Source organism: Lolium perenne, chromosome 4, assembly GCF_019359855.2.
Source record: "Lolium perenne isolate Kyuss_39 chromosome 4, Kyuss_2.0, whole genome shotgun sequence".
Classification (NCBI taxonomy): domain Eukaryota; kingdom Viridiplantae; phylum Streptophyta; class Magnoliopsida; order Poales; family Poaceae; genus Lolium; species Lolium perenne.
Window position 1 is genome coordinate 119,041,006 of NC_067247.2, and position 72,089 is coordinate 119,113,094.

The 72,089-nt window shown below is 45.6% G+C and overlaps 3 protein-coding genes and 2 long non-coding RNA genes across 5 annotated transcripts; 3 read left to right on the forward strand and 2 right to left on the reverse strand.

Annotated features, from left to right (window-relative positions):
- Nucleotides 1-13,914: 13,914 nt before the first annotated feature.
- LOC127348585 (uncharacterized) lies at nucleotides 13,915-15,197 on the reverse strand. Its single transcript, XR_007879832.2, has 3 exons — nucleotides 14,982-15,197; nucleotides 14,195-14,737; nucleotides 13,915-14,084 (listed from the first exon to the last, which is right to left on the reverse strand). It is a non-coding gene; the product is annotated as an uncharacterized lncRNA (long non-coding RNA).
- An 8,337-nt stretch (nucleotides 15,198-23,534) lies between these two features.
- On the reverse strand, nucleotides 23,535-26,370 carry LOC127293738 (uncharacterized). Its single transcript, XM_051323383.2, has 2 exons — nucleotides 24,852-26,370; nucleotides 23,535-24,615 (listed from the first exon to the last, which is right to left on the reverse strand). The coding sequence occupies exons 1-2, from the start codon at nucleotides 26,077-26,079 to the stop codon at nucleotides 24,578-24,580; spliced, it is 1,266 nt and encodes a 421-aa protein (XP_051179343.1). The 5' UTR covers nucleotides 26,080-26,370; the 3' UTR covers nucleotides 23,535-24,577.
- Nucleotides 26,371-44,909: 18,539 nt separating this feature from the next.
- Nucleotides 44,910-45,350, forward strand: LOC139830902 (uncharacterized). The gene is made up of 3 exons (XR_011744420.1): nucleotides 44,910-45,011; nucleotides 45,113-45,182; nucleotides 45,289-45,350. It is a non-coding gene; the product is annotated as an uncharacterized lncRNA (long non-coding RNA).
- A 2,539-nt stretch (nucleotides 45,351-47,889) lies between these two features.
- LOC127293740 (fasciclin-like arabinogalactan protein 2) lies at nucleotides 47,890-49,129 on the forward strand. Its single transcript, XM_051323385.2, has one exon. It carries the CDS (start codon nucleotides 47,989-47,991, stop codon nucleotides 48,760-48,762), a length of 774 nt encoding a protein of 257 aa, XP_051179345.2. The 5' UTR covers nucleotides 47,890-47,988; the 3' UTR covers nucleotides 48,763-49,129.
- Nucleotides 49,130-58,228: 9,099 nt separating this feature from the next.
- On the forward strand, nucleotides 58,229-59,070 carry LOC127293741 (fasciclin-like arabinogalactan protein 1). Its single transcript, XM_051323387.2, has one exon. The coding sequence runs from the start codon at nucleotides 58,324-58,326 to the stop codon at nucleotides 59,068-59,070; it is 747 nt and encodes a 248-aa protein (XP_051179347.1). The 5' UTR covers nucleotides 58,229-58,323.
- Nucleotides 59,071-72,089: the final 13,019 nt, after the last annotated feature.

Below are 72,089 nucleotides of genomic sequence, written 5' to 3' on the forward strand. Positions count from 1 at the left end.
TTACTCAGACCCGAAGTGAACTCATCAAAACGTCGGTCAATGTACATCCATTGCCGATTCATCTGCATGATATAATTAAGCTTATCAAAAACCATTACAGAACATCATGATTAGTGAAACGATGTTATATATACACATACATTTTATCAATGACAGATGAAAGGATAAAGTTGTTAACCTCGATCGAGAAGAAAAAAGACAGCTAAGTGCGGCTTGTTTTGTGTGAACTCAAGTGGCAAAACCTCTTAGGCATTTCATCGAACACCTCTTGTGCATGTGAAAAGAGCAAAGCAACATACACCCCTCTTGTGATAAGAAGTGGAAAAATGGCTAAGTGTGGCTCACACTTGGGCAGAGGCATGGCTATATAGGCAGATGGGGACTTTGTCCTGATTGGTCAGCAAAACCGGGTCCATAGGGTGGGCCTCTGGTCCCGGTTTGTAATACAAACTGGGACTAAAGGGGTCCGAGACCTGACACGGCCTGACCTGCCCTGCTGCAGCCCCTTTAGTCCCAGTTTGTGCTACAAACCAGGACCAAAGGCCCCAAACGGACCAGGACCAATGGGTGGGGTCACCCCGCGCTGAACGAACCGGGACCAATACCCCCCATTGATCCCGGTTTGCTTCAAAACGGTGACGATTGCTCCCAGGGGTTTGGGACGAAAGACCTCTTCTCCACTAGTGTATTGAGGTTTTTCTTTTTGTTGTTCACTTCCTTTGTGTCAGCGGCTGTGATTTCTGTGGTGGCCAGTAGTTCTCTTGCTGTTGCACATTTCGTATAACCCCGCTCGGTGGTATTTGTCGCGAGGAGGGGCAGCGTCAACTCTGTATTAGCTCCGAAATTGTTTTACACGTAATAAGTTAGAAGTTGACTAAGTGTTAAATCAATTGTTTAATGGGTGCTGCATGAGAAGAAATGCTTACTTGCTGCTGGCGAGGTAGAATCCAGACCTAAATTGTTATCTGCGTATTCGTCGGTGGCGTGGTCCTCTTTCTCTCCCGTGTACTCATGTTTGGTACCGCGTTTGGTGTGGTCATCGGCGATCTCTTGTTATTGCTTATCGTCAAGATTTAGCTGGTCCATCTCGTCGCCTGGTTCGTCAGGATCCAGCTCTTCGTCGAAAGGGATCCAGTTCTTCATTGAAGGGTGTGTGGTTTGGTGTGGTGGCGGTGCCATCTCCGAAGGTCCCTTGTTACCATTGATGCAAAAGTTTGTTGTTGGCGATTTTTCTGTGGCTCATTTCTCCATGCATACGACTATTGTCCTCAAGTAAATAAGATATGGAACAAAAAAAAGCATATATCAAAAACTAGAAAAATAGCTTCACCACAACCATTGACATCAATTCAACAATTAATCCTGCAGCACGCATGAAAAGCATGAGTCAGTCATCTAACACCTAACCAAGAAACGATCCCATGAACGATCGAACCTAAAATATTGGGAGAAGCAAGCAATATCCATGTCATCTCTTAATTGTTAACCAAGATTCATCATAGTACGAAGACACTAATGGTCAACATAAAGCCGTAATAGAAATCACAATCAGAATATCATGCATTCTGATCACATCACATTGGTGAAGTATATAGAAGAATTGCACACAATCTACCCAATTTATGAAAATGTTTGTAACCAAGGTAGTAACAAAAATTATCCGAATAACAAAAAAATCAGCTCCATTGCAAGCTCCAATCTTGCTCCTCCAAAGACGCAATCAAAAAATTGGGACAATCCTCATAAGAAGCAATATGAAAAATGCCTGTCAACATAGGCAAAAAACAATCTAGAACCAGTGTTCTTTCTACCAGCCTGGATACTCTCTCAAATCTATATCAGAGCCTATCCATCGACCTTCCAGCTTGGGAGCCATTTTCTGAACTTTATTGTGGTAGTTTGCCCAAGGGCTTACAATGTATCTTCACGGTTGGAGGATAACAAAAACCTGGAAATGCCCTTCTTATAAAGTTACTATTGAAAACATGTAATGGGTGGCCAACTTTAATCTCTAGTATTGCAATGCTTTAGCTCTAATATGAAACAGAGAAGCAGCAAAAGGAGCTAATAATAAATAGCCTTGAAAAGAAACAGTAGGCCAAAGTCTGAAATGCTAATTTTGATGCATAGCTAACATGGCTATTCAATCTAGTAACTCAATAACGTTCCCAAAATCGTACTAAAAAACATGTAATAGTTGACCAAATTTAGTATCTAGCATTGCAATGCTTTAGCTCTAATATACAACACAGAAGCAGCAAAGGAACTAATAATAAATAGCCTTGAAAAAATAAGTAGGCCATAGTATGAATGTTAATTTTGATGCATACCTAACATGGTTATTCAATCTAGTACCTCAATAGCGTTGTCAAAATCCTGAGTACATTGATTAAATTGGAAGATGAAAAATTACATAAAGCAGTTCAAATATGATTGCGACTTGTGAGCAAGATATTAAATTAACTACTATAGACTATTTATTTTACATTGTTACTACCGATATGTAGAAATTACGTATTTGGAAAATATTCTTTACATGCAAGAATCTGTTTGTCTATTCAGTGAGATAATAACATCAGGTCATTTTGCCCTTAGGGAAGAAAATAATTAGCACTACAAAAAAAATAAGAAACTTGCAACCAGCAATGGGATTTTCTTTGTTAAAATTCATTTGTATGATAATTTTTTTTTTCTCATGTGAGACAAAACTACTGGGAGTCAGGTAGAAGGTAAGAGGAAGTCATCCATGTGAAATACTCTGCGTCAAATTTGCGAGGACACTATCCCATCAACTCTTTTTTCCATGTTCCTGGTAGTGAAGAGAAAAGGGGAAATTGTACAACAAAGACGAACTGGTAGTTCAACACTAACCGTATTTAGAGAATTCTGAAAATTATGGAGATGAAAAAAGAAGAGAATGCATTATTATACCTCAAGTGGGTTGTACCAATATGGTATCACCAAAAGATTCTGCAATAGAGGGAAAAGACAGAAAAGGGACTGCAACTGGACATGCTAATCCATATTCTAACTATCCAGCTACAGTATGTCTAGAGAGTTTACCACTGTAAGAATTGAAAATTTTAATAAACATAATCCACACCATGATCCATGTAGTCTATTTCCACTCTTTGCTTCAGAGTTCCTATATTCATACAGAACGTGTAGACAGAGCAATTTGTTCCATACATACTGAAGTGGGGACTCAAGCCAGACCTCCAATAACATTTTTTTACACTGAATTTCTGAATCTCAATTTCTAATAGTAGTTTCATAGCTGTAACACGAAATATTTTCACTACAGTCCAACCGAGTTATTTTATTTGACTTTCAGAGGTTGCCTCGAAGAGAAACAAAATAATCACTATGCTCCCTCATTTGATATGTACACCATCGCATGAATCAGCTTCTGATATTGGTACAAAAAGAATGAGTGGAATCATATGGAGATCAGACAATCATTTTTATTCTTGGGATGAACTGATTATGTCATTCATGTACAACTGAGCCTTGGTTTCATATTTCTATGAGCTGTGTTAGGGTGATTGGATAGTACTACCCGGTACTACCAAGTACTACCGCTGTGATTAATTTTGTCCATCCGATTTGCCCAGTTAATTATGCATTTTATACTTAACGTACTAATGGTATTATGGTAAATTCTTAGAGCATCTCCAACAGACGCGCTATATAGGCCGCGCGGCATAAAAACGTCCGATATAGCGCGCGCGGGACAGAATGTGGCGCTCCAGCAGGCGCGGTAAACGGCGCGGCGCTGTAAAATTTTTAGGGCGCGCGGCTTTTTGCACAATCCGGAGCGGCATATCTGGCGCGTCGGCTACAGCGCGCGGCATCGCTCGTCCAAGCGCGAAAAAGCCAACGGCTGGAAAATTCCTCCCCCGCACCCGCGCCTTCATTTCCCCACCTACCGCCGGCGCGAAATCCAGCCGCCGCCCCCGCTTCTGCGCGCCGCCGCGTCGTAGATCCGCGTCGCCCGCACCTCCTCCTGGCAGCGGCGGACGCTCCACCGCGCTGTGTCGCTCGCGCGGCCGTCAGCGACGAGTTGTAGCCGGCGGTCCTTCTCCGCGGCCCCCTTCGCGCCGCCGTCGCGTTCTCCTCCGCGCAGGCGTCGACATGTTGTCCTCGTCGTCGTCGAGCTTGCTTGCAACATGGCGCGCCCATGGTGCTCGCCCATTTGCTCGCAAGGTATGAACCTCCGCCGGCCGGCCTCTATTACTCGCCAAGTAGCTACAATAGTTCATAGTGAAGTAATTTCATACATATGTTTGTAGAGTTCCTCATATGATTCATCGGATGACGAGTTCGACCAAGAAGAAGAGGAGAACATATCGATACTATTAGCATACCGCGCCGTTAAGAGGCCAAAATTTGGTGGATCGGTGTTCGCTAGACAGAAGTTGTGGAGAGAAAGGATTGAAGGGCATGAGAAGTTGATGCGGTCGTATTTCAATGAGAATCCGATTTTCCCCGAAAGCTATTTTCGGCGGCGTTTCCGGATGAGTCTCAACTTGTTCAAGCACATTGCAGCGGAGGTCACCAAATATGATCGCTTCTTTGAGCAAAGGAGGTATGCCGCCGGAGAACTTGGCCATAGCACATATCAAAAGGTGACCGCCGCCTTGCGTATGTTGGCATATGGTATACCGGCGGATCTTATTGATGATCATATGGTCATGGGAGAGAGCACTTCTATCTTGTGTGTGAAGCGCTTTGTCGTTGCAATTGTCAATGTCTTTGGCTCCACATACTTGAGAGCCCCCAATGCTCAAGACACGGCAAGGCTTTTGGAGATCAACGCCAACCGGGGATTTCCCGGTATGCTTGGTTCCATTGATTGTATGCATTGGAGTTGGAAGAATTGTCCAGCGGCATGGCATGGACAATTCAAAGGCTACAAGAAGGATGCCACCATAGTACTTGAAGCGGTGGCCGACCAAGAGACTTGGATATGGTATGCTTTCTTTGGAATGCCCGGATCTTGCAATGACATCAATGTTCTTCAACGGTCACCACTAATGACAAGACTTGCAATGCGGGAAGGTCCATTGGTGGAGTTTGAAGCAAATGGCCACAAGTACAACTATGGCTACTTCCTCGCCGACGGCATATATCCAAGGTGGCAAACATTTGTGAAGCCAATTATTCAACCAAGAGGTAAAAAGCAAACTCAATTCCACAATGCACAAGCGGCGGCTAGGAAAGATGTAGAGAGAGCATTTGGGATTTTGCAAGCCCAATTTGCCATAGTTAGAGGACCGGCTAGATTTTGGGATCAAGAATGCCTTTGGTATATCATGACCGCGTGTGTAATCATGCACAACATGATTATAGAGGATGATCGCGGAAAAGATGTGGATCATACCCACTACGACTTGATGGGGGTTCCCGTGCAAGTGACGAGGTCCGCACATAGGATTGCCCGATTCATTGCCTCATACCATGCCATTCGGTGCAACGACACACATGATGATCTTCAAAAAGATCTCATGGAAGAATGGTGGAATTGGAATGGACAACAATAGTTCCATATTTGTTGTATTTGTTTGAAAACTATGTGTTGTATTGTCTCAAAACCATGTTGTATTGTTGTATGTGTTGTATTTGGTGTGAAGTATTGTTGTGAACAATGTATTGTATTTGGATGGTACAATATATTTGTGAATTTTTATATATTGTTTGATCTTCTTGGATGCATATTTGTGTGTGTTTGCTGTTTGCGCCGCGTCCGCGCGCTGCAAAATGGCGCGTCCGGCGGAGGTGCTATTTTACCGCGCCAACGCGCGCTGCAAAATGGCGCACCCGGCGGAGGAGAAATCGATCCGGCACGCGGCAACGGTATAGCGCGCGCAGATTTTTGCTTTTAGCGCGCCGCGATATAGCGCGCCTGCTGGAGATGCTCTTAGGCAACCACCCCACCTCGCACGACCGGATCACGAACTCAATCTGGCGCGCCCCCAATCCTCTCCTCTGCCTCGTGGTCTGGGCGAACCCGTGCTGCCGCCAAACCCATGCCGACTGCCGTGGAGCCCCTGCAGCGGATCGCATAGCGAGCTCGATCTGCCGCGCCCCCAGTCTTCTGCCTCCTGAGCTAAGTCGTACCGCCGCCGAACCCATGCAGCGGAGTCCCAACAGCCGAATCCCTACGGCGACGGCGCCAATGGCCGGACACCCCTCCATCGCGCGTGGTCATATGGACGGCGACGGCGGCTGGTTCGTCGGTTCTGGTGTAGGTGTTGTTGGGGCTGTGCGTAGACGGCGCCGGTGCCGTCGGGAAGCACGCATCGCTGTCGGTGTGGGAAGATCGGAGCGCAGCCCCCGCGGCCGCTTGCCAGCCGCATTTTTCGGCAGATGAATCCCCTCGCCGGCGTCGCCCGTGCGCCCACCGCCACCTCCGCGCCGGTGATCTCCACCTGACAGTGAAGAGCACTTCGAACACATCTAAGCTACACATTCCACCCAAATCCTCTGCGTTTTTTGAGATTGTGGTACAAGATCATGTCAGCTGAGAGGAAGGACGAGGGTTTCAGGCTGCTGGTTCTTAGTAGTAGTATTTAATTTATTCACTCAACTTGGCAAACAATGATACTGTATGGCATATTGCAAGTTTCGAAATGAATGAGGCTTCATTTTTCAAGGACAACTTTTGGAAGCTTCGGACAAATGTATTAACTGAAACTTTTGATTCTGCAAGCAACTCCTGTAGTTACTTGTGCTTTTGTCATCCTATCTTTTTTCTCGAGGGTTTTTGTTATCCAATCTGAAATCTAGCATTAAGAAATATTTTCTTCCCTGAGAAAAGAAGGAAACAAAAACTTCATTCTGTTAAACTGCAGTTCTGTTTATGGTTGGAGCAATGAGATAATTTATCTTACGTGACTTTCTTGCTCGTGCAGTTCCTGGTTATCGTATATTGTTCAGAAACAGCCTTGGATGTAGCTAGGTAGATTTTTTCTAATTTTTTTTTAGCTTTTATTGGAGGTGACATATTGACATGTCACCAAGTACTAGGAATGTTACTGCATTGACTAGATGATTAACATGACTTTTTTTTAGTTTATGTAGGAATGTTAAAGCAGGTAACTAACCATAGTTGAATACCAATTCATCTTGGCTTTGTGAATCTTTGTGTACATACTGATATTGATCAAACCTTGGAAGGTTTCTGACGTGACAACATGATTTACATGGCTTTTCATTTCAGGTCGTTGCAGAACCAAGTGTGTCTTCAGTGGTGAGCATTCAGAAGTCGAGAACAAAGAAGGCACCAGCAAAATCAAAAGCTTCAGGGTCTTTCATATTGTTCATTGGAGGTTCTCAAAGTTCCGGTAACAATTACTGTTACATGTGCATTATCACGTAAACAGTTTTCTCCACCTAAGCAACCTGAAATCAGTGTCTTGGATACATTATATCTCCCATGTCACGCTGGATCGACCAAGATGACGGAAGGCACTAGTTTGGTTATTCTGGAGGTACTTGCATCACAACAATTTTATGCATATGTCAATACTACACCATTTGTAACTTTATATTACAACTTTATTCATCTGCATATTCGTTCCAAAGATCCCAGTGATGTGCATTCTCATAAAACATGTCAGCCAATGTGAGCTGTTGTCTGCATTTGATAGATCTTGCAGGAAGTGAGAGAGTTGACAGGTCAGAAGCCACATGGGACATATAGAAGGAGGCTGGGCATATAAACAAGTCACTTTCTTGCCTAGGAGATGTCATCACAGCCTTGGTTTAGAAGGATTCTGCATTCCTTAAATAGCAAACTTAGCCAATTGGTGCATAGTTTATTAGGTATATGGCTGAATGTGTGAGCATGTTCACCACATGCACTTGTATAGATATGTATATTAACACCACGGATCAGCCAAGTGCTCAGTCACTCTTGATGTATATATCATATCTTGAACTATCTTGCACATAGTTAGCATTATAGTGTAAAGTTCATGCAAAAACTGTGGTAATGAGTCTAGTGTTTGCTGGAGTATAATATATGAATATAAACAGTACATGCTCCAGTTTTGTTTCATAAGAAAGGTACAATCAGCTATGCTATTACAAAACATATAAGGTAACAGATTAATCACGTGTTTGCGGACTATGAGTAAAGACTGCCTCGGTTCAGCTTTTCTATTAGTTTGTTGATCCCCTTGTTTTTATCCCCACTGTTGCTTTTGTCGCCACCAGCCTTTAAGGTCTTCTTTTTCACTAGGGCTAAAGAACAGCGACACTGCATTCAACAACGAAGGATAAGAAGGTTAAGAACTGCCGTTTCACAAATCACAATGTAAGGTACTACATGATCAAGATTCCATTTCATATTCTTCCAAGGTAACCTGATCTGATCTTGGTCCAAGAACAAGTTGGAGACCAAGTAGGCTAGTAGGTTTTACCGAACTGCCGTCCAACAAGAATATGTAGTCCAATCTTCCGGTGAAACTTGGTGTGTAATTTGTGCACTCTGGCTCCCCTCCAATCACAGCATAAGAGCTGCACAATTGTTACCTACATCTGGAGAACATTATTATCCTACGCTAGACGATCAGAACAATAAACAAGACCACAGATTATTGCGGAGGCCAACTGAACAAATATGAAACCTTGGAAAAGCTCTTCAACCAATGCATATATATGAGGAAACGATGGAAAATAATCTGACTGCTCGTGTGCTCATCTCTCCTCAACCTGACAGACATTTCAAGCATGTTCACAGCATTGGACTACTAGTGCCATCCATCCTCTTTCCTTCCCCGTTTTAGTATTTTACAGATTAATCCTTAATGGAATTAACATTGCAAGATGCATATCGAGATACATACATGGTACATCCTAACATCCTAAATGCAGAATGAACGCAAGAGTTCAGACTTCAGAGAGCAACTGAAAATGGCAAAGTTGAGCAGGCTATAATTAACAGTGCATGCTGGAGCTTGCCGCACAGAGTGCAGGGTGCCGCATCTTGGTCGAGCTCGCCGCGCTGCAGGAGGCCGCGCATGCGCCTGTTGGTCCCCCGCCACTCCGGGCTGGGGCGATGGGGCCGCGGCGTCCTACTCGCTCAATCGGAGCTCACGCCACTGCGATGTTGGGAGGGAAAGGCGACGGGGCCGCACAACTGCCTGTTGGTCCCGCCAAAACTCTGGGCTCGTGCGCTCTTCCGAGTCGTTTTCGTTCACGCCGGCGGCGAGGTGGTGGAAGGATTGGCGACGGGTGTCGATTGTGGATCTGTCGACGCAGGAAGAGAAATAAGACAGTGAGAGATAGAACGATCCAGACCGGTGGGTCCCATGACCGCAAAATGACAAATTTACCATTTTAGTAAATAAAATAAGTCAGTACTTTCCAGTACTTTTCGGTATTTATTTCGGTGTACTTTCCAGTGCTACTAATCAAATCTTCCCACCGTTGGATTAGCCTAGTTGAACGGTTCCTAAAATCACCAATTATGGTAAAACTTGTATATTTCTATACATGATTGTAGCAAATAGCTTAACAGTTTATGACCTTCAAAAAGAGAGCATCTACTAAGCTCATGGTTCAGGAAATACCTATAACAAAAGTACGCAAGCCATCGAGTGTACTGGAGAGAACTGACCTTTAAGAATAACTTTGGAAGAAAACACTTCGTTTCTAATTCGTTCTGCATCCTCAATATTGCTTGGTAAGAAAATATTAACCCACTTAGAAACTGTTCATCTTAGATAGAAGCCTCTCAGATGTAAACCTTGGGAGTACAGGCCATAGTGGGAGAGAACTGACCTTTAAGAGTAACATAACTATGGGTAGTCGGTTCATTTAGACTACCCAGAGTTATGTTACTCCCACTATGGGTAGTCTAAATGAACCGACTAATTAACCAGTGGGACCAGGACAGTGATCCCTCGAACGATCACAGGTGAGCACAACCGTGGGAGCTTAGTGCTCTTTAAGGATATTTAGCGTCTTGGCATTGTTCCGACGGGAATCAGATTGCCCAATTGTAATCTCCTGCACACTCCATTCACTTTGTAAGAGTAGCTCTAGCAGTTACCGTATTTCGTGTCATGTAAAAACGAGAGTACAGGCCACGGTAAACACTAATTATGTGCTCGCGCGGGCTGCGGCCGAGCAGATCCCAAAACCGTAAAATGGAATATTCCCGAATGTGCCAAAAAGCCCACATGTCAGCTTTCTTTTTCTTTTTCACCACTGCCTGGCCACGTCCTCTCATCCCTAACTAGTCGTGCCCTGGCCGCGTCTTCTCCGCTCCTGCCCGGCCGCGCCCTGGCGAGCTCTGCCCCGACCGCGTCCTTCCTACCCCGCCTCCACCCGTCCGCGCCTCGGTCGCGCCCGCCCCGCCCCGCCCAGCCCCGGCCCCAACCCTCCCCGGCTTGGCGAGCTCCGCCCCGGCGGGCTCTGTTCGGCCCTGCTCTGGCCCGCTCCACCCTACTCCGGCCCCGCCTCCGCAGTGGAGTTCGATTTCGGCTTGTATTATCCGATTCCGGCCATTTTTGGTGGATTCCCGCGAGTTCCAGGAAAAATCCGGCTAGTTCCGCGGCGGAAGTGCGTCGGCGCGTCTGCTCCGATGAGGTTTGACCAGTTTACCGGGGCCTGTGGATTTCACTCGGTTTGGCCTGCGAAACCTGGTATACACGGTTGGTGGGCGTGGGTTCACAGGGCCGTATAAAATATTTACAGTTCGAACTAGTTTACGGGACCTGCTCTACGCATGTTTCTCGACCGAAATTGTAAAAATCGATAATTTTACCGGTTTGACCACTTTTACGGTAGCTGCTAGTGCTGCTCTAAGGACCTCAAGGTCCGTCCATGTAACTTGCTTTTCTATCTATCCGACATGCAAAGCTTTTGTGTGCCCGCAATTTTTTTTTTGAATTTTCAAACCGTTTCAATACTTGAGTTCCTAGTGAAAGTAAATGAGCTACAAAACATGACATCTTCCCATATAAATGCACCACGTTCTAGCTAGCTAGGCTGCCTGCAGCACGGAAATGGTGAATGGAACATGGGTGCGCGCGCGCACCCATTTACAAAAAGTTCAAAAAAATGCTATTTAAAAGATTCAAAAAAATGTGAAGTAATTTTTTGCATGTATATATTATGTTGATACTTACTCGTGTGTGTTTTCACGGAAAAATACTATTGTGTGTGACCTACACAAAAATGACAAAATGCAAATTCCTATTCCTGTGAATAGTAAAATTCCTATTCACTATTCTTATTTGGACATTTTGTCATTTTTATGCAGGCCACACACAATGGTATTTTTTCGTGAAAATTCACACGAGTAAGTATCAACATAATATGTACATGCAAAATTTTATTTCATATTTTTTTGAAACTTTAAATAGCATTTTTTTGAACTTTTCGTAAATGGGTGCGCGGGCACCCAGGTTCCAAACGTCCGGGTCGGCCTGCAGCACCGTTTTGTTTGTTGAAGCTATCCTGCGGAATCCAATCTTTAATGGAAGTCGTGTAAATGCAAAACCTGCAGACACGCATCATTTTCTTACCGGAGGCGGTCCATTTGTTCTTCCCAACCGAAACAGAGCGGCCGGCATGAACCAATTATTCTGTAGACTTTCGGTGTACCATTGGATGCTCATTTGATATTTGGTTACAATGCAACCACCCAAAAACAACCCAGATTAACTTTGCCGGAACATATTTACCGAAGTAGTAGTAGGTCCAAACTGTGCCAGAAACAGTGAAGTGGTAGTAGACTAGTAGGTCCAAACGTCCAAGATCAATATGACTCCATCGAAAATTAAAGCATGCACGGCTTGCCGTATATAGCAGCGTAGCACTGGCGAGTGGAGAGCAGCTAGGTAAACATTCATGTGCAAGCAAATGAATGATGGCCACAGAACATATGTAGATGCTGGGGATGCAGACACGACGTCGACGTGGGGTTGCATCGATGTCAGTTTAGTGCTGACCGACCATAGCTAAAGGATGGAGTAAAATTAGAGCGCATTGTCCGTTCTAGACATCTTTGTTTTTGTTGGCATTTGTTGATCATTTCACGTTCCGCTAATTTCCGAAGATAGACACTGGTTGTGCTTCATGATTTACTAGACTATAAAGGCGCGCGTTGCTGCGCCCGTTGTGTTCAAGAAAATATTAAATTCGGAATATTGAGATGTTATATCTAGAAATATATGTACATTGTGATTCGTTGGCTAAACTATGTTGAAAAGATTCCGGAAGCAGAAAAGGAAAATGCACTAAATTTAGGTATAGCTAGCTCCATTCAAACATAAACAAATTACACACAGGATTTGAATCTAGATAATATAATAAGTTTAGCTGCTGGCAAACACATAATGTGAAATAAGCAGATCAACATAGCTTTGTTTTCAAGTTCTTCGCAAAATGACGCATCTTGTAATTGCCTACGTAGATACAAGCGAAGAGACAAACAAAATTGTAGTTTATATAAAAAAACATTCAAATAGCTGCCAAAAGGTTCATACAATGTATCAACCATTGATGTAAACCTTTGAACTAAATTAGTGGCACAACAGGTCATGATGCAGATGCTAAATTTTTGATAGTCAACAAAGGCAAAAATGCTTGAGCTACTTTCTGTGCAATTGCATATTTAAGTTAATAACTCTATGTCTCAAACCAAGTGAAGAATAAGTTATTGTTACAAACATCATTAACTATTCGTAATGTAAAAAAATATGCTCAGCCTATTCAATCACAATACAAATGGTGCTATCTTGCAGAATTGGAAAAAAAAAACGTTCTGAATTGGCAAATAGAAACATATCTCATGGATTAACTTCCAGACTTTCTACACCCAGCTTTTAGATAAACCTATCTAACTTTGGTTAACTGTGCATGACTGTATGCTAAACAACTGAAAAGAATAATTAATCTTTAACTTCGTGTTGTGATGCACTGATGCTTTTGAGAAGCATACGACAAATGGACATCAACAATTTTTAGATTCATACTACTTTAATTCATCTCAAGCGACGTAACTGATCATTTGAGGATGATCACATCTACAAAAATCTTGCAGTGGTATGATTTGAAACTTTCCAAAATAGCACAACAAACTTCAATCTTTAATCATTTCGAATAAATAAAACATGATGTTGCAAATGACATACAGAGAGAAACAACAACATTATATATTGCCGATCCAGCTTAGCATTACTATTTCTACCAAATGCCTTGCTTAGATATCTTGTGCCACCCGGAGTGATCAAATACATGGGCAAGAATTCGGCTTGTATCAAGAGCATATTGAGTCCCCCGTAGTCTATTTAGTCTACAGAGTAACTTCAGTAATACAGCCAACTGGCAGAGTATAAGTGGATCTGAATCATTCAGGCCTCCACATTCCAATGAAGCCAATAAATCAAACCATGCCCCTTCTTCCGTTGAATTTCAAATTCAGTTCTGCAATATGAATGGGAAATCCAGCTTGATGTATAGTCAAATATACTGAGTAGGTGGCAAGAGCTCCTCGGAATTAAATCTTGAGGGAAGTATTTGATTCGATGTGAAAGTATGCCTATCCAAAGCAAGAGGGAGTCTATTGATTTTGGTGGACTTGCTCCAAGCTCTAGTGTTCCCTAAAATCTAACAATATGATGTATTTAGGAGCAAAGCTACACAGGGGACGAACAGGTCCATGGTCCGCCCATGATTTTGCAAAAAATCATATACATTGGTAGCCTACATTTTCCTGTAGCTTCGCTAGTGTCTAGAAAAATATTCTAATGAAAATGGTTCAGAAAACTCGCAATGGGAGCTTCATAATGTTAATTCAGATAGACCGAGCAGATCACTATCATGCAAGCGAGCTAGATCAACCAAAGAAATTAATTGATAGCCAATTACTAACAATTGATGCGTATATAGTATATACAGATCCATGGATGCAATATCACTAAAGCAACTGTGAAGTGACATTTCTATGTATGTATTCATCAAGTGGAGCATCTAACCAGATCAGTTCCATATTCTGTCTTCTTTGCCATCACTGTGAGTAAGATGGGTGACAAGGTTCTTCTGATCTTGTCCCTCCTGTGTCCTATCTGATAGACATCAATGAAGTCAAAAGGAAGATCACAATATCAAAAGGCAACATTTACTTGTGACAAACAAGGATTAACATTGACAAAAAAAATCATGATGGTTAAATTACCTTAGGAGAGAATTTCCAAGGAATGGCGGATACTGGAATCATATTTGCACATCACCGTCGATGGATTTTCATCAAACAACTCTAATGTAAAGGCGAAAACCCATCACAATAATAAGGCGACAAAGGTTATAGCCGTAGTTATTCATGATAACGTCTTACATGAACAGAACTGAAATTACATTCCAAGCAAATCCACTGCGAAACCCTGTAAATATTTTAAAGCAATTGTAGCATCAAGCATTAACCCAAGGAACACCACTACCGCAGTCCAGATGCAAACCCTGTTAGTGGATAAAAAGTGAAACTGTACCATTTGATGTATCTGAAAGGAAAATATGAGAAGTATTTGTTTGATTTCTCATCAATTACCATCCAGCCCAAACCGTTCACCAAGCCTTGGATAATTGTTGTTAAATTTCAGAGATATATCCATGATAATAATTGGGTCTGATACTCCCAAAAATCAACAGTGGCTGCAACATTATGATGCCACATATAGAGTAGATGTTAATTCCTCAACTACCGTTAGTGTATCATCTGAATCTGAAACATGAAAGAAAAAAAAAACACATCAGGGCTGTGCGTAACAAGGATTCAGAATTGGTAATTTCTCTCTGTAATGGAAACTCATGAATAGAGAATTGTTTATTTCTGCTAAAAAGAGAGTGCAGATTGCAAAGCATTGATGGACTGTTACGCGGATGCACTGAACGATGACAGTGTTGAAGAGGGCATCGGCCTGCAACGAAACAGAATAAGGAATGATGGGGTCGAGCAGCAGGCCGACCTGTTAGTCGTGGACGACGGCGAGTGATGTCGTGACGAGCTGTGAGCCTCGCCCTGACCCATCTACCCGGGTGCCACCTCCTAATCCCCGTTCTTTGGTTCTCGAGCCGCTAACGGTGTCGCCTCCGCCTCATCCCCTGTCGTTGTTGTCGCCATGTAGTCGCCGCCACCAACATCGATCGCTGGGACAATCACCAAAGAATCATAAGGATTAGCACGCCTCTGGTCCTAATAGATAGAATCAGGGAAATTCATCAAGCAGTCTTTTGCAACAAGTAAGGAGAAGATGAAGCCGCACTCTACACCCTGAAGGAAAAGGGATTGGAAGGCAGCGTCGGCTCACCTTCTAGGTGATTCATTGCACGAAGAAACGGCAGCGCAATCATTTCATTCTCACGCGCCACCATGGTTAATGTAGGAACAGGAGGAGCCAGATTCACATAAGCCGCGCGTGGTGCCAGCCTTGCACATTGAACAGGCCCAATTAATAAACGGGCCGCATGAAAACCCATTTCAGCCCAAATCACGGGAAAGCTTCTAGCTCGGTCTGGAGAGTAGCGGCCCATAAATATTTTGCGAGAAGTGATGTGCGGGTCGCGAGTAAAAAGAGGCCGAGACGCGCAGCAGGACGGCCAAGAGATCTGGACCTTTTACTGGATAGATCGGACGGTTGACGAGTCCAAATTGCTGTGGAGGCTCCTAGGAGGATCCATTATACTGCTAACTAATTTTGCCTTGTGTTGGGGAAAAAAATCCAAAAACGAATATTAAACTTGTAGGCAAAAGATAAATGGAACCATCAGCTCGTAATTGCTGACATTGGCACTCTAAACTTGTTGATTCCGGTCTATTTTAAACTCTGGAACTGCCCGACTGGGATTACAATCTGCTCTCACTAACACTAACACTAACACGTGAACCCCACTTGTAAAAACTTTCTCTAATCTCCACGGGACAACGTGGAAGTGTTTCTTGACTATACAGGACAAGCTAAAGTTTTGTAAGAGGAACACACAAATCAATGGGGTCACACACGGAGATGCACCAACCCCCACTGTCTCCTTCAATTGGCATGTGTCTCCCTCCAAAATTAAAGGATGCTTGCCTTATATAGCAAGGTCCTTACCAGTGGCGCGAGTGGAGAGAAACTAGGGGCGCGTTTGGTATCTTGAAAGACCTCTGGCTCATATGGGTTGTAGTTTTTTTTTTGGCCTGTTTGGTTTTCTGCGCTTTCCCGCGTTGTTACATCGCACAGTTCTTAAATCATCGATGGGCCAGGCCCAGGAGAAAGGCCCGAATTGGCCATTTTCAGCGAGCCACCCTCGTCCCGCAAAGACACCGATGGGAGATGGCGCGAGCTCCCGCGGAACGGCGAAAAATCGGCGGGATTAATTCGGTCACCGCCCTCAAAATTTCTCCACCGTATATAGGGACGGCTCTCTCACCGCCAATTCCAAATCCCCCATTCCTCCCATTTCGGGCTCATCCACCCTTCAGGATCTAGCGATATGACCGACTGGTCCTCACCCGCAAGGTCGGCGAGGCTGGTGGCGGCGACGTTTGCTGTGGCGGCGGCAACTGGCCACGGCTTGTCGTGTTCTTCCTCTGCATCGATCACTCCGATTATTATAAGCTTTTGCAAACCCTAGCTTTAGATCTAGAACTTGCGGGTACACATGGAGATCTGAGAGCCTCCATTGTAGGCCATTCCTTCATCGCCGATCGTGGTTGGATCTTACTCTACCACGGGGACGGTTGTCGAGGTTGGATCTGAATCTATCATGGGGACGGTTGTGATGCCTGCTTCTGCGCTAGGGTCTCCTGCTTCCCCGACCTCGGTGCTGCATGTGGATTCTTTGACTGTAAGGACGCTCTTTCTTATCTGGTTTTCATTGATGTGCTAATCAATATGGTAGTTCATTGATGTGCTAATACTTAGCTATGTTCATCTGGTATTTTTCATGTAGACAATCATACCAGTGGGCTCCCCTGATCTTTCTACTCCATCTGTCAATGCTTATGCTTTCCTGTTTGCACAGAAACGTGCCATGGTTTGGAAACCAAAGATGTGCGAGTTTGTGCCCAACCGCTTGGTTGAGCTCATCAATACATGCGTCTGCTTTAACCTGTGATTCAAGGAGGCACGGATGAAGGCTAATGATGTTCTTGCATTCGCTGTCATACATTTTTTTTTTCAAAATGAGGATATGACCCCGGCTTCTGCATCATGATGATACACACGACCATTTATTATAAAGATTCAAATTCAATATTGTGTTACAACTCAAGCATCGTAAAGACTTGATACAAAAATTAATCAGCGAAAAAAGCATAAACTACTCTGAGTACACATCAAAGTAGTCTCCTAGCATGACGCCAGCCAGCGTGGCACCAATATCCTGAGCGACCATCTGGAGTCGTGTGCATCCAGAAACCATGGCATCCCGCTGTCCCTCCGGCGACAAGAGGGCCCAAAGCTGGACCCAATGAGACACCATATGGATAACCTGCAAGAAATGAAAAGATTGTTTTTTTGTTAAAGATAATATCATTTCTGACCCTCCATATAGACCAACATAAGGCAGAGACCCCAATCCAGATAAAAGCTTTAGATTGTCTATCTACTCCATTCAACCAATTACCGAACATATTAGTAGTATTGGTTGGAGGTGGAAGATCATATGTGAAATTAACTATGGGCCAAAGAAGCTTAGCTAAAGGACACTCAAAGAAAAGGTGTTGAATAGTTTCCGCTTCTCCACAAAAAACACATTCGCTAGCATACATGTGAGCACTCTTTAGGTCTACAACCACATCAGAAAGTGGAGGACAAAGTGGAGCGTCATAAGCAAGATCAAATCCGATCACACTCTCCAGTGGAGAGAACATGATTGTTGCTTCTATCTTGGTGATGACGAGAGGTTGGAAGAGTACCTGAAGGTAATAAGCTTCATGGAGTTCCTTCATTGATCTTATAGTATGTCATAGTCATCAGCCTTAACACTTGTTCTTCTGGATTGCAGCGCTACCTAAGACATCGTGAGTACGTCAAAAACCTGATCACGAACTATGCTCAAATAAAGACAAACTTCACGCCCTGGTTTGACTGCAAGAACCAGTTGTACCAACCAAACTTGCTAGTCAGGGCACTCAACTTCATTGCAGACAACAAAGAATAGTATGCTTTGTAGTGAGCCGCAGCCATTGAAGAGGAGGACCTGGCTACGCAAGCAGTTTGCTTCTTAGTGTTTCTGCTTCGTTGTTCATCATCCTCTCGACGATGGTCATGATCTGCTGAAGAGTTCATGCATATTATGGGAGTTGGTCTCGTATCCCTCCATTAGGTAGGACTTGCTTCAACCCTATTCTCGGTCTGTAATGATGACCTTGTTCGAGGTGGTATATAATAACCTTTCGTGTGATGAACTTATGATGCATCACAAAGTATAGCTGCTTTACTCGTGATGCATCGCCTAGTAGGTTACTTGATTTGTATCAACATCACATTTTGATCAACATAATGTTGCTTTATGTGTTGTTATTTAGTTTGCACTGCTGGGTAACCTCACCACTCAAATGGAAGTCAGCTCTCCTCGCCCCTCGCATCGCCTCCTCCGGGCGACTAGGGGGTGAACCCTAGCTCCCAGCCGCCGCCACCCCTCCTCCCTCTCCTCGTCGCCGTCCAAGGCAGTCGCCAGGCAAAGCCATGCGACGCCGGTGAAGGGGGGACCTAGTCCCTCTCGGTTCCCAGTTCGGCGGCTTGGAGGGAGGCCTCCCTGCTGGGGTCCGGAGGCTATGTGCAGCCGGCGATGCGAAGCAGACGAGGCGTGGCGGCGGTGGGGCGAGGCAGCTTGCTGCAACGGCGGCGCACGTGTGCACGCGGGCTCAGATGGGCTCGTGCGGGCCATTCCCTCTGGTCGCGCCGGTTCGGCTTTGCATCTGCGGAGGGCTGGCCTCAGGGCGGTCCTCCTCCGACGGTGGTGGTGGCCAGAGTTCCTCCGGTGGCGGCAGCGACCTAACGCCCTAGATCAGACCATCTCGGTCTCGTCCCTAGTTCGTGTTGGGTGGCTGCTGCGGTGGGTCTTTGGTGGGCTTCGCTCTCCTCCGTCGGCTAGTTTCTGCTTCCCGTGGTGGTGGTTCAGGCCGGCATCTTTTGGCTCGTCTCCGTCTCGCCGGGGGGCGGTCTTTGGCCCAGGTGAAAACCTTGCTCGGTGCATCCGATGCTGACCACGGTGACGTCTGCGGGCGCCATTTTCCTCCTTGGAGGCATGTTCTTGGGTCTGGCTGTTCTTCCCCTCGACGCTAGGGGAAACCCTAGGTCTGCATGTCAGACCGGGCAGCGGCGGCGCTACCACGTCGTTTCCCTTCTTGAAGGCGCTGCTTTGGCTGCGAGGAGTGTCCCAATCTGGCACTCAGAGGTGGTGGCCTTGCCGGTGTTGGCTACTGCTCAAGGTGTGAGTCCCCGGGGCGCAATGTACGCCATCGCCAACACTCTCCAGTCGGCTCATTTCCAAGTTCAGCCACACCCTGCCACTTGCTCGCTTCATCTTCTAGGCGCATGTAGTGGTACGTTGGTCTAGGCAACTTGGGTTGGTGGTCGTGTTGTGGTGGCTGTTGGGCGTTGGCTGTGACGCGGTCTGGGGCTTCTGTGCCCTGCCTCCTCGCCATTCTTGGGTTGAGGTTGGGCAAGGCGATTGTGTCGTTGTTGTAGGAGTGCGTTGTAAGCTGAAAGGTATGTGTGGTGTTGTAGCCATTCCATGACGTTTTCTTGTCAGCTTAATACAATGACGTGCACTTCGTTGTGGGTTCTTGAAAAAAAAGAGGTTACCACAACATGCTCATGTCTGCAACCAAACAAGGTGTGCGTTGTGCCTATGCGGACACCCAAACAATGGAGACTGTCTTTCCTATCTAGTGCAGAAAATGGCTTTGTGCGCTGCCCAGAGCTCGTATGGAACACGCATGACGTTCCACTTCACCGGTGCAGTGAGACGCAAATCGAGCTACCATACATGTCCTAGACGCAGATCTTTCTACTCCATCTGTCAATGCTTATGCTTTCCTGTTTGCACAAAAACGTGCCATGGTTTGGCAACCAAAGATGTCCTAGTTTGTGCGCAACCGCTTGGTTGATCTCGTCAATACATGTGTCTGCTTTAACCTGGGATTCAAGGAGGCACGGATGAAGAAGGTAGCTGATGATGTTCTTGCATTCGCTGACATACATGTGAGCACTCTTCAGGTCTATAACCACATGAAAAAGTGGAGGACGAAGTGGAGCGTCATAAGTAAGATCAAATCCGATCACACTCTCAAGTGGAGCGAACATGGTTGCTTCTTCTATCTTGGTGATGACGAGAGGTTGGAAGAGTACTTGAAGGTAATAAGCTTCATGGAGTTCATTTATTGATCTTATAGTTTGTCATAGTCATCCGCCTTAACACTTGTTACTTTTGGATTGCAGCGCTACCTGAGGCATCGTGAGTACGAACTATGCTCAAATGAAGACAAACTTCACGCCCCGGTTTTTCTGCAAGAACCAGCTGTACCAACCAAACATGCTAGTCAGGGCACTCAACTTCATTGCAGACAACAAAGAATAGTATGATGCGTAGTGAGCCACAAACATTGGAGAGGAGGTCCTGGCTACGCAAGCAGTTTTCTGCTCCGTTCTTCATCATCCTCTCGACGATGGTCATGATCTGCTGAAGAGTTCATGCATATTTTGGGAGTTGGTCTCGTATCCCTCCATTAGCTAGGACTTGCTTCAACCCTATTCTTGATCTGTAATGATGAACCTGTTCGAGGTTGTATATACTAACCTTTCGTGTGACGAACCTGTGATGCATCATAAAATATAGCTGCTTTACTCGTGATGCATCACCTAGTAGGGTACCTGATGTGTATCAACAACACCTTCTGATGAACATAATGTTGCTGAAAGTGTAGTTATTCAGTTAGCATTAATGGGTAACCTCACCACTCAAATGAAAGGGGTTAACACAAATGCTCATATCTGCAACCAAACAAGGTGTGTGCTGCGCCTGTGCGGGTACCCAAACAATTGGAACTTCCTTTCCTATCTGGTGCAGAAAATGGCTTCGTGCGCTACTAAATAGCAAGTTTTTTCTGGCGTAGAGCTCGTATGAAACGAGCATAACGTTTCACCTCACCGGCGCAGCGAGACGCAAATCGGGCGCAAGCCGTACGTGTCCTAGGTGCACATACATGTTCAAGCAAATCATTGATGAATTGATGACCAATAACATATATGTAGATGCAGACACGCGTGGGGTTGCATCAGTAGGTGCCAGTTTTGTGCTTATCACCCTCAATTAACGGATGGAGTAAAACTATAGAGCATTTTCAGTTCTAGTAGATTTTTCTCTGCTTGGCATTTGTTGATCATTTCATGTTCGGTAATTTCTTTCGAGCGGTGTGAGTGACATTGGCGTGTCGACACGTATAGGCCGGTTCCAGCCATTACACTCCTCTCTCTCTCCCTATTCTCTTTAGATCGTCGCAGTTGCTTGCCTTCTCCGTCCATAAATCCCCTCACGGCCACCTACCTTCACTGCGATCCTCTCGGAAATCGCTCCGGCTTTGCTTGCGATGGCAGTGTAATCTGAAAGAGATTGAACGATTGCCGGACACCAAAACGTGGTGCCGGGGTGCATGTATTTATACATAGATCATACAATGTACAAGGTAGGTTTGGGAATCCATAACCTAGTCAGCTACGTGTTGTACACGGACTCAACAAGTGCATCATCGTGCACGCCAAGTTTACTTGGCTTACATCCCCCCTCAGCCACAGCGTCACAGACACTGAGGCTGTTTCGGAACTCAGTAAACAAACTACTAGGGAGTCCTTTTGTGAAGATATCCGCATACTGATGAGCAGATGGAACGTGAAGAACTCGAACGCTTCCAAGCTGCACTTTTTCCCGGACAAAATGCAAATCAATTTCGATGTGCTTAGTCCGACGATGCTGAACAGGGTTAGCTGACATATAACATGCACTGACATTGTCACAATAAATAACAGTCGCCTTGGTCACAGGATGATGAAGCTCGAAGAGGAGTTGTCGCAACCAGCAAGATTCAGCAACAGCATTAGCGACTGCTCTGTACTCGGCTTCCGCTGACGAACGTGAAACCGTAGGTTGACGCTTCGAAGACCAAGAAACAAGACTGTCACCCAAAAATATACAATACCCGGATGTAGATCTCCGTGTATCAGGACATCCGGCCCAATCCGCATCAGAGTAAGCGGTCAATGTAATCGATGGAGAAGCATGAAGCTGCAAACCAAAACCCAGTGTTCCCTTGACATAGCGAAGAATGCGGCGAACAAGCTGCATGTGAGGCTCTCGGGGCTGATGCATATGAAGGCAAACCTGCTGAACCGCATGTGATAAATCCGGGCGTGTAAGCGTCAAGTACTGAAGAGCACCTGCCAAGCTCCTATAGTAAGAGGGGTCGGCCACAATAGGACCCGTAGTTGCATCCAGTTTTGCTCGAGTGTCGAGAGGAGTAATGCATGGATTACATGAGTCCATGCCCGCACGCTCCAAGAGATCTTCAGCATAGGCGCGCTGAGATAGAAACATGCCCTGAGAAGTATGGCTCACGGAAATACCAAGAAAATGGTGCAAGGGACCAAGATCCGAAAGAGCAAATTCATTTGCAAGAGAACGGATAATAGATTGGAGAAGGGATGGACTCGAAGCTGTGAGAATTATATCATCTACATAAAGTAAGAGGTAGGCAATAGAAGAACCAGACTTGTAGATGAACAGAGAAACATCAGATCGGGACGGGACAAACCCCAAGGAAGACGCGAAGGTAGAAACCCGGCTATACCATGCACGGGGCGCTTGTTTAAGACCATATAAAGATTTTGCGAGGCGACAAACGTGAGTGGGATTAGAGGCATCAACAAAACCTTGTGGTTGCTGGCAAAAGACAGTCTCGGCAAGAGAGCCATGAAGAAAAGCATTCTTCACGTCGAGCTGATGAATAGGCCAAGAAGAACGAGCAGCAAGCGTAAGAACAACACGAATTGTAGCCGGTTTAACGACCGGACTAAAAGTCTCTGAATAATCAATGCCTGCCTGCTGGGAAAAACCACGTACCACCCACCGAGCTTTATATCGAGACAACGAACCGTCGGGATGAAATTTGTGTCGAAAAACCCACTTCCCAGTAATCACATTTGCATCGGAAGGTCGGGGAACAAGACGCCACGTCCGGTTGCGAATAAGAGCCTGATATTCATCAAGCATGGCAGCTTTCCAATTAGGATCTTGAAGAGCATGTTTGTAGGATGTGGGAAGTGGTGAGATAGGGGACACCTCGGCAGAGAGATTGAGTCGTTCACGTGGAACGATCGGAGTCCCGGTGCGAGTGCGCGTATGCATCTGATGTGTACGTACAGGAGCAGCAGAAGGAGCAGACCGGGTTGGTTGCGCAGCTGGTGCATGCGTAGTGGTTTGCACTGCTGGGGATGTTGCCTGCTGAGAAGCTTCCGTGGCTGGTGCATGAACAGAGCTAGGCTGCACAGGACCATGCAAAGCTGGTTGGACTGCTGCGCAAGGCGACGAGGTGATCTCCAAATCCAGAAGAAAATCCAGATAGGAAGGTGCAGCTGGCTTGGTTTGAGAGTAGGGAAATACATGCTCGTCAAAAATAACATGTCGAGAAATATAGACACGGTCTGCAACTGGGTCAAAACACCGGTGACCCCTATGGTTTGGAGAGACGCCAAGATAGACACATGGAACAGAGCGGGGAGCGAGCTTATAAGGTGTCGTAGAAGCAATGTTAGGGTAGCAGAGGCAACCAAAAACACGAAGATCATGAAAAGGGGGGGCGGTTTTGAATAAGAGCTCAAAAGGTAGGCGATTTTCAATTGCTTTGGACGGTCGAATATTTATAAGATGTGTGGCGACATGGAGTGCTTCGGCCCAAAAGAAATTGGGCATGTGGGCATGGAAGAGTAAGGTACGGACAACATCATTGACCGTGCGAATAGCCCGTTCAGCTTTACCATTCTGTTGCGATGTATACGGACATGACAAACGGAGATGAATGCCACGAGAAAGAAGAAAGGTCCGTATTTGGGAGTTGTCAAACTCACGTCCATTGTCACATTGGATAGCTTTGATTTTGCAAGAAAATTGTGTATCAGCATAGGCATGAAAGGAGAGGAGTAGGCTGGCGACCTCGGACTTTCAACGAAGGGGAAAAGTCCAAAAATAGTGTGTAAAGTCATCGACAATAATAAGATAGTACTTAAAACCAGATTTGCTAAGTATAGGAGACGTCCAAACATCACAATGAATAAGTTCAAAAGCACTCTTGGTACGAGAAATAGATGGTACAAAAGGTTGTCGTATATGACGACCAAGCTGACAAGCACGACACACTGAAGATGACAAAGACTTAACACACGAAATAAGACGCCTAGATTGAAGACTTGATAAAGTTTGATGCCCTGGATGCCCAAGACGATGATGCCAAAGGTCGGCGGTGGCGATGAAGGCTTGTGCTGAAGGAGATGACTTCAGATGGATGGTGTAGAGGTCGCCGGAACTATTGCACCGAAGGATCTCCCTCCTGGTTCGAATGTCCTTTATGGAAAAACCAAATTTGTCAAATTCAATTGTAACACTGTTATCAGAAACAAGTCGACGGACAGAGAGTAGGCTTTTGATAAGAGAGGGAACAACGAGAACATTGGACAAACGAAGTGGTTTTGACGGTGTTGGGAGAGCATAGGAGCCAACAGATGATACGGGAAGAGAAGAACCATTGCCAAAAGTGACATAGGGAAGCGATAATGGAGAAGGCGAGGGAGTGAGTATACCGTTCTCAGGTGTCATGTGGGCGGATGCTCCTGTGTCCATGTACCAGTCCGTGCCGTGGGAGGACGGCTGATAGTTGTTGAGCGCCGAGATGAAGGAGGCCTGATCCCACTGTGGGGGAGCAGGTTGCTGCGGCTGGTACTGGTTGTAGGCGTGGAAGGCTTGAGGCTGCTGCGGCGGACGTGCGCCAAGAACGCCAGGACCATTGGAGGGACGCCACGGGCTCGACCACGGAGACCATGCTTGAAAGTAGCCGGCAAGGGGATTGGGCGCGTTCCATGGCTGCTGCTGGTAGCGACCCCCACCATTGCCTTGATAATTGTTGTTGTTGCCTCCTCCTTGGTAACCACGGCCACGGTTCCTCCCGCGGCCACGACCACCGCCACCGTTATAGTAGCCACGACCACCTCCGCCGCCCTGGTTGCCACCACCACCACCAGGGGCGCGGTTGTTGTTGTTGTTGTGAGGGCGATCAGGAGCACGGTCAGAGCTGCGATCACCGCGAGCAGTAGAGTCTGTGGAGACAGAGGACACCATGGCGGAGACGGAGCTCTTCTTTTTCTTGCTTTTCTCCTCGAGGATGAGAGACGAACGCACTTGCAAGAAGGACGGGAAGGGTGTCTGGAGCGGGATGAAGGAACGGAGCGCCGAGTAGTCGTCGTGGAGGCCGTTGAGCAGGGTGAGCACCAGTGTGTCGTCGGTGACCGGCTGGTCGACGTCGGCGAGCGCGTCGGCGAGGGACTTCAACTGCGCGCAGTACTCGGAGACAGACATGCTCCCTTGTGGCAGCCCGCGGAACTCTGCCTCGAGGTGGATGGCGCGTGCTTTCTTGTTGTCACGAAAAAGATTCTCGAGAGCAGTCCATATGGTTGCTGCCGAAGACGAGGAGGAGGCCACCATGGTGAGAAGCTCGGTGGAGATGGAGCCATACAGCCAAGACTTGACTGTGAAGTCGTCGCGGGTCCAATTGGTGTCAACGGTGCCGGAAGAGCCACCGGTGACATGAGCAGTCAACTCGTACTTGCCGAGCGTGGTGAGGAAGAGCTCGCGCCAGAGTCCGTAGTTGGAGTCGTTCAGGCTGAGCACGATAGGAACATGCGTGCGGATGGAGGCAACGTTGACAGCCTGGGATGGAAGGGAGGAAGGAGGAGCTGTGTCTTTCCCCTTGTCGAGTGCGGCCTGACGCTCGCGCTCCTCGCGTGCCAAGCGCTCGGCTTCAGTCTCGACCATGGCGGAAGAAGGGGCGGACGTAGTTGAACGGAAGGACGACGACGAGATCGGAAAGAACAGAGGAACTCGCCGAGAGGATCGGATCTAGCTTCTTTGAGCGTGGAAATCTGATACCATGTAATCTGAAAGAGATTGAACGATTGCCGGACACCAAAACGTGGTGCCGGGGTGCATGTATTTATACATAGATCATACAATGTACAAGGTAGGTTTGGGAATCCATAACCTAGTCAGCTACGTGTTGTACACGGACTCAACAAGTGCATCATCGTGCACGCCAAGTTTACTTGGCTTACAGGCAGCACCCTTCCTGCTCGGCCTTCTGCTCATCGCGTGCGTAGTCACCGCCGGCGGCGACGGCGGGGCAAGAGCTCTTCCTCATCTCGAGCTACCAGGCACCCCCGACTTGGCCCGTGCTCACGCGTCCGACGCGCCGGCGCCGCCGCAGGTGCTCATGGACATCATGTCCACGAGCGGCTGCGGGAGGTTCGCGGCCCTCGTCGCCGCGACGCCGAACGTCAGCGACGTCTTCCAGCAGCGCCTCGTAGCTGGCGGCGGAGGGCTCACTCTCTTCTGCCCCGACGACAAGGCCGTGGACGCCTTCGAGCCCACGTTCCGTGCACTCGCCGACGGCGTCCAGGCAAACGTGCTGCTGCAGCACGGAGCGGCGGCCCGCTACGTCCGGGCGCAGCTCGCGCCCTTCGAATGGGTGGCGGTGCCCACGCTGGCCGTCGCCGACAACACGACCGTCCTCGTCCGCGACATGGGCGACAGCATCAGGCTGTGGCTAGGGCCGACGTGGCCCCGGGTCGGCCAGGCGACGGTGACGAAGACGATCTCGTCGTCGGAGGCCCCCCTCGTACTGTACGTCGTCGACGGCGTGCTTGTGCGACGACAGGAGCCTGATGGAAGGGACGAGGCGTCGGCGTGCGGTGATCTCCTTGACTTTGTGCGCTGCTTCTGGCTGCACTGCTTTGTTGTCCCGGGCGGGGCGGTGGTGCTGTTCCGGTACATTACTGACGTCTTAGTCCCTAGGTATCGGCGTCGGCGTTGAGTGTGTGTGAGTGAGTTCTGCTGCTCGATGGGCTCCTGCAGTCCTGTGACCACTGAGAAATATCTAATGTCTCTAGTGCTTCTCGTTTGCATATTTCTTCAAGCTAGCCATCTAATTGTCTTGTGTGCGCGTCCATGAATCTCCCCGTCTATAAATCTGCAACATTTTTGCTTTCTGCTCTCTGCTTTCTTGTCGTCCTGAACAAGAAAGTGTAGCGTTTGAGAGATCTGAAGAACGTATTCTACTTTTTTTTTTCCCTTTCACAGTAGTGCGAGCGGTCTCATAATCCTTGTAGGAAGTATGAAGCAGTAGTAATAGAAAAATCATAAGCATTGAAATAGTACAAAACTTATACTGTCCTACAAAATAAGTATCTTATTCTTGTCTAGTATGTAGAAAAAGTTGAAACACTTATATTAAATGGACGGAGTACGATCCGTAGAGGCCATATAACACTACTGGATGAATCTTGGGCGTCTTTTGTAGGTGGGTGTAGGTAAAGAAAATATTTTAGATATGGGTACTCCTGAACTCCTTTAAACTTACTTCCATACTAAGTTATATAGTTATCGGACTACTAACTTACGTAAATTTCGGAAGGAGATTTCGACGGTTCATTTGAAACTTGTGATTTTTATCTAAATTACATATTTTCGAATTTGGGTATGAAAATTTTCACCTTTATACATACATGCGTTCTCAACTTGCTAATATTGTTTTTAATTTTTTGAAGTGCTAGAAATATGAATTTTAGGACAAACAATTTATAGGATTCATGAGTATCCATATCCCACTGGCCACTGCATATTTTCGGAGTGTAGGAGGCAATTAAAGTCACAACATACTCCTCTCAAATAAGTGGATATATAGCTCTAAAATTTATCCACAAAATAGTGTACTCTTATCTTTCTAATGCAGTTTAATTGATTCTCTCTCATCGCACGGAAATCAAATCCAATAAAATTGAGCACATGTTCTCATTATTTTCTACATGCACTTAGCTCATTGAAGCTGAAAGAATTGAAGAGGAAAGATGAATCTTTCCAAAGTGTTTTTCACTCCACTTCATAATTTAACTTGAAAAATCTACATGTACAATTATTTGTGGACGGAGGGAGTAAGAGAAAAGAGATGTGCTCACCGTGCGGATGAAACAACAACTCTATGGACTTTCGGTGTTGTGTACCATTGGATACTCACTTGGGGCGCGTTTGTTAGCCTGGATGGACCTTGGCTCGCATCGGGCCAGCAATTTTTGGACCGTTTGGATGCCTGGGCCGACTCGCGTTGTTGCATCGCACGGTTCTCAAAGCACCTCTGGGACAGGCCCTGGAGGAACATCCGGAATGGCAGTTTCTCCGGGCCAGGCCCGTTGCGGCCAGAAGGCTACACGCATGGGGAAGGGAGGCGGAAACGCCGCGCCCTTCGGGAACACGCACCATAATTAGCCTCACCGCTCCCCTTTCCTCCCTCTCACTCGCGACCGCACTCTCACCTCCCCAAACTGTCACATCAGCCGGCGGTTCCCCTCCCGCCGACCAATCCATCGGACCGCTGCACGGAGGAGCACCGGTACCAGAGGAGACGTCAGCGAGAAGCACCGCGACATCGGCCGGAACCTGCTCCGCAGTCTTCATAGGCATCTCGAGTTCGCCCGCGACCTGGAGCTCGTCCTCAGCCGGAACAATGGCGGTAACGACCTCTCCTTCTCACCTTCGTACTCGTTCTGCCAAAACATGCCATTCTCGGGCATTGGCGACGACATGCACATTATCTGCTAGGGTTTCCATTGGTTTGGATTGATGTTTGGAACATGTTCCTTGCCATTGCTTGCTGTTCTTGTTCAGTTCTTGCTGTTTACGGTCTCGATTTGCTTAGATCTGTTACTCTAATATCTTCAATCACGACAGATCCTTCATAGACCGGGCTTTGGATTGGTGAAACTGCCAGATTTAACTATGCATGCATAGAGGGGAAGGGTTTTTTGTTTTCGGGTTTAGCATGTTGTGATTGTTGTGTGAAAGATTAAGCTCAGTCGCACTAGTTTGTTCAGACGCAAGAGGAGTAGAAAGACTTGAAGAACGAAATTGCCATGCTGAAGAATCTGCAGAGAACACAAGCACAAGTGATGAGGGCTAAGAAACAGGAATGGGAGGCCAAAAAAAAGGCTTTGGAGGCCGAGAAGAGAAAGCTAGAGTATGACAAATACGATCTGCTTCAAGTGAACTTTGCAATCAAGGACAAGCTCAAGATGATCAAGGCTACTTGTGACGACTGATGAATGTGTTGTAGATGTACTGTACGAGAATTTGTAATTGGCCTAAGTAGAATTTGTTATGTACCCTAAATGCCACTCGTAATGTACTCAATTTGAACTGCTACGTGTGTTGTTTCTTGATTGAACTAGGCCAATGATTATAACCTGGGATCATAGTATGAGGATATGATTGATCAGAACCTATGACATGACTTAACATGACCATGCCATTGGTTCTAGTCAAACATCTCCTCCATATGTCCTCATTGTATGAGGCCTCTGATACCCTGCTTTGCATGTTTCTCCTTCTTCAGTTCTGTATTGGCCAATGATTTAACTATGGCACAACGGAAGGCAGGGTGCTGCCCTCAAACTTAGTCATGTGTGTCATATTACTGGCACAATAGACTTAGTTTGCGGACAATCCCTTTGCCTGCCATGTGATCCTACATATGAGGCCTCGTTTTGATTTGTCTAGTGTATTGGCCAATGATTCAACAAAGGCACAATGGAAGGCTAGGTGGTGGCATCAAACTTAGTCATGTGTGGCACAGTCGTTGCACACTACACTTAGTTTGTGGCCGCTCCCTATGCCTGCCGTGTGAGCAAATGTATGAGGCCTTACTAATGTTATCAATGTCTGTTTTCATCTAAACTACCTGTGAGAAGGCACACCTCTAATGGCTTGTGTTCTTCTAGCAGACGGAGAAGATCATGCTTGGGTCACCTGCTGAGGTTCCCGGCGAGGGACCGGCGAAAAAGCGTCGTGGAAGGCCGGCTAAGGTCGGCCACTTCCATGAGGAGGCAGGGCTGGACCACTTCCTCCGCATCATCTTCAAGCCCACCTTCGGCCGGCTCATGATCCCTAAAGCTTTCGTCAAGTGGTTCAGAGAAATTCCTTCCAACATCATCGTCACCACCAACACCGGATGCAACTGGAGGATGACTACGAGGAGAGAAGCCAATGACGCATTCATCGACCATGGATGGACAGCCTTCACCGTCGCACATCAGCTCAAGGCATGCCAGTTCCTCACCTTCAGGAAGGTGTCCTACTTCGAGTACAGTGTGGTCATCTTCGACCACACCTGCACTGACGTGGTGAGCAGGTGACCGTACCATGGCGATGACACCAGGTGTATCGTCTCCGAGCATCATGTCTGAAGCTAACCTGTTAACATGTCGTGTCTAGTTCCTGTTCGTGTCTAGTGTGTTGAACTATGATCCTGTCTGCCGTGTCCAGAACTATGATCGTGTCTGCAAAATGTTGTGTCGTGAACTTGTGTCGTCTATGATCACCTAAGTTCTCTGTCATCTATAATTGTGTTCTTGTGTTGCTGATCGCTGGTAACCTCACCACTGAAAGAAAGAGGTAAGCAGAACCGGATTATGAGTTGCAACCAAACAGTACTGGCGCTGTTCTGGGATTACTACAAGGCCTAAAAACTGACCTACCAAACGGGCAGGGCCCAAATCTTGACGGGGCCAAAAAAACTCTGTGCAGGCCACCAAACAACGTGACTTTTTTTTGGCCCATGGCCCGTCTTGGACGCGCAGGAGGCTCCTTTCCACTGCCCTAGTGGTGCAGAAATTAGTTGCAGGCTACCAAAACGCGCACTTGGTACGTGGATGCGCACAATGTAACCTCCAAGGGATAGCCGAGTTTAGCTCTGCCGGGAAAGTACTCCCTGAGCAGTAATCTGTCCAAACCGTCAATGATTTTTCGATAACGGATGTTTTATTACTTTGGGAAGCAATTACATCCTGCCTCTGCATAATCAGGATGCACACAACCGTTCATATGTCTCGAGTCAAAAGTCTGAAAACAGAAACTAGGCGAAATACATATCGGAGCGATGAATCATAAGACGCCTAAGATGTGGGTGGGGCTTCAATCCGTAGACTATGGTACCACCCATGTAGGGAAAAAGTATCCCTCACCGCAGCCTCCAACCGTGTACAGACCTCCGTAAACAGGTCTCGGTTCTCCACTCGCTGAAAAGGTAACCACGAACGGAGAATACCTGTACATCTGTAGACAACCTGCAAAATAGTACAATTTTTGTTGTTAAAAATCTTATCATTTCTATTTAGCCAAAGCGCTCAGATAACTGCAAGCGCCCCCACCCTCAGTAGCAACTTAAACCTTGAATCGATACCATGAAGCCAATTGCAAATGACATTGGCGACACTAGTCGAAGGCTACAAGCTAGACGCTACTTGGATGATTGACTATATATAGATCTCGCAAAACGATACCGAAAGAAAAGGTGTTTAGTAGTTTCTTCATGTTGATAGAAAACACACCTAGTACTTCCAAACCGTCAATGATGAATACGTATAAGCTAAAGTTTTGTAAAAGCAACACACAGATCAGAGGTGTATCACACTCAGACGCAGAAACACCCGACCCCCACTATATCTTCAAGCCTCATGTGTCTCCATCTAAAATTAAAGCATGATTGCCGTATATAACAGCAGTGCACATGCATGTGCAATCAAATGAATGTGACCACAGAAAATATGTAGATGCTAGAGGATGCAAACACGTACGATGTCAACTTTTTTTTTACCTCACACAACGTGCATAGGTGCCAGTTTAGTGCTGATAGACCATAGCTAATGGATGGAGTGATGCGCCTTATTCATCGAAACAAAGCTAGGAGGAGGTTTCCTCCCACGCTGCTCCCGGGCCGCTCGCGCCGATGGCGGCTATGGATGCCCCCCACAAACCCTAGCGAGCAAAACATTGCCTCCAACAAGGTCATTGCCAGACGCAAGCAGTTAAGGCCCTTGGGTTTTCACCCTTGTAAGAACATGTTCCCAAATCTCCACGGGTAATGTTGCTAGCAGCGATGAGGAACTCGAGCACCAGAGTAGAGCACCTAACCAGAAGCCGAGACTGCGCCGCATGCACGTAATCACCTCGCGGCGTGGGACGACACCAAGGAGGCGAGTCGAGCACCTGGCGTCCAAAGGCGTGCTTCGCTGCGCCCGGTTCAGATACCTAGAAGGCGACACTAGTAGAAAAGGGGATTCAGTCCCGGTTGGTAAGGGCCTTTAGTTCCGGTTTTGCAACTGGGACTACGGAATCGGGACTAAAGCCTCCCTCTTTAGTCCCGGTTGCGTTACGAATTGGGACTAAAGGCTCTCCACGTGGACTGCGGGTGTGCGCCAGGGTTGGGATTAAAGGTCCTCCACGGGGATTTTTTTTCATTCAATTTTTTGTCTAATTTTTTTCCACTCCCTCTTTTTTTCTATTATTTTCAAAATTACTACTAGTATTTCACTTCTTTAACCAGTTTAGTCTCTAACCACATTTAATTTCGTGCACCATACAATGTTGGCTGAACCCACTAGAGTTTCGGAGGAAGCATGGGACACATGACGACATCGACTTGGGGAGATTGGTGCGAGGAGATTGGGTGTCAGAAGAGGGTGAATATGAATACAACAGGTGGGCCATGTACGTAAGTGAGGGTAGCTAATTACCCATATAATTTTGTGCTATTTCCTTCTTGGTATGACTTGCCGCGTGAACAAGATCCAAACTCAAAGACGTCAAGGGTTTAAATAGACAGAGCAGTTTCAATTTCGAGATGAGAAGTTGATGATTCCATTTAGTTTTGTTTCTCAGTATAAATTCAAGATTTGTTTTGAACTTTCCCGTCGTGGGAGTGACAGTGGCACCGCTAGTCGATCGACACGTCTCTCCCTCCCCACTCCCTTCATCGCAGTTGCACTTAGCTCGTATCGATCTGTGCATAAAATTGCCCCATCCCCTCACGGCCACCTACCTACACTCGTTCCTAACTCCACTGATCCTCTCGCAGATCGCTCCGGCTTTGCCTGCGATGGCGACACCCTTTCTGCTCGGCCTTCTGCTCACCGCATCCGTAGCCACCGCCAGCGGCGACTATGGGGCTATCCTCCTCCTCCCCCATCTCGAGCTCCCAGGCACCCCCGACTCGGACCGTGGTCACGCGTCCGACGCTTCGCCGCAGGGGCAGCTCATGGACATCATGTCCACGAGCGGCTGCGGGAGGTTCGCGGCCCTGGTCGCCGCGACGCCGAACGTCAGCGACGTCTTCCAGCAGCGCCTCGTAGCGGGCGTCGGAGGGCTCACCCTCTTCTGCCCCGACGACAAGGCCGTCGACGCCTTCGAGCCCATGTTCCGCGCACTCGCCGACGGCGTCCGGGCCAACGTGCTGCTGGACCACGGAGTGGCGGCCCGCTACGACCGGGTGCAGCTCGCGCCCTTCGCCTGGGTGGCGTTGCGCACGCTGGCCGTCGCTGACAACGAGACGCAGCAGACCGTCCTCGTCCGCGACAGGGGCGACAGCATCAGGCTGTGGCTAGGGCCGACGTGGCCCCGGGACGGCCAGGCCACGGTCACGAAGACGATCTCGTCGTCGGAGGCCCCCCTCGTCCTGCACGTCGTCGACGCCGTGCTTCTGCGACGACAGAAGCACGACGGAGGGGACGACGCGGCGGTGTGCGGTGGGGAACTTGGCTGGTCGCGGTCGTGGAGGTGCTGACGTCCCGGCTTCAAGATCTGTTAATGCGCGTTGGTTAGGTCCAGTCTGCATACGCATGATGTTGGAGTGTATCGTTGCATGGCACTCTAGTGCTGGAGTGAGTCCATCTCTCGATCTGCTATATTTTTCATGTCACTGCCTTTGTCTGCCTCCTATCGCACTATATATAATTTCTAGTTGCTGCACAATTATCGGGTTAATTATCTTCTGGGTCCTTGAGATCCACAAGATTGGAACTAGTAGTATAGACTCCCAAACGATTGGCGCGTGATGCATCAAGCAACAACATTAGAGTATGCTGTCGTGTTACGAAACTTCACAGAGGTTCGACTTATCATGCTTCCTAAAATCTGAAATATCCTACCACCATTATATCCTTCAACTAACACAAGTTTTTTTCCATGGCAAATTATTTGTGTAGTATATGATAAGTGAACATATCCGGAGAAATGGGTTTGTTCCTGCATGCGCTCACCTTCTCGCTCCTCCTTATTCTAAAAATTGTGTGTCACTTAGATTCCTCCAATACCACGCTATTATATTAGATTTAAAATTTCAAATCTCCGTAACTTTTAAACCATAATTCTAATTTTTGAATCCTTTTAATATTTGAGTTCACTAGTAGAAAACAGGCATTTCGTCCCGGTTCGTAAGGGCTTTTAGTACCGGTTTTAGAACCGGGACTATGAAAACGGGACTAAAGACGCCTTTTAGTCCCGGTTGGTAACACCAACCAGGACTAAAGGAGGCCCTAGGGTTTAGGGTTTAGCCCCTTCAGTTTGTGTTTTCCATTTTCATTTTGTGTTCTCCAACCAATTATTTTTCATTTTAAATGCTACTACATAATGTACACCTTGATGCATATATAATACAATTTCTGTTACGATCGAGCATACAAATATATACAATATGGCATAGTTTCTATCTAGTTGTAATGGAGAGCTCAACACTATATGCAACAATGCAAAACAAGAACACAAAGAGAAGTGCTCAAATCCTTCTCTCTCAAATACAACCCAAAGCAACAAAAGTTATGAACGAACTAGAGAGGAAGAACAATGGTGGAGCTCAACCAAAGACTCCAAGATATAGATCGAAGGGTGCCAATGGAATTCTTCGGATGGAGATATGACCTCGTCAACCAGAAATCCCTCCAATTCCACTTGAATTGCTCGTAGGCGGTCCTTCAATAGGAGCTGGTCCTGCATGTGATCGTTCTTTAAAAGAAGGAGATCGATATGAATATATGAGTTGTGTGAATATGTATCAAATCATCATAAAAAGAAATTATGAATGAAGCTCAACAAAATTGTGAATATTGTTTACGTACTTAGAGGAAAGCAGCCGTGGACCGCTCAGTTGTCGTCATGCAGATATACTCGTAAACATAGTACGCACATAAATTAGTCTCCTCTGCCTACCTCAACCACCTTACCAGAATAGAATACAATCAAATAATAGTCAAGCATGATAATGGTATTGAAATTAGAATTAAAGAGATGCGCGGACGTAGTACTACTTACATGCTTCCGTGTAAAACGCAGCACCAGTTTCCATTCGTCGGGAATCTTCTTGATGAACTTTTTCCAAACCCTAGCTGGCAAATAAAATGAATAAATGAGTTATTAGTTACTTGATATGAGGAAATGAATGAAAGAGGCTTATATATTGCAATAATTCTTGAAATTACCATCGGAGCATATGAATGACGCTCTCGTATAACTCAGGCTCTTTGCTAATGTGTCCATGACAAAAACTCTTCCGTTGTCAACTTCAATGCTTAGCAGAATCCAGTAAAAGCTACACACGTTTATATACACAGGCATGCATAACTCATCAATTACACTAAACAACGAGTACGCACAAAAAGAATGTGTACAAGACAATAACACTCACGGTAAGTTGCAAGGAAATAGTATTTCTGATCTTTCATTGTGTTCAACTAAAAACCTTAGCAAGTTTTCCTCTATGTCATTTGTGTGGTTTTGTATCGTAGGCCAATGAATGGTATTTGGGTCAATGAACCCAATTTCATAGATTCTCCGTCTTTTGCATTCTTGAATCTTCATTCTGCATAGCGTACAGAAAAATATAGTAAGGATAATTACACGCAATGAACGAGCTGAGCTAGAGACTTAATAACAAAAATAAATCACTTACAGATAATAGCAACTGGCGAGAGATTTGTCGAGGGCGTCATGATTGTATAACTGAAAAAGTTCTTCAAGCATAATACATATCTCGTCCTTACGGAAGTAATGCTCTTCTTGAACTTGCACCATGAGCATGGTTCGGAGTTGGTCCTTTGATACTCTCAAGTACCAGTCATGCAATCTTCGTATTCGTGTTCCCAGATGCGGGGCATGCTCAGGTCTAACAAGAGGCTCCCCGAGGGCAAATTTATATGCATGCTACTTCAGCCTTGGGGAAATCTGACTCATTTAAAAATTTCTCAACAGTCATACCAAGTGTGGAAGTAAGCCTCTCATAATCTTCTATTTATTCCTTATATATGTCGTACGATTGTATGCCCTTGTATCTTTCTGCTTCGGAAATCACGTGGAGCGGGGTCAACGTTTGGGTTTTCCGTTCTCCGAGCTAGGGAACTTGTTTCCCGTTCGCGCTTTCATTACTTTTGTCCCACTTCTGCTTGCCTTACTTTGCTTCCGCTGACTTATGATAGGCTTCCTAAGAGAGTGGGTATAGTTTGATGGCGCATTAGCCACATGTGCCGCTGACTTACTGCAACAAAAATGATTGTTTGGCACGACTTAGACACCTCGTAAAATTTAGCCAATTTACGTGCATATAGAGGGTGAAAAGTTACAGCTACTGTGATTTTATCAAGATTTTAGAAGTTACCAAAAAAACACAAAAAATATGCACTAAAAAGTGCAGCGCGGAAATCAACAACTACATATTATGTTTGCACCTTTAAACATTTAAATGGGTAAAAACTTGATACTTTATTTAAAAATCATAGAGTAAACTAAAAGAAAACTAACATTCTACAGAAAGCATGCAAAATAAAAGCTATATATGAAAACATCTTGGGTTGCCTCTGATACGTCCATTTTGCATCACTATTTTATATCATAATTTACTGTTATTCATTGATATATTTCATATTTAGAGATGATACTTATGTTATTTCACCTATTTCGCATGTTTCATGATTATTGGAGAATCGCTCACCGGAGTCAGGATTCTGCTGGAAAAAGCACCGTCAGAATGCAATATTTCTGAAGATCAGCAATTAACGGAAATTACACCGAAGTTCTTATTTCTCCCGAAGAAGGAGCCAGCCAAAAGGAGGGACCGAGGAGGGCCGCCATGGGCCCCCCCATAGGCTGGCGCGGGCCCTACCTTGGCCGCGCCGCCTTGTGGGGAGGGGGCCCACAGCCCCCTTCGGCCGCCTCTCCTTCGCGTACTTCTTCTACCCGAAAACCTAAGGTGCTGGGGACAATCGCGAAGAGACACAGCCGCCTCTGCGGGGCGGAAAACACCAGAGAGAAAAGAGCTCTCCGGCAGGCTGAAATCTGCCGGGGAAATTCCCTCCCGGAGGGGGGAAATCAACGCCATCGTCACCGTCATCGAGCTGGACTTCATTGGGATCATCATCACCATCATCTCCACCACCGTCACCTTCATCTCCACCGCTGCACCTCGTCACCGCTGTAACATCTAGGGTTGAATCTTGATTATTTCATAGGGGAAACTCTCCCGGTATTGATTACTACTTGTTATTGATGCTATTGAGTGAAACCATTGAATCAAGGTTTATGTTCAGATTGTTATTCATCATCATATCACCTCTGATCATGCTCCATATGATGTCTCGTGAGTAGTTCGTTTAGTTCTTGAGGACATGGGTGAAGTCTAAATGTTAGTAGTGAATTTTGTTGAGTAATATTTAATAGTTTGATATTTAAGTTGTGGTGTTATTCTTCTAGTGGGGTTATGTGAACGTCGACAACATGATACTTCACCATTATGGGCCTAGGGGAATACATCTTGTATTCGTTTGCTAATTGTGGGGTTGCCGGAGTGACAGCAACCTGAACCCCCGTTGGTATATCGATGCAGGAGTGATAGCAGGATCTCAGAGTTTAAGGCTGTGGTTAGATTTATCTTAATTACTTTCTTGTATTTGCGGATGCTTGCAAGGGGTATAATCACAAGTGTGTATTAGTCCTAGGAAGGGCGGTGCATTAGCATAGGTTCACCCACACAACACTTATCAAAACAATGAAGATTAATCAACTATATGAAGCGAAAGCACTAGGCTAAACTCCCGTGTGTCCTCAAAAATGTTTGGTCATTATAAGTAAACAAACTGGCTTGTCCTTTGTGCTAAAAAGGATTGGGCCACTCGCTGCAATTATTAGTCTCACATTTTACTTACTCGTACTTTATTTATCTGCTATATCAAAACCCCCTGAATACTTGTCTGTGAGCATTTACAGTGAATCCTTCATCGAAAATGCTTGTCAACACCTTCTGCTCCTCGTTGGGTTCGACATTCTTATTTATCGAAAGTACTACGATACACCCCCTATACTTGTGGGTCATCAAGACTATCTTCTGGCACCGCTGCCGGGGATCCCATCTCGGGGGATTCAGGAGATCGCCTCCGGCACCCTTCCGGAGAGGGGAATCATCACCCGGAGGACTCTACATCACCATGATCGCCTCCGGACTGATGTGTGAGTAGTTCATCCTTGGACTATGGGTCCATAGCAGTAGCTAGATGGTTGTCTTCTCCTCATTGTGCTATCATGTTTAGATCTTTTGAGCTGCCTATCATGATCAAGATCATCTATTTGTAATGCTACATGTTGTGTTTGTTGGGATCCGATGAATATGGAATACTATGTCAAGTTGATTATCAATCTATCATATATGTGTTGTTTATGATCTTGCATGCTCTCCGTTGCTAGTAGAGGATCTGGCCAAGTTGATACTTGTAACTCCAAGAGAGAGTATTTATGCTCGATAGTGGGTTCATGCCTCCATTGAATCTGGGACAGTGACAGAAAGTTCTAAGGCTGTGGATGTGCTGTTGCCACTAGGGATAAAACATCAATGCTTTGTCTAAGGATATTTGTGTTGATTACATTACGCACCATACTTAATGCAATTGTCCGTTGTTTGCAACTTAATACTGGAAGGGGTGCGGATGCAAACCCGAAGGTGGACTTTTTAGGCATAGATGCATGCTGGATAGCGGTCTATGTACTTTGTCGTAATGCCCAATTAAATCTCATAGTAGTCATCATGATATGTATGTGCATTGTTATGCCCTCTCTATTTGTCAATTGCCCAACTGTAATTTGTTCACCCAACATGCTATTTCTTATTGGAGAGACACCACTAGTGAACTTTGGACCCCGGTCCATTCTTTTACATCTGAATACAATCTACTGCAATCATTGTTCTCTATTGTTCTTCGCAAACAAACATCATTTTCCACACCATACATTTAATCCTGTGTTTACAGCAGGCCGGTGAGATTGACAACCTCACTGTTAAGTTGGAGCAAAGTATTTTGATTGTGTTCTGCAGGTTCCACGTTGGCGCCGGAATTCCTGGTGTTCCGCCGCACTACACTCCGCCACCAACAACCTTCACGTGGCCCTTGACTCCTACTGGTTCGATAAACTTGGTTTCTTACTGAGGGAAAACTTGCTGCTGTATGCATCACACCTTCCTCTTGGGGTTCCCAACGGACGTGTGCTTGACGCGTCATCAAGACTGTTTTCTGGCACCGTTGCCGGGGAGTGAAGCGCTATTGGTAAGTGGAATTGGTAAGGGAAACTTTTACTGTACGTGCTGATTTTATTTCTGCCTGCTGCTATAATTTATTATGGAGAGATCTTCTCTTGAATTTCTATTTAGAAAATCTACTACTACTGCAACGGTAGTGGATGAGGCGCCAGGTGAGAAAGAGGTTCCATACAAAATACCTATGAAAATTATTGAACGTGTTGTGGATAACCGCTATGAAGGGGATGGAACTGTCCATCCTGGAGATCATTTACTGTTTTTACATGAATTATGCGGGTTATTCAAGTGTGCAGGTATTGCTATGGATGAAGTTAGGAAGAAACTATTCTCTATATCGCTGTCTGGTAAAGCGGCACATTGGTATAAATTGTTGAAGAATGGGGATTCTCTTGATTGGAAGGATATTGTGCCTCTATTTTATTCTAAATTCTATCCTCCAAGTGAAATTCACAAAGACCGGAACCGCATATATAATTTCTGGCCCCATGATGGAGAGAGTATTGCCCAAGCATGGGGGAGATTGAAGTCTTTAATGCTCAAATGCCCCATTCATGAGCTTCCTGGTAATATCATCATTGATAATTTCTATGCAAGACTTTCTTTTCAAGATAAAACCTTGCTGGATACTACTTGTTCTGGATCATTTACACGTAACAAAGAAGAGTTTAACTAAATTTGCTGGTGAATCTTATGAGTTTAACTAATACGAACCGGGACCAAAGGGTCGGGCAGTATATAACTGCACACTTCGTCTCCGCGGAGATCAATCCCGCGGAGACGAAGCGCTAGAGAGCCGCCAGGCTGCCCAACTCCCGTGCGCCATCGCCGCCGCCGCCCTCCCGCGCGGCACCGCTTCCGCCACCGCGCCCGCCATCGCCGTCGCCACCGTGCCCGCGCCCGCCGTCGCCGTCCACCGCCTCCGTCTCCGCCACCGCGCGCCCGCCGTCGCCGTCGCGCCCGAGTCGCGCCCGCGCCCGCTCCCGCCACCGCCCGCCTTCGCCACCTGCCGCTCCCGCGGCCGCCTCCTCGCCGTCCGCCGCGCCCCCGGCCGCCACCTCGATCCACCGGTAAGCGCCGGCGCCGCCCACCCCGCTCTCCTCTTTTTTTTATTTATTCAATTGTTAGATTAGTTAATTTGTTAGGTTAATTGTTAGATTAGTTAGTAAAATAGTTAGTTAGTGTTAGTGAAAATAGTTAGAAATTTCGTGAATAATTAGTTAGTTAGTGTTAGTGAAAAATTAGTTAGTTAGTGTTAGTGTTAGAAAGATAGTTAGTGTTTAGGGTTAGAAAAATAGTTAGTGTTAGTGTTAGAAAAATAGTTAGTGCTAGTGTTAGAAAAATAGTTAGTGTTTATGAGGGCCGCCGCGCCGGTAACCACTACGCTCGCGGTGGCGGCCCCAAAATACGGTAGTGCCGACGCCCCTGCCGGTGCCCCCAAAATAGAGTATGTAGTGCCGGCGCCCCCCAAATGGTAGTGCCGGCGCCGACTAAGTAGTGAAGTTATTTTTTTATTTATGTTAATGTTGGTACATATATATATGATTTGTTTTCGTAGCTACGATGCCGCGATAGCCGCCGCGCCGTGGTCTGACTCTTCTAGAGGAGATGCAGCAGCTGGGGGAGGTCCGGGACTGGGCTCCGCTGGGGTGGCACTGGGAAGTCTTAGCTTCCGGGTCGCGCACCTTCGTGCGGAATCCGGGTCCCGTCGTCGACCCGGATATTCTATGGTGGAGGTCTTATGGGCCAAGGTCGTTTCAGAGGGAGCCGGCCCCGCCGCAGGAGGTAGCTCAGCGCATTGCGGTGGAGGACGAGCACGTTCGCCGTTACATGTATGCGTTAGACAACATGTATAGGACTGGATGGAGCGTTATGCAGGGATCTCATGTTAGCTATGCTCCCGTGACTGTTCCGTGGCTTTGGGGGTTCACCCGGCGCGGCTCAGGACCCGGTCGGCGCGTTATAGGACCCGGTAGGCGCGGTTGAGAGGTTGTAGTAGTGATTGATGTATTAGGGTTAAATAAACATGAACCCGATCTATGTATGCATGTAACTGCACTATCTGCTTTCAGCACTATATTATCGATCCTTAGTTAAGAACTACATATGTAACTCCATTTTCAGTTTTCTGCATTATCCTTAATTTGATCATATGATGGTTCATATATATAGCTTGCAACTCGTTGTAGAAAGCATGGTGGGACAGAGAGATGAAACTCAAGAAAATTTCATGGCTGACCTCATAGCCAACGGTACTCTGGATGATCGCGACGACGACGTTATTCCAGATGATGGCGGTGACGATGTCACCGCAACTTTTTTGAATGAATCCGGTGAGGGAGCGGAGAATATTGAGGAAGAAGATCCTAATGGCGCCGGTGAGGAAGAAGATCATCATAATGGCTCCGGAACCGTAGTTATCACCCAGGTATATAAATTAATTAAGCCGTTGTTGATCGACTAGATGCATTAACTAATTAAATTGTACTGACTATGAATTATTTCTTTTTTAGCCCTCCGGATCGAGCACTTCTTCTGTAAAGTCGAAGAAGCGAGGCCCGGCCAAAAAGTTGGACGACAGTGTTAGGCACGACATCACCCATATCGCTAAGGATGGTAAACCGATTGCTCCAGAGAAAAGTGCAAAGTCATTTATAGCTCAATGCGGAGTGCTTGTTAGGGACCACGTCCCGATCACCGTTCGAGAATGGAACAAGCCGAAGGGACTAGTGTTGTCTGCAGAGGAAGAAGCTTAAGGTCTTTATATCGATGCCAAAGACAGCATTCTGACCAAGCTCATGTCACATTTCAACATAGTACCAGAGGGGGATGCCGCTGAAAAGGCCAAGATGGAGCAGGCCCTCCGCGACTTTGCCAAGAAGAAGATGGCCGAACTATTCAAGAACCACAAGAAAAGATTGCGCGGCTTTATCAAGAAAGACAAGACTCCGGACAGTGAGAAGGTAAAAAATCACTGGGACGAATTCGTGAAGTACAGCACGGAGTCAGAAGAATTTAAGAAAAGGTCGGAAACAAATAAGGCAAATGCTGCGTTGAAGCTATATCACCAAATTCTGGGTCCAGGTGGATATAGGGCTAAGCGTCCTAAGTGGCAGGCAGCTGAGGCGGAACTGACCAGGAAAGGGATCAGATTAGGGACACACGGTTGGATCGAACGGTGTAAGGAGTGGTTCTACGGGATTGGGGGAACATTGCATCCAGAAACAGGGAAGTGCATCTATAAGAAAGCTCATCTGAAGTTTCCCATTGAAGCCCTGGAACAAGCACATAAGGACGTGGAGGAGGGGAGGTTCCAGCCCGAAAGAGAGAATGATGAGCTGACACGCGCCCTTGGGAACAAAGAACACGGCGGACGAACACGAGACACAGAAGGCTCCGTTCCGTGGAAGTATGGCTTTCCTGCGGAAAGGAAGAGATTTCCTGATAAAAGCCATGAGAGGAGAAAGGCAAGGGAAACAGACCGCATAGCGTCCTTAGAGGAGGGTTTTAGCACCATGAAAGCCCAATTAACCATGGTAACCCAAGTACTTACATCCCATATGGCTCAGGGGCAGGCTGTAGATCCTGCATTGCTCAATGCTATCGTCCCGCTGCAATCTCAACAACACCGGAAAATCAGCGTGGCTTCCACTCAGCAGATGGATAATGATGATGATGACCAGGTGGTCGAGCCTCCTCGCTACCCCCCCCCCCCCCGTGGATGATCTCACTGAGAGCCGTCCTTGTGAGCTGCATGTTAAAGTTTTCAACCTATCCTTCAAGGCGGCGGTCGGCATCCTCTTACCTACAAGGTCTTACCATTGCCGTCCGGTCCAAGACGACTTTGCTGTTGTGATGGTGGATGAAGTGTTGAGAGATTATGAGGGGTTGGTGCTTGAGCACCCTGCAGGTGAAGATGGGGAAATCAAAGAACTGGGAGAAGCCCGTAGAACCACCGTGCAATGGCGGAAGGAGAACATTGTGTTTCCAGGTGAGAAGCCACCAAGCAGGCCACCTCGTCCGCCTCCTCCGCCACCTGCGCAGTCTCCTCCACGTGATGATTCTCCTCTGCGTGATGATGATTCCCCTGTGCATGAGCAGTCTCCTCCGCGTGAAAATACTCCGCCGCCTCCTCCTCCTCGTCAGGAGACTCCGCCGCCTCCACCTAAGCAAAAGAGGAAGCTAACCGCGGCACCTCCTACAGCTCCGAATAGATCATCAACTCCGATGAGGGCACAGACTCCAGAGTTGTTACCACATGAGCAGACTGAAGAGCAAAAGGCGTTTCTTGCACCGAAGAAGATGTTTATTCCACCGCATACAGTGAAGCACTTTGCCGAGACGAGAATGAAGAGACCTGAGCTGAGAGCTGATTATGACCGCTCTCTTGGACAGTCCTCTAGAGCGAGCAAAGAAGCAAAAAAAGTCGCTCAGCTTGGACAACAGGACATTCAGGCCATACCCCACTTCATCGTGCAGCCCTATGATGATCCAGAGACGGCATCGATGATCGAACGGGAGGCTAGAGCTCAGGGAGCATCAGTTGAGTACGAAGATTGCTATCCAACGGCTCAAGTGGTAAACAAGTATAGATACAGATCTGATCTCGTCAAACCTGGCGAGCTCGCGCGTCTAGGGACTCGGATGCGAAGGTTGCATGAATGGTACCTGAAAGCCTGTCGAAGAGGTGATCGCTACCTCACGGTGTATCTTAGAGATGAGCATTACTTCCGGGGGGGGGACGAGGAGATAAACCTTGAGTTAGAAGAACTGTTTCAGTTATTCAATCAAGACGCCCTCGACAAAGCTATCATCATTTGCTACTGCATGTAAGTGATTTATTTATGTAATTAAGTCTGTAGCTCATCTCATTCATTTGCACTAACAAGTATCCTCACTATATTCTTTGTGTACACTATACATTTAATTATGCAGAATTAAGAAGCTCGAATGCAAAAGAGGCAAGCTCCTCGAGCTGAGGTTCATTGACCCAGACACAGTTCATGAAGTTACGGTTCAAAAGTACGCCAATGACACAGAGGACAACATGGTAATGTTTTTAGTGAAGCAAGCAAACAAAGAGGATATATTCTTTCCCTACAACTTCAAGTGAGTGTTATATATAACATACATTATGCTTGTGCAGCTTTCACTTTATTCTCGTAATCATTGAGCTATGCTTGTGCAGATTCCACTTTATTCTCCTAATCATTGATCTTCACAAAGGAGTCGTAAATGTCATGGACTCGAAACGTAAAGAACATGCGGAATGGGCGGACATGGCTGCCATCCTCCAGAGGTAATTTCAATCAATTTCGTATTGGCATCTTCATCTGTTCTAATTCGACGATATCATCAACTAATCAATAACTCATTTACTCATTATTTTTTGCCGGGCAGGGCTTGGAAACGGTTCATCAATACTGTTCCGGGTAAATGGAAACCGGAGCTTACATTTCAAGATTACCCTGTAAGTAGTACTATATATATAACTATGTCCGTGAAACTCTATATATGATATTTACTTTCAATACGATGCTTGATTATTAGTTTGATCGAACTATTTTTTCGTAAAGTGTATGAGGCAGGAACCCGGGAATAACTTATGTGGATACTACGTCTGCACCTTCATTCGTGACATGTCATGTCCCAAGGGTGGGGATGCCCGTATACACCACACTCGTGTACGATAACAAATTTTCACAATTAATCTTAATTAGTACCATCAATTGTATTGAGTTCCATTCATATATATTATATATATATATATATATTGATCTCCTTTTTTAAATATAGATGATACGCCTGCGGGACACTCTCATAACGGAGGATCAAATACGAGCAATTCAAGAGGAAATCGCGGGATTCTTTCTTACCGAGGTCATTGCCCCAGGTGGAGAGCACTATGCGAAGGTCACGCATATATATTGAGCAACTTCGTAGAGGCTAATAGATTTAGTAAAGAGATCCGACTAGTTTTATATTGTAAATATGATGCATTACGTGTACTGTTGACGATGTCTATATATTCACGACGATTTTTTGTGGTTTCTTGAATGATATATATGCATTGCTGAAACTCTGCCGCGGCAGAGAAATGCTGCTACAGCCTAAACCTGTGCCGCGGCAGAGAAATAGCAATTCTCTGCCGCGGCAGAGAACCCCAGGCCCGGTTCGTACCACGAACCGGGACCAAAGGCCATCCACCGCGAGCTCCCTGACCGCACCACATGGCGCCGCCTTTAGGCCCGGTTCCGGTGCAACTTTGAACCGGGCCCTTTAGTCCCGCTTAATTGGTCCAGGTTTGAAAACCGGGACTGAAGGCCCAAATAGACTGGGCCTATAGCCCCGTTTTCCACCAGTGATGTGTCCGAGGTTGACACTTAAGAAAGAAAAGTTTTCGATCACTAGACACATGGAAAAGACGGGTTTCGCCAGGTGCAGCCATGTAGACTCTCTCTTTGCCGAGTGTCAAGGTGACATACATGGTCTAACGTTTGCCGAGTGCCGTCGTGGACATACATGGCAAAGGGCTGGACATCTAAGACGCTGCCACGTGGCCCTATATTTGTTTGTTTTTTTTGCGGGGGGTGCTCTCTTTGTTGAGTGCCGCCAATAACAAGACACGGCAAAGGCACGCTCTTTTCAGAGTGTCTAGCCTGGGACGCACAGCTAAGGTTTCCTTTGCTGAGTATCTTGACCTGAGACACTCGGTAAAGAGCCCCTGTTTATTTTTTTCGTTTTTCATTAAATCCTGCATCTAAACAGAAATATACTCATAGATAAATTTCCAAGCTCACGTGGCTTCAATTTAGCACAAGGAGCACATAAATATTGGTTCATAAGTAATTAAGAACATACACTCGATTCTATATATTGAATACGAGTACACAAGTTCCAAAAGTTACAAAGTTCACAAATTAATCGAGATCTAGTACAAAAGTTCTAGTTGCAATTAAAGCATGACATCGTGTTGGACATGATGTATAAAAACACGAGAAGGACCAAAGTACGATAACTGACCGAGTTTCTATCATAAACTCTATAGATTAGGATTGACTGGCATATGCGTAGCCGTAGTAGGCGGAGTGCCCCCACCCTCTCACCCCAATGTGATGTAGGGTAGGCGAAGTCCCCCAATCCGCAAAATAAATCGACCCCATGACCAAACCAAAATAAAAATAAATAAAACTCACAAATGTATATTATCTAGTAAATACCATTGAAAAGAGTTCATACCAATATATTTTTGGATTTCCTTTTTGAGACAACATACTACTACATACTGCAAAAGCAAACAAAAGTAGTCGATGCCTGACATCTTGTCAAGTTGTCTTGAAACAAAGCCGGGATGAACCAACTAGTGTGTGGACTTTTGGTGTACCATTGGATGCACAGACACATTAGTGTTGATGTTCGGTAGGTGGAGTTCCCCCAACTCCAAAACAAATCCACCACTACGTGACCAAACCGAAATAAAAGTAAGACCCACATATGCAAAGTATCTACTAAATACCATGGAAATACCTATAATTTTTTGGATTTTCTTCTTGAGACCACATACCACAACATGCTACAAAAGCAAACAAAAGTAGTCGATGCATGACATGTTTTCAAGCTGTCTTGAAACAAAACCGGTATGAAGTATGAACCAACTAATGTGTGGACTTTCGGTGCACCATTAATTGGATGCTCATTTGATATTTGGATGCAATGCAACCACCAAGAAGCAACCAAGCGTAGTTACGCTGGGAATCCTATTTCCTGAAGTAGTACGTAGTCAGTCCAAACCGTCCAAGATCAATATGACTACCAGACAGTAAACCAGAGTTTTGTGAAAGGAACGCAAATACGCACCGAGCCCCACTAGCTTTCTTCAGTTCTCATCTAATATTAACGCTTGTTTGCTGTATATAGCAGCATACCACTGGCGAGTGGAGAGCAGCTAGGTGCACATACAATGTGCAAGCTAATAGATGATGACCACAAAACATATATAGATGCGGTGGGATGCAGACACGACATCCCAGTTCAGTAGTAGTGATTAGGACGAATATATTGACATACATGCGCAAGTAACTTCAATGATGAAATCAAGAACACATGTACATATAGATGCACAGACACACTCGATCGACACGTATAGCCTCTCCGTCCGTCACCGTGCATAAATAGTCCACGTACTCGTCCTAAGCATAGCAACTCCACTCCACTGATCCTCTCCCTCTCTAGCTCGCTGCCGCTTAGCTAGCTCGGGACTTCGCGATCGACCCGCAATGGCGGGATTAGCGGCACCTGTTCTGATCGGCCTTCTGCTCTTCGCGTCAGGAGCCACCGCCGCCGGTGACGACGGAGCGATGGAGATTCCACATGTTCAGCTCCCAGGCATCGCCGACTCGGGCCTTGGCCACGGGTCCGACGCGCCGGCACCGCTGCCGCCACAGGGGCAGCTCATGGACATCATGTTCACGGCTGGCTGCGGCAGCTTCGCGGCCCTCGTCGCCGCGACGCCGAACGTCAGCGACGTCTTCCAGCAGCGCCTCGTACCGGGCGGCGCCGGCGCCGGAAGGCTCACCCTCTTCTGCCCCGACGACAAGGCCGTCGACTCCTTCGAGCCGACGTTCCGAGCCCTCGCCCAGAGCGACCGGCTGGACGTCCTCCTGCACCACGCCACGGTGGGGCGCTACGTCCGGGCGCAGCTGGCGGCCTTCGACTGGATGGCGGTGCGCACGCTGGCGGCCAACAGAAGCCAGAGCATCACCCTCCGCGACGACGGCAAAACGGTGTGGCTGTGGAGGTCGTGGCAAGGCGGCGCGGCCAAGGTGATCAAGACGGTTTCGGAGGAGGAGGCCCCCCTCGCCCTCGCCGTGTACCTCGTCGACGCCGTGCTGCTGCCGGGCTATCTGCGACAGAAGCTGGATGGAGGGTACTTTGCCTGGCTGCACATGCTCATCCCGGTCTGGGTGGGGCTGTGCTGGGCCCTATCGGCCATGGTGGGCGTCATCATCGGCTTTCTGCTCATGCTCGGAGCAATGTCAAGGTGGATATAGTGATGCTGTGAAGGCGAAAGAGGAGGAGGAGGTGGAGAAGAAGCCGGCCGGTTCTATGTTCTGTTAAGATCGAGTTTCATGCTACATTAGTCCATCTTTCTGTGCGCTCATCAGTGTGTGAACTCTAGTGCTCTGTTAAGAGTTTCATGCTACATTAGTAATGTGTTAGTGTCGAGTCTGCATATGCATGATGTTGGAGTGTATCGTTGTTGCATTGCACCGTCAGACCGTAGTGCATGCTGGAGTGAGTTCTGCTGCTCAGCTCCTGTGTAGTAGTCCTGTGCCTCAGCTGCATTGACCACCGAGAAATAATGTCTCTTTAGTGTTCATCGTTTGCATATTTCTTCAATCGATCTTGTCTTGTCTGCGCCTCCATGTCTCCATCTATAAATCGGCAATATTTTTCATGGCACTGCTGTTTTTTACAAGTAGTGTCTGAGCGATCTGAACATTATTTTTTCCCTTTGACACCAATGCGAGCAACCTGAGCTTGTAGTATGAAGCAGTAGCAGACTAGTAGCAAGTTACATTTAGAGCTAATCCGTAGAGCCTCCTAACTAACATTGCTTGTACTAATAATTCCCAAGAATATATGCATTACTTCAAAATTGACTACTCCCTCTGTCCCATAAAATAAAATTTGTCAAAATTTAAATATCATTGCTTGGAGAACCCTCCTTTTTTTAACAACTAGCATAGACTCGCAAACGTAGGTGTGTGATTCATCAAACAACAACATTTGATCATACTGGTCGTGCTACGAAACTTCACACATGTTCAATTTATTGTATCATGCTTCCTAAAATCTGAGATTTTTTACCACCATTTCATCCTTAAACTACTTAAAGTTATTTTTCCATTGTATAAATTCTTTGTGTACATGATAAGAGGTAGATATCCGGACAAATGGGTTTGTCCCGTGCACCGGACATCCCAAGCACAGGCCCACCTTCTATATTCCTTATTCTAAATATTGTGAGTATATTAGATTCCTCCAATGCCACACACTTTTAGATCTAGAGTTAAATTTTAAAATCTCCGTAACTTTTAAACCACAATTTTGAAGCTTCTAGGCTGGGTGTTGCGGTTGTGTTGGGCCTAGATACGGTCCAGCATGGTGGTTCCTCGGCTGAGCTTCCGGACACCCCTGAGGGCATCTCCACTCCAGCAGGCGCGACGCCGTCGTGATCGAAAATGTGTCTGGGCCATCCTCCAGCGGGGCGACGCAAAGTGATCGGTCCGTCCGCGGCGACGCAATCCTGGCCCAAATATGTGCAAGGTTTGCGTCTCCGCGGATGCTGCGTGGTCTCGGAAATTGTCCGTGATCGTTGCATTCGGGCCCGGTCGGCACTGACTAGGTAATCATAATATTTGTTCATTATTATTGATTGGCCAAAAGGACCATCTTTACAGAGATGGTTAGTCGAGTTAACCTAAAACAACAACGGTCGTACTGATACGTCTCCGACGTATCGATAATTTCTTATGTTCCATGCTTGTTTTATGACAATACCTACATGTTTTATACATACTTTATGATGATTTTATGCGTTTTCCGGAACTAACCTATTGACGAGATGCCGAAGTGCCAGTTCCTGTTTTCTGCTGTTTTTGGTTTCATAAATCCTAGTAAGGAAATATTCTCGGAATTGGACGAAATCAACGCCCAGAATCTTAAAATCCCACGAAGCTTCCAGAACACCCGAGAGCCGCCAGAGGGGGGCCACATGCCCACCAGACAGTAGGCCGGCGCGGCCAGAGGGGGGGCCGCGCTCCCCTATGGTGTCGCCGCCTCGTCAGCCTTCCGACTCCGCCTCTTCGCCTATATAAAGGTCCCTGACCTAAATCTTCGATACGAAAAAAGCCACGGTACGAGAAACCTTCCAGAGCCGCCGCCATCGCGAAGCCAAGATCTGGGGGACAGAACTCTCTATTCCGGCACGACGCCGGGACGGGGAAGTGCCCCGGAAGGCTTCTCCATCGACACCGCTGCCATCTCCACCGCCATCTTCATCAACGCTGCTGTCTCCCATGAGGAGGGAGTAGTTCTCCATCGAGGCTAAGGGCTGTACCGGTAGCTATGTGGTTAATCTCTCTCCTATGTACTTCAATACAGTGATCTCATGAGCTGCCTTACATGATTGAGATTCATATGAGTTTTGTATCACTATTCATCTATGTGTTACTCTAGTGATGTTATTAAAGTACTCTATTCCCCCTGCACGGTGTAATGGTGACAGTGTGTGCATCGTGTAGTACTTGGCGTAGGTTATAATTGTAATCTCTTGTAGATTATGAAGTTAATTATTGCTATGATAGTATTGATGTGATCTATGCCTCCTTCATAGTGTGATGGTGACAGTGTGCATGCTATGTTAGTACTTGGTGTAATTGCAATGATCTATCATGCACTCTAAGGTTATTTAAACATGAATATCGAATATTGTGGAGCTTGTTAACTAGTCTTAAATTATATTTGTAAGGAATATTTTCCTTAACCAAAATTAATAAATTAAATTCAAGATGCTTTAGGAAATTCTTATACCTTAAAAATAATTCCTTAAACCTAAACTCAAATGAAATAGTTTGACTTACTTTGCATGACCATGTTTGATACTTACAACTAGGACCTTGATGATTGGATCTTAAGTAGAAGGTCATAGCTAGAGTGATGTGTTACTTGTATACACCAATCATAAGTCCAAAAGTTAACTTTTATCCTAGGAATTAATCATACCTTGTTAGTGGAGTCATTCCATAGTACACCGTTACGAGAATGATAACAAACTAAATAACCATTAGCCATCCTCCCTAATTCAACTCAACTAAGTTATTACCCCTGCTAATATTGTGATGTTAAAAGATAAGACCCATCTACTACCTAATTAGTGAATCTAATGAAAATACATAGTAAACCCTAGAAACTCAAACGCCCTGATTTGAAAGTGCTTCTTGTTCATTAAGAATCATGTTCTTCTAAAGTTATTCCATTATAGTAAACAACAAGTAATTATTAACCATGTCCTATAGTGCTAAAGCTAACAATTGTTCCTTACATGCTAAGAACATAAGATATACTACTCCTTGTGTGCCATCATTATTATTATGATTACCATTATGTATTACACCACTTGTTTATGGTACCAAGCTAATCAAAACCCTAATAAGAACCTTGTTTGTGGAATCACTTTAAAAGTGCAACACACTCTAAACCAATCATACCAACTCACTAATCCTAAATCATCAGGGTTAGGTCACGCTTAGAGCGATTGCATCTCATACTTATGCACTATTGCATCCTTGCCAATCTTTTAAACATCATCCTTACCGGACGATGATGCTATTTCAGAATTTGGAGTTATTGCATACCGAAGACCTTGTCTGCATAATCTTGCAGTCAAGAAAGGCAAGTTCATCACTTGCTCATGTCATTTGAGTATTTTTACCAAATTACTTGCAAAGTACTATGATTACCACTATTGCCTAAAAAGCAAAACCACTATTTTCATAACTATGAATATGACTATGTGGTGGGCAATGGAACAATGGTATGTGTTGATATGGTGGAGGTTCCATTGCAAGGGTTTATATCCATCTAGGATTAACAACAAATATCGTCCAGTGATTCTTGTGCCGTAATACCCGTGTTAACCATAAGATCTGGAGTGGGACGGAATAGTCAATTGTATTTCCACCTCTTGTACATCAACGGATGCGCTTTACCGTAGACCCTTGATCCAAGAGAGGACAAGTGGTACCCTTGATCCAAGAGAGGACAAGTGGTAGGGTGGGGGTCCCGTTGAAGTCCCCACGGTTATTGCGGTCTATGGTGGGTTGCATCTCCCGGCGAAGGAGTTCATGGTAGAGACCTGAACTGTTGTCGTGGTCGGGGGCCGTCCTTAATTGGTATAAGAGCACCGACGAGGACCCAGGGTCGGAGTTTGCAGCAAAGGGTGGGTGTATGAGGTAGCGGAGGAATATGATTGGCTATGACCTTATACCGGGCCTCACACCAAAGGAAGTGTGGACGGGAAAGTACGCCCGGTTGGCACCAAGGTTAAGATCTCTTATGGGTAAAGCAACACACCTCTGTAGAGTGTAATGAATCGTGACCTGTCACTCCCTGTTCCGGGATATGGAACTACGAACGCGGCCGGAAAGGGGCTCCATGAAGTTCTAGTAAACCGGTGAAGGCTGACGGACATAGTTCTTCTGAATAAAAGCAACCTGTTAAAGAAATGGTTATGAAAACTTACATTGGTATTAGACTTTCTGGTCTAATGTTGTAGCTAGTGCATTAAACACCTCTTTCCTATAATGAACTTGTTGAGTACGCTCGTACTCATCCCACTCTTAAATCCCCTGCTTAGATATGGAGGCATCGAAGGAGTATCTACAGTGCAACTCGAAGGCCGAGGAGTCAACAACTACTTCAAGAGACAAGACCCTATCAGAGGAGTCAGATACCACATACATCAAGGAGAAAACCTAGTTTAGTCATAGAAGGGAACTAGTTTCCTAAACCTAGCTCCTACTTAGTTAGAATCTATTCTTAGCCTCTTTAGCTAGTTAAATACTCTACAAATAGAGTTCGTGATAAGACTAGTCTACGAGTCGTTCTTCTGGAGTTTATTTGCAGATTTACCTCATTGTATAGTAGGAGGCTGTGCTGATCTTATGTAACAGAGTCTGTATGTAATTCTATAGACATGCCTTGGACCCGCATATGTTTTTGTTGTACCACTCTGAGCGATATAATACTAGTGGAACGGTGTTTCATTGGTATTATATCAGACTTGCATACTACACCATGCAGTGGTATGCCGGGTCACCACAAGTACCCTGGGGAACAACCAAAGGAACACTTGGAACAAAGTTAGTGGTATGAGAATTTTCAGCATGTAAATCATCCAAATGTTCATTCCCATGGGCAAAAGAGTGTAATGAAGGATCAAGTAACAGGATTTCTTGGCGGAGTAAAGCACCAACATTTGGATGGATATGTTGAAAGGGAAAGACAGCCTCATCAAAAACAACATCTCTGGAGATATAGACCCTACCAGTGGCAACATCGAGACACTTGACTCCTTTGTGGCGAGGACTGTAGCCAAGGAAGACACATTGTTTGGAGCGAAAAGCAAGTTTGCGCTTATTGTAAGGGCGTAAGTTGGGCCAACACGCACACCCGAACACACGAAGGGACTTATAATCTGGTTGGGTACCTAAGAGACGATGAACTGGTGTATCATTATTGATGACGGTGGTAGGGAGCATATTAATGAGATAGGTTGCAGTGAGGAATGCTTCATCCCAGAATTTCAGAGGCATATGGGCATGAGCTAGGAGTGCTAGGCCTACTTCAACAATGTGGCAATGCTTTCTCTCAGCAGAGCCATTCTGCTGGTGAGCATGTGGGCAAGAGACATGATGGGATATTCCTTGAGACTGAAAATAAGAGTGTAATTTTCCGTACTCTCCACCCCAATCGGACTGAACTGTGAGGATTTTAGTATCAAGTTGCCGTTCAACAAGCTTTTGAAAATTGATAAAGGCAGAGTAAGCATCAGACTTTTTCTTAAGCAAATAAATCCAAGTAAACTTGTTATAATCATCGATAAAGCTTACATAATATTCATGACGTCCCACAGAAGTAGGTGCAGGTCCCCATACATCAGAAAAGATCAACTAAAGAGGGGCCGTAGAAACACTAGTAGAGATAGGATATGGGAGTTGATGACTCTTAGCTTGCTGACACGAATCACAGACAGACTCTAAACTCAAATATCTAACAAAAGAAAGTTTATTCTTGCTAACAATTTGTCTAACAATGGCTAAATTTGGATGACCTAGACGACTATGCCACCTTGCTTGTGAGGGCTTGGCAGCAACGAAGGCATGCTTGGGAGACTGGGACGTAGACATCAACGAAGATATGAGTGGATAAAGCCCCCCAACACAGCGCCCTCTATGAATTACTCTCTTCGTGACCTGATCCTTAATCAAAAAGAAGAAAGGATGGAATTCAATAAACACATGATTGTCAAGAGTAAATCGATGAACGGAGAGCAAGTTTTTAGATGCATGTGGGACATGTAAGACATTGTTAAGATGGAATTTTTGCGCAGGGGTACGAACAATTGAATGACCAACATGTGAAATAACCATACCATTACCTCCTGCAGTGTTGACTCTGTCGTTGCCGCGGTACTTGTCACGAACAGATAAATTGTTGAGTTCTCCAGTGATGTGATGTGTGGCGCCACTGTCCTGGTACCAATTTGTATCAACACCATAAGAAGCAACATTGGCCTCCTTATCATCTGCGTCATCATCATCCTGGAACCTCCACCAACAATCACGGGTAGGGTGACCTTCTTTGTTGCATATTTGACACATCACGTCCACCCAGGGGGTAGTGCGACGCCGGCCACGTCCTCGGCCACGGCCCCCCAGCAGGAGCACGTCCGCCACCACGTCCTTCGCGACGATCATCTCGGCGAGGCGGGCGGTCATCACGGCGATCGTCTCACCGGTCACGGCGATCATAGCCATCACCACGATCACTGCGAGGCCGGTTGGAGTAGTAGTTGTTCCTCCCACGGCCTTGGTGCTGAGCAGCATTGGCAGATGTCTCGAAGACCATCTCAGAGCCAGCGCCGAGCATGTCCTGACGCTCATCATACGCACGGAGCTGGGCGTACAGGGAGGAGAGCGATGGTGGCGTGGGAACGACGCCGAGTGCAGCAACCAGGGCATTGTAAGGCGCACCAAGAACAGCGAGGATGAAGGAAACATGCTCCTTAGAGCTAATAATCTCGCCGGCGGCCGCCAGTTCATCAACTATGCTTTGCCTCTTGGTGAGAAACGCATCTGTGGTCATCTGAAGTTTCTTTGTATTCGCCAACTGGATCCGAAGGTTCGTGACCTTGGTCTGACATTGAGAGGCGAACATCTCCTCAACCGCACGCCAGACACCGGCGGCGGTCTCAATCCTTTGCACATGAGGCAAAACCTCCGGGCCGATTGACTGAAGGAGATACCCAAGCACTAGCTGGTCCCGAGAGATCCAGGAATCATAGGCCGGGTTGGGAGATGTCTTGGAGGGCTGATCCTACTCTTGATTTTCGAGAGTCAGCAACTCCGGCGGAGCAGCGTCGGATCCGTTGAGCAGTCCGTAGAGGCGAGCTCCGCGTATGGGTGGTAAGATCTGGGCGCGCCATCCCGAGTAATTTGCGCGGGTGAGCTTGTCAGAGAGAGGCTGACCGAGGTGGGCGAGCGGAACGGTGGACAGCGAGGCCATGGGATCGCGGCGTGGTCAGCTCGGGTGGCGGCGGCGGGGATGGTGTTTTAGGGTTTTGAGGCGATCAGTTTCGTCAGCGGAAGAGCCGGCCTGATACCATGTAAACGATCAGGTAGGAGGGTTCTACTCGGATACCCGAGCCCCTTGCATATGCTTTACTTATATAGGAGATAGATACATCAGGGGAGAAGGGGAGGTAACGCACACGACACGGACACAAACGTCCGTGATCTACTCTATCTCTAACAAGAGGAACACATAAAAATGTTGGTTCATACGTACTTACACTCGATACTAGGATATTCAACATGAGTACGCAAGTTTCACAAGTTACAAAGTTCACAAAATCATTGAGTTCTAGTTCACAAGGTCATCAACAAATGCATGTGGTAGACGACTCCAGCATCAACACATACAAGTCCAGCATCGATCATTGGATGCTCATTTGGTATCTGGATGGATGCTATATGCAGCCACCAAGGAACATCCGAGTTTTCCTAGCTGTGCCATGCCCGGAATGTATTTCCTGAAGTAGTAGTCGGTCCAAACCGCCCAAGATCAATATGACTACCAGACAGTAAGCCAAAGTTTTCTTTAGTCCTCACGTGTCTTCATTGAAAATTAAAGCATGCATGGCTTGCCGTATATAGCACCGTACTACTGGTGAGTGGAGAGCAGCTAGGTGAACATTCATGTACAAGCTAATCCACGATGACCACAAAACATATATAGATGCAGTGGGATGCATGCTAATCGGCTAATTTCATGCGACGGAAAAAACTTGATCGACTGAGCCTTTACACTCCTCTCTCCCCCACCACCGTCCGTCACCGTGCATAAATAGTCCACTCGACTTTGCCTACTACCAAAAAATACTCGGCAAAATGCAAACAACTAATCGGAAAAAAAATTAGGTTAAGGCTAAGTTGGTAAAGTGTATTTGCTGAGTGTAGTTCCACGGACACTCGGCAAAGGGCTTTCTCATGTGTCCAAGGTTGACAATTGAGAAAGAAAAGTTTTGGATCATTTGGTAGAAGTTAACAACGCTATCTTTGCCGAGTGTCTCTGTTAGACACATGGAAAAGACTGGTTTTGCCAGGTGCAGCCATGTAGCCTCTCTCTTTTCCGAGTGTCAAGGTGACATAAATGGTCTAAGTTTGCCTAGTGCCGTTGTGGACATACATGGCAAAGGGTTGGACATCTAAGACGCTGCCACGTGGCCCTCTCTTTGTTGAGTGCCGCCAATAACAATACACGGAAAATGCACCCTCTTTTCAGATTGTCCCTTTTAAATCTTGTCAAGCTGTCTTGTAACAAAGCCGGGATCTACCAACTAGTGTGTGGACTTTTGGTGTACCATTGGATGCACATACAAATTAGTGTTGATGTAGGGTAGGCGGAGTTCCCCCAACTCCAAAACAAGTCCACCCCGCGACCAAACCGAAATAAAAGTAAGACTCACAAATGCAATGTATCTAGTAAATACCATGGAAATACGTATAATTTTTTGGATTTTCATCTTGAGACAACATACGTACCACACTACATGCTACAAAAGCAAACAAAAGTAGTCGATGTGTGACATGTTGTCAAGCTGTCTTGAAACAAAGCGGGCATGGACCAACTAATGTGTGGACTTTCGGTGTACCATTGGATGCTCATTTGATATTTGGATGCAATGCAACCACCAAGAAGCAACCAAGTGTAGTTATGCCGGGAATCCTATTTCCTGATGAAGTAGTAGTTTTGTAACCGTCCAAGATCAATATGAGTACCAGACAGTAAGCTAGAGTTTTGTAAAAGGAACGCAAATACACCGAGGCCCACTAGCTTCTTCAGTTCTCATCTAATATTAACGCTTGCGTGCTGTATATATATAGCAGCATACCACTGGCGAGCTGAGAGCATCTAGGTGCACATACAATGTGCAAACTAATCGATGATGACCACAAAACATATATAGATGCAGTGGGATGCAGACACGACGTCCCAGTTCAGTAGTGATTAGGACGAATATATTGAGATAACATGTGCGAGCTAATTCAGTGATGAAACCAAGAACACATATAGATGCACAAACACACTCGACCGACACGTATAGGCTCCCCACTCCCTTCGTCGCAGTTGCCCTCTCCGTCCGTCACCTTGCATAAATAGTCCACTTGTCCTAACCAGTAGCATAGCAACTCCACTCCACTGATCCTCCCCCTCTCTAGCTCGCTGCCGCTTAGCTAGCTCTGGGACTTCGCGATCGACGCGCAATGGCGGGATTAGCGGCACCTGTTCTGATCGGCCTTCTGCTCTTCGCGTCAGGAGCCACCGCCGCCGGTGACGACGAGCTTCCACATCTTCAGGTCCCAGGCACCGCCGACTCGGGCCTTGGCCACGGGTCCGACGCGCCGCTACCGCCGCTGCCTCCGCAGGGGCAGCTCATGGACATCATGTCCACGGGTGGCTGCGTAAGGTTCGCGGCCCTAGTCGCCGCGACACCGAACGTCAGCGACGTCTTCCAGCAGCGCCTCGTACCGGGCGGCGGAGGGCTCACCCTCTTCTGCCCCGACGACAAGGCCGTCGACTCCTTCGAGCCGACGTTCCGAGCCCTCGCCCAGAGCGACCGGCTGGACGTCCTCCTGCACCACGCCACGGTGGGGCGCTACGTCCGGGCGCAGCTGGCGGGCTTCGACTGGGTGGCGGTGCGCACGCTGGCGGCCAACAGGAGCCAGAGCATCACCCTCCGCGACGACGGCAAAACGGTGTGGCTGTGGAGGTCGTGGCAAGGCGGCGCGGCCAGGGTGATCAAGACGGTTTCGGAGGAGGAGGCCCCCCTCGCCCTCGCCGTGTACGTCGTCGACGCCGTGCTGCTGCCGGGCCATCTGCGACAGAAGCTGGATGGAGGGTACTTTGCCTGGTTGCACATGCTCATCCCGGTCTCACTACACCACGGTATAGATATAGGGGCACTTGTCCTAGTGGCACTTGTCAAAGTGCCCCTAATAGTAGCCAATTAGTGGCACTTTTCCAAAGTGCCCCTAATTGTATACCTATTGGGGCACTTTTCAAATGCCCCAATATGTGTATACCTACTAGGGCACTTTTTGAAGTGCCCCAATAGATGCATACCTTTTGGGGCACTTTTAAATGCCACAATTGATCATTTGGGGCACTTTTTCAAATGCCCCAATATGTGTACACCTACTAGGGCAATTTTTGAAGTGCCCCAATAGATGTATACCTTTTGGGGCACTTTTAAATGCCACAATTGATCATTTGGGGCACTTTTTCAAATGCCCCAATATGTGTACACCTACTAGGGCACTTTTTGAAGTGCCCCAATAGATGTATACCTTTTGGGGCACTTTTAAATGCCACAATTGTTCATTACTGGGATAAAACAATGCTATAGCTAGCATATAGTTAACAGGGATATAAACATAACATTAGCATATACAAACATCCTATATCAGCCACCAGTAGCATTGGTAATCCTATAGTTAACAGGGATTGTCAACTATATACTAACATTGCAGTTCATTAAGACTTCAAAGCTGATAGAAAGAGGAAAAGCTGCACATGGAAGCAACATTCCATACACATATATACTAACATTGCATAGTAGCAGTACTTAACAGTAGCATAGACACATAGCAGTTCATTTCTAATAGTCCATACTTAGCAGTACTTAACAGACACTTAACAGTCGGTACTTAGCAGTCCATTACTTAACAGTCCATTACTTAACAGTCCATTACTTAACTAGATTACTTAACAGTCCAACATTTCAAACTAGCACAACAGTGCTATGAGAAATGCTACCACCAAACCAAAATGTTACCACTGGCACCGTTGGCACCGTCTTCATGCTTCCAGGGGGTCGATGAGAAGCCAAGGGTAATGGCCCTTCTTATCGACAGAGAAGCAGAAGATGTAGACGCAACCTTCTTCTAAGCCGAACCTCCTTACAGCCTTCGCCCAGCCACTTGTCAGCATTGCCCTCTTTAGATCTATTCCTAGCCTCATCTTGACATTGTAGTACTTTTTATATCCCGCACATTGGACTGGTAGCTCAATTGCATCACTGAGGAACTTCTTGAGGTACCTCTCTGTGAACTTTGCAGAAAATTCCTTGCAAAATAGAAACATTTGAGAATCATTAGGAAAGATTATTTGTATTCTTCCTAAAGTACTAGTATATTTGTCTGCTTCTTTACATCAGGAGAAGAGGCACAACTAAAATTACACAATTTGAAGAAAAAACAAGATTATATAAATAGAGATTGTCTGTCATATATAAACTACTAGAACAATGTCACCTAAGAAAACAACAGATCAACAAGTAGCACATGATCACCTAAGGAAACAAAACAGATCAACAAGTAGCACATGATCACCTAAGGAAACAACAACACTAACAAACCCTACAAAAGCTGAGTGTAAAGCGGCAGTTATAACTACTGGTAGTAAATTAGTAATTAGTAAGTGATGATTGAACATGCACAAGGCAAATATAGATTTAATCGATATTGGATTTGTAAAATCTATATTTAAGCAAGATGACATACTAACACAGGAATAACAGTACCAATGTCTGCTTCCAACAAGAAAAGTAAATCTCCAACTGCATGCCCAATATAAACATTTTTGAAGCAAAAAGCTTTATACAGAGTGGGGGCATGAATCAGATCAAAGCACCACAAAGTAGCAAACTAGCAGTACCTAGTATTTTTTCAGAAATTATGCAAGGAGTTAAAATTAGTACACACCATTTTGCAGTTCTTTTGAATGACAGAAGATTTGCTCATCCTGTACACATAGTACTTGATTGGTTTTCCTGGGAACTGACGAACCATCTTTGTGAGGGCCTTGCATTGGTCTTCATTGAGTACTAGATTGTTTCCCCAAACACAGTGCTTATCAAACTCCTCGTTGCCAGTTATACGCGGTCCTGCAGATAATAGTTGTACATATTTGTGTGAGAGACATATCCGTTTATCTCGTAATCGACATATTTGTAGGCATGTGAAGACACATACCCCTATGAACCACCACATGCTGCTGCACCGGGACGTCCATGACCGAATCACTCATGTCCATCTGCATCTCCTCTTCACCATCAGAGAGCACGATAGGATTTAACATCGTGCTCCCCACCTCCATCTCTGAAATGTAGCAAGGTATTAAATAAAACAATGTTGAATTGATTTTTAATAATATATTAACATACATGGTTTTGTACATATTGTGCAAGCTGAAAAAATGAGCTCTACAATTTTAAAGATGCTAGCCAAGCATTACGTGCAAGGCGACATCAATGAAATAAATAGCTATATGAGATAAAATGTGGCTGAGATTATTAGTGATGCTCTGCCAAAAAAATGGGTTGGTTTGGCATAAATATCTACACTCAGGAGATCCCTGCTGTGCCAGGAAGCACATCATGGTCATAGATTCTATCTGTACAAGCTATGAGCATAAGGCTTTAAGACAATCTCTTTCTCTGCCAATGTTTAGTTGATTTAAATTTTACAGTTAACCATGAAGCAGCTTAAGATCACACACACATACACACTAGTAGTTCATCCACGCAGATGCGTAAATATGGCATTCAAACAGGTACACACATATATGCAGCAACTTGGCCAAGCACCTATAGCAGCAGCAGTGGTATAAGTAATTTGGACATGAACCATTGTTATAAGTAATATGGTATTTCATAAGATGCAGTCATCAGGACATGAACCATTGCCAAGAACATATCAAGTAATTTTGAAATCACTTGGTCCGGACTAACTATTTGCTTATTGACATTTACTTTGGATGGTTATGTGTTTTTTAATGTGCTTGCCAAGAAATAGCATAAATTAAAAAAAAACACATAATCATCCGACGAAGTCCTATCTTTGTTCACGGCAGTTCTATATGGTCGCAACCTTTTTAAGATTATGTACCCCATGATTTCGCTACTAATACCATGCACCCATCTCCTTTTTGTTACTGCTAGGTAGTCCTATTTCTCTGTCTATTATTAGTTTAGTGATAGTAGATATTGTAGATAAGCCTCGGCAAAACTTGTATTGCACAGGTTCCTTTAGTTCGATTCAAATCTAGATTCAAATCTCTAATCTGTTACAACTGAAAGATTCAGAGTTCACCAGCCTAAGATCACTCAAAGTGCCAAAGAATGTACTGATTGGAACCAAATCTGCCAGAGAATGGGGATGAGCAGCCAACCAAATCTAGAATGCATGAGCCTAGGATGGGGATGAGAAGCCAACCTGAGCTGCGTGGTCGTACCCGCTCCTCACCCGCCCCGGTGGAGATCGCCGCGCTCGATGTCGCCGCGCCTTCTCCTCTTCGCCGGACAGAACGAAGAACCCTAGTAATGAAGAGACGAAAGGGGATAAGAGAGTGCGAGGAGGCATATATATTTTCGTTCTTGCAAAACAAACCCTCAGGTATTTCTGTATCAAAATTGCACCCTTCCACCTTCTCACCTTCCACTAGACAAACCCTCAGGTATTTTCCTTATTGTTTCTGGGTTTCATTGCAAACTTCGCCACCTTCCCAATTTCCGACCAGAAATCCCCAAATTTCTCCGCGACCTCCGCGTCACCTTCCGACCAGGAATCCATGGCGCCACCTCCGCGTCGGTTCCACCCGTACCTACGTGCTCCATGGAATCCTCCGCGCCTTAAGTCGCCGCCGGCGCAGGGCCTCCCCCAGCCGCAGCTTCAGCCACCTGCGCGGCCACCTGCGCAGCATCCGCCTCCGGCGCGGCCTCAGCAACCTACGCCTCCTCCACCGGTGAGGAATCTGCCACCGACGCGTCGTCAGCCACCCGCGCAGCCTCCTCCACCACCGCATGGGTCTTCCACTCCGGCTCCGGGATCTTCCACGCTGTAATTCTTTGATTATTTACATTTTACAGCTGTTCACCTTGCTGGGTAGTAAAATTGATCATGTTTGGTACCATGTTGTTTTGTTAGATTAATGATTGGACACATTGTTTGGTTTCCTCAAGGATGCGTGAATACCAATACCATCAAACCATTCCCTATATGTGTTGCAACAGTTAAATCATTTAACCATATAGAACTGCCTCTACAACCATCATCTAATTAAGTTTAGCCATTGGATTTTATTTACATATTTTTTATCCATGGAGGTACTTTTTAGTTGTGTATCTATTTTAGGTGAATTATTTGCATGTGTTGAATTGTAAGAACTGTCATCCGCAAGGAAATGCAGAAGGACCATATCCCTGTAGACTATTTCTGTAGCATCTGTTGTGAACTCCCTTCCACCTTGCCCTTGTGCCGCTGTTGTTTGTGATGAATTATGGTTTTTCTTGTAGCACTAAATATTATGTAGTTTATGTTTTAGAGTTGTATATGTATAGCACTGTTCAACTTATAAGAGGAACATTGTCCTTAGGCATATAAGTAGATTCTTGTGTACCAGTGTTTTGACAACTTCTAGAACTTGATTTGATATATGTTTACACTCTCCATAACCCCTTCATGGTTAATTCTTAATTAATTGATTTCTGGGGCACAAACTAATTAAGAAACAGATTAAAAGTGGTGCAATGCAGCAAGTTGTACAAAAATTAAGGATCACCTTTTGCATTACTGTAAAGCTACCTCTGGATCATTGTTCTTTTGTCGCTCACCCATGCACTTTTAGGAAATATATTGTAGTATGATTATCATACAATATCAGTTGCACACACGGCACAGTATCTCACTATGTACACTCTGTCAACATGATCACTATGTTTCCTATTCAGACACCTTCACAATGTGATCACTTAAAAGAAGCTGACATGACAATGAAAAATGCAGGGTTTCACCGGCGCAGCCTCCTCCGCCGGCGCGGCATCCTTCACCGACGCGTCCTCAGCCACCCGTGCATCCTCCTCCACCGGCGCGGCCTCCTCCACCGGCGCTCCCCCAGCCACCTGCGCAGCATCCTACACCGGCGCGTCCTACTCCAACAGCGCAGGAGATCATGTATGCCTCCCTTCTCTCCTCCTGCTAAAGTGCAACATTCGTTTAGATTTCAAACTTTGTTGTTATTTCTTATGTGACTACTCCCACCACTTCATTATTACTGAATAAAAATGTAAGAGGAAAAAAGATAACAAATGATTGTTCGACTAGACAAACTTATAGTTGATCAGTTAAACAGTACTAGTGGTACTGACTGAACCATATTTCTTTACTGTATAGCAATTCAGATTTTGGTGTGTCCACCTCTGAATTTAAACATCCGCCACCGACGCGTCGTCAGCCACCCGCGCAGCCTCCTCCACCGGCGCGGCATCTGCCACCGACGCGTCCTCAGCCACCGACACGTCCTCAGCCACCGGCGCGGCATCAACCACCGGCGCTCCCTCAGCTATCCGCGCGTCCTCCTCCACCGGCGCTCCCCCAGCCACCTGCGCAGCCTACTCCACCGGCGCGTCCTCTGCCACCGGCGCTCCCTCAGCCACCTGCGCAGCCTACTCCAACAGCGCGTCGTCCGCCAACGATGTATGCCTCCCTTCCATCCTCCTATAATGATCATGTTAGTTGTCATTTCTCTGTCAGATTTTGGTACAGCACAATTTTGGTACAGCACACATTCAGTTAGTTGTCATTTCTCTGTCAGATTTTGGAGAATCATATTATATTATCAATGGCATAAGCAACGTCTTACTACAAAATCAATCTGCTATGTTGTACTGTCAGGTTTTATAGAATCACATATTATGATTGACCAGGCTGTGAGTTACTGCAGTAGCTTGGCCAATATTGTGTGCATATGGTAAAAGTATGAGTGTTAACCTGAACTTGTAGCTATAGCTGTAGTAGCACTTGTCCAGCTGTAGTACTAGATGCTGTTTTCAGTTGATTTGAGAGAAGGGGACTGAGTTAATTGGTCACTTCTTAGGTTTCCTAATGATCATGTGTTAATTTTGGTACAGCACAAACTTACTCTTTATGATATCCTGAAACTAAACAATTTTTACGCACAAAGCTGCATCCATGCATTCACATGTCCACTCTGCCTCCCCTTGTCAAGTCACACACACAATGACATTGAAGTGTTAATTTCAGAGTGTGGTGTGTCCACCTCTGAAGTTTTTAGTACTGCATTTTTAAAGCTTATTTTCACATTTTTCAATGATAAGGCTTGGACACATTTCAATGATAAGCCTATTCGTCATTTGATTGAACATTTTTCAGTGATTTAGATGAGGATATCAGTGATGATGGAGACGACTATGTGAGCGAGGACGACGACTATGTGAGCGAGGAGGATGACTATGTGAGCGACAAAGATGACTATTTTATTTTCAGAGACCCATACATGAGTGATGATGAAGCATTGCTCATCGAAGAAGATGAGTATGATGAGAAGAAAGAAATCATAGTAAGAGGTTTGTTCTCGTACACATGGATCGACGGATTATAAAGAATATTCCAAACATTATCTTACACATAAATTGCATGCAGGTCCAGGATTTCCAGGGTTTGATTAGCCATTTGACAATTACTGCATCTTTGGAAATTTTGTTGAATTGAACTTTCATCAGAGAATGACTCTTAGAAATGTCACTGAAGTGTTACCAAGGCCAACCACTAAGGAGTACGTTTGCACACTTGACGAAACTAATGTGACACCATCTGGAGAGTGCTTCTTGGTTAGTTACTGTTATTTGTCAGCTATTCGTCATTACAGTGAGATATAGCATGCTACCTTCACTATTAACAAATAGCTGATAATTTTCTATTAACCTGGCCTAGAAATAGCTGATATGTATGCATAACTGTTAGTTTCAAGATCATAAATAGCCTGACCTTTAGCTTGTCCTTTCTTGTATATGATCTTTGATTTATAAATGTTTCTGACTTAATTCAACATATTCCTTTCTAGGAGTTTACCGCGCAGTACACACGTTCCTTCCTGTTTAAGTTCATGATGGACAGTCACTGCGTAAGACTTGGAATCACAGCAAGAGCACAAGAAGTCAGTGTGGCTGTTTGCACACCTACAAGTAATTTAAAGAAGTACTGTCGGATGAAGTTGCAAGATTCTGGGAAGGCTATGATCTACAACAAGTCGTGGACATATGCAGTGAAGGCATTCAATTTAAAGGAGGGAGATGTTTGCATGTTTACGTTCATAGATGACAGGGAAGTTCCATGGCGCCGGAGATATCCATTCTCATGGTTGAGGATGGAGATCCTGAAGCTTGAGGAAGAGTAATGAGGGACTAGCTGAAGTGTTCTTCTTGTCTGAATGTTGCTGGTTGTACTGAATCTGTTTTTCTTCTCTGGATGCTGCTGGTAGTACTGAATCTATTTTGGGCTGAAGTGTTTTTCTTCTTTGGTAGATATATGATGCTAGTAGTAGCTTATATGACATGACATGTTCAATTGTGGTGATATACACTCCTTTGGTACATATGATATAGTGAGGTATTTGATTTGTATCTTCTTTGGAAAGTTCAAATTATAATTAGTGAGGGCACCATATATTGTCCCTGCTTTTTAAATGTATTAGTTCAAATTATTCATCATTATTCAAGGTTTATGAGTAGTTCCCACATATCTACCTTATTCCAAATTGTACTACCCAAAATTGACATAATTTGTACCAACCACGTACCGCTAGTATTTTGTACAACGCCGACTTGACGCAAATGTGTCGACGGAGGTCGGTCGGGTAAAACGCCACAAAGAAGATGAGTATTAGTGATCTTTTAGGACTAGTAGATTTTGTTCAATAAACTTGCATAAAGTTTTTAAATTAAAAACAAAAGAAACAAATGAAAAATCAGGCCATTATTATTTATTTAGCCAATGTTAATAATTATAAAATTGTAAAATGGCACCCATAATTATAAAATTGTAAAACAAAACAAACAAATTGTAAAATGGCACACAAATTGTAAAATGGCACACAAAACAAACAAACAAAACAAACAAATTGTAATTATTTAGCCAATGTTAATAATTATTATTAATGGAAAAATCAGGGATCATTGAAAAAATAGGCATATTAATCAAACATGTGTTTAAAAACCAGGTTAGTTGAAAAATCAGACATATTAAAATCATTGAAAAATTAGGCGCCATCAGACACATTAAAAATCGCGTATCCAATCGCGTATCCAATCCCCACTCCACGCGCTCCAATCCCCATCGCCGCACCGTCGCCGCGCCTCGCGCTCCATCCCCGTCGCCGCGCCTCACCGTCGACGGCCCAGCCGCGCCTCGCCGTCGCAGTCGAGGTGGTCCTCGCCCTCGCCGTCGCCGCGCCACGCGCTCCATCGCCGTCGCCGCGCGCTCCATCGCCGTCGCCGCGCCTCACCGTCGACGGCCCAGCCGCGCCTCGCCGTCGCAGTCGAGGTGGTCCTCGCCCTCGCCGTCGAGGGCCCAGCCGCGCCTCGCCTGCCTAGGTCATCGAGGTTCCTGGTGCGTGCCTCCCTTTCTCCTTCCCTCTCAATTCAGAAGCTGTCGTAGTCAGTTCATGATCCCCTCTCCCCGCGGATCTCGTCGCCGTCCTTAGCTTTGCCTCACCGTTGTTTGCCGTGTGTTGCAGACGTTCAAGCGGAGGAACGGCGGGCGCAACAAGCACGGCCGCGGCCACGTCAAGTACATCCGGTGCTCCGACTGCGCCAAGTGCTGCCCCAAGGTGAGATATCTCCATTCCTTTCCTTGCCCGGATGCGAGGCTTGCTTGTGGTGGATAGATGTAGTAGGCTTGCTCTAGCATGGTTTTTGTTAATATTTTGTTTGATGTGGAATGTTGCCGTCTGGATGTTCACCTAGGCTGAACAGGGATGTTCACATCCATGTGTAGGTTCTAGTTTATGTTTGTTGCGTAATCTCTATTCTGCTCAAATTAATTCAGCATCATCAGAAACCGCAGCCGATTGCTTCCCACTTCCGTGCTAAGACACATCGTGATTGCGGGATGGTTGACAAGGCCACAGGGGCCTCTGGGCACTTTTAGAGCTGTTCAGTTTGGCTTACTGCAAAGACACTGAAGGATGATGCTTGTCATGGCAATATGACTATATTTAGAGTTGTTCTGACCCGTAGAATGGAGGCAGTACTTTTTGCTTCCTTGCTGATATAGTGTGATGTATAATAGCTTCACAGTTTGTTTGTGGTTACTTAACTGATCCACTGCAAAAAAAAGGTAGCCAAACAATGAAATGGCAAAGCAACTTTTTAAATAGCAATGTAAAAAAATGCTGGGTAGGCAAACACGATTATTCATTTTATTGTTTAGTTGGATTTGTTTTCCTTTTTTAGAGCAACATGCATACGTTAACAAACTCAATGTTCCCTAGGTCGTCGCCTGGAACCCGCTCCTCCTCGTGAATGGATCCGCGCCGCTCGTTACTCACCCGCCCTGCAACATATGTAACAGGCGAGAGTAGCAACGGTGGTGAGAATTTCCTTCCTAGATCCTGCTATTTCATGAGTTCCCTGCTATTGTTGATTGATGTTGCTGTTGCTATTTCATGAGTTCTCAACGATTTGGCATTACAATTGTACTACTAAATTGATTGAAGTGTTGGATTCCAGTAGATGAAAGTTTTAGCTAACATAGACTTGTATTGCGTGTATATCTGAAGATTAGTAGTTTCTTGTCTGCTTAATTAGGTAAATTAACGACGGTAGTATGGGATTATGCAGGTTCTGTTTGATTGTCTGCTTAATTAGTTAACTGATTGGCCATTATGGATAAGCAGTGGATGAGAGCACCCAGATCCACAGCTGAATATGCTGCTGGGGTTACAAAGTTTTTGCAATTTGCTGCTGAAAATGCTGGAATGGTTAACAGAGTACTTTGCCCCTGTAAAACATGTGCAAATAGGTTTTGGAATAATAGAAGCCTGGTTAGTGAACACCTGGTATGTAATGGTTTCATGCATGGTTACTCAACTTGGGCTCTACACGGAGAAGCTTTTGCGGACCCTGACAACATTAGTTTACCTCAACCTGGAGCTGCTGCAGTTGACACAAACAGTGATCATGAAGAACATGCTGACAATGATGAGATGGACCAAATGTTGCTCGATGGCTTTGGAATGTATGACACTGGAAGTTTAGGACTGGATGAAGATGGGGAAGCAGAAGATGAAGATTCAGAGGCTGATGATAGTGATTTTGATGTTGATGAAGAAGCATACAAAAAACTAGTAGAAGATGGCAGCAAAGAATTATTCCCCGGCTGCAAATTTTTTTCAAAACTACAATTCCTAGTTAGGTTATTAAACTTGAAGAATACCTGGAAAGTGCCTAATACATGCTACGATGAAATTTTGGCATTGTTTAAAGATGCACTACCAGAAGGCCACACCCTGCCAAAAAAATTTCATGCATCCAAGAGGTACATAAAAGATGTTGGCATTGGGTATGAGAGTATTGACGCATGTGAACATGACTGCATCATGTTTAGGGGAGAATACTCTGACCTCCAAGAGTGCCCAGTGTGCAAGACTAGTAGATGGAAGAGTGTGAACACAGGGGTAGATGGAAAAAGGGTGTACAAGGTTCCTCAGAAGGTTATTAGACACTTCAAATTGAAGCCTAGGGCTAGAAGGCTATTCATGTGTTCAAAAACATCACCATACATGACTTGGCACAATGATGGTAGAACTAAAGATAGAATGATGAGGCATCCAGCAGATTCTCCAGCATGGAAATCATTTGACTCCAACCACCAGTTGTTCAGTAATGATCCAAGGAATATAAGATTTGCTCTGGCAACAGATGGATTTAATCCCTTTCGTAACATGAACTTGTCCTATAGCATTTGGCCTATTTTTCTCATTCCACTCAATCTGCCTCCTTGGATCTGTATGAAGGAATCCAATTTCATACTGAGTGTAATAGTGCCTGGAAGGAAGGGTCCTGGAAAGGAAATGGATGTGTACTTGCAGCTAACCATTGATGATCTCCAAGAATTTTGGAAACCAGGAGTGTGGACACATGATGCACGTACTGGGGAGAGATTTCTGTTGCGTGCTGCGTTGCTTTGGACTATTACTGACTGGCTCGGAAGAGGCTGCATAAGTGGTGAGAGCTTGAACATTTGCTCTCACTGTCTACTAAACACATGCAGAAGGTATTTGAAGCATGGGCGCAAGTCATGCTTCTTAGGGCACAGAAGATTCCTAGATGATAATCATGTGTACAGGTTAGATGCAGCTTCTTTTAATGGAAAGACTGAGTTTAGACAACCTCCAAAGCAACCATCCGGAAAAGAAATATCTGTTATGACTGCATGTCTGCATACAGATTATGGTAAGTTGCAGAAACAAAAAAGGGGAGACAGGAAAAGGAAGAAAATGTCCGACGAAGATGAAAATGTTGACATTTATGTTCACCCTGTCGAAGCAACATTTAAAAAGAGAAGTGTGTTCTTCCAATTAGAATATTGGGACAAACTTCTTGTCAGAAACAATCTGGACATTATGCATATTGAAAAAATACATTTGACAACATAGTAAATACCATACTTGATGTAGATAAAAGATCAAAAGATGGTTTAAATGCTAGAAAGGACCTTGAGGCTATGAAAATAAGGACTGATCTACATGCTGATACGACCGGACCTAAACCTTCACTCCCTAAAGCAATTTATCAGATGAATACCGATGGAAAACATATTTTCTGCATGGTTATCAAGTATGCTAGATTTCCTGATGGGTATGCATCCAATCTTTATCCCAAGGTGCACTTAGATACTAAGAAGTTAGTTGGCTTGAAAAGCCATGATTGTCATATCATTATGCAAGATTTGATGCCTTTGGCACTATGTAGATCTTTGCCTGAGACTGTATCTATACCACTGATAAGGCTATGCAAGTACTTCAAGGTGTTGTACGGAAAGGTGATAGATGTCAAGGAGATTGAAGAATGGGAAGATGAAATTGTTCTGATTTTGTGCCAGTTGGAGATGATATTTCCCCCTTCATTCTTCGACATAATGGTCCATCTAACTATGCACCTTGCAGCTGAAGTAAGAATAGCCGGGCCAGTGCATTACAGGGGCATGTGGTCACCAGAGAGGTTTATGGGTAAAGTTAAAAACATGGTTGGGACCACAAGCCACCCAGAAGGCTCAATTGCGGAAAGTTACCAGTTGGATGAAAGTCTGACTTTCTGTTCAAGATATCTGCATGATTGTACTACCAAGCTTACTAGAGCGCCAAGGCATAATGAAAACCCTGGTCCTTCAACTGCTGGGGAATCCTACCTGACAACAATCGGCAAGCCTCTGTCAGCCTTTGCCGTAACTCAACTGGATTTCGTTTCATGGACACAAGCTGCAAGATGTGTACTTGTATGCTATCCAAAAATTACAGCATATGCCGAGTGAGTTTTTGTCCTATCTTTTCTACTAGCAAAATACCATACATGGCTCTAAACCCGTTTAAATCGTGTAGGGAGCACAAAAAATACATTTCACTTGGTAGAAGGAAATCAAAGAGAGAGATTGAAAATGCTCATCACAGAACATTCCATACTTGGTTTGTTGAGCATGTAAGACTTTCAATCTATAAATTATAGAATGAGAATTTACTATATATATTAATATATGCCACTGTCATTTTTACATTCTTGTGTGTTCTTTTAGGTACAAAAACTCAGAGAACAGGGAATTAATCTGCCTCCTGATGTCATTACATTATCTCAACAACCATATATGATGGCCCGAAGATACAATAGCTATTTTATTAATGGCTGCACATATCATACCCATTCGTATGGTGTAGGCAAATCTACCCAGTGTGATGGTGTTGCTGTTGTTGCACGCACTAGTAGTTTTTCTAGTGCGAAAGATGATAATCCAGCAGTAGGAGATGTCTTATACTATGGTAGAATTACTGATATCATAGAGCTGAACTATTCAAACGAAGGACATGTGGTCCTTTTCAAATGCGATTGGGTAAAAAAAACGGAGTGAGGGAATTAGACAACTTTGGTATAACAGAGGTTAACTTTGATCATATTTATAAT

Coding starts and splice junctions, on each gene's coding strand:
- LOC127293738 (XM_051323383.2), bottom strand. CDS start 26,079: ATGGTCGAGACTGAAGCCGAGCGCTTGGCACGCGAGGAGCGCGAGCGT. Junction 24,616..24,851: donor CCACATGACACCTGAGAACG/GTATACTCACTC, acceptor TTTTCCATAAAG/GACATTCGAACCAGGAGGGA.
- LOC127293741 (XM_051323387.2), top strand. CDS start 58,324: ATGGCGGGATTAGCGGCACCTGTTCTGATCGGCCTTCTGCTCTTCGCG.
- LOC127293740 (XM_051323385.2), top strand. CDS start 47,989: ATGGCGGGATTAGCGGCACCTGTTCTGATCGGCCTTCTGCTCTTCGCG.